Here is a 57,492-nt window from a genome sequence, read left to right as displayed (position 1 = left end):
TTTTTCTCTCCCTTCCCATGTGTCTTTAAGCGGTTTTTATTCAGCGGTTATTCAATAGGATCACCTGTTCAACTGTGATTGTGTTTTTGTCGTGTTTATTCATAAGCATGAGTGAGCCCCATTAGGCCCCTCTCTTGGGAGAAAGGCAGAAAACCAGGAAGCAAACAAACAGATCTTAGTCTTATTGCTTGAGGGGTACTACTCACAGGGAGCATTTTTTTATTTGTTTTCATTGTGGATGACTGATGACATTTCTAAAATTGTTAATGACAAACAATAAGCAAAAGTAAAAGGGACTGAAAGTGGACCAGAATCCCCACAGACAACTTTAAGTTTAAAAGATTCAAGAAATCAAATGGAGATTAAATTCAAAATTAAAGAGGCTAAAATATCAACAGGAATAAATTAAAAGAAGTTGAAAGGCATATACTGAAGAACTGTATAGGAAAGATAAATGGGTGACAGATTTCACTAAAGAACTCACTTTATCTCTGTATCTGCTCAATACATATGCAGAATGTATGATGTAGGAAAGTGGATTAGACTCAGATAAAGGAAGTGTGAAAACCAGAAAATAAGAATGACTTGAACTAATTATTGAGAAAGATTAAATGAGAAAGTGAAAAGAAAGATTATAGCTGAACATTAAGACAGATATAATCACTTCAGAAGGGTTACGTACTCTATCATTAATGAGAACAATGAAGAAACCAAAATTGTTAAGGAGTTTCTCTACCCTGGTTTAATCAGCAGGCAAAATTGAAAGAGCAGCCAAGAAATCAGAAGACTGAGACTTGAAGAGGCAGGTATGAAATAAGTAGAAAATATCCTAAGTAAAAAGAAGTGTTCCTGGAAACGATCACCAAGACCATCCATACTATACTGTTCCCAATTACTATGTACGGATGTGAAAGCTGGACAGTAAAGAAAGATGAAAAAAGGGAAATGTTCATTTGAATCTAATATTGAAGGAAAACTTTATGGACAGCTGGAAAGACAAATAAGCGGGTCATATAACAAATCAAGCCCAAACACTCACTAGAAGGAAAAATGACTGAACTGAAGCTATTGTGGTTAGGACATACCCTAAGAAGACTGAGTTCACTGGAAATGAATAATGCTGGGAAAAGTTTAAGGCAGCAGGAAAAGAGGAGGACTTAACATGAGATGGATTGACTCAACAGAAGAAGCCTTGAGCAGGGCTGCTGCTCCTGATAGGATATTTTCAAGGTACCTAATTTATTCAATTGCTGTAAGTTGTAAGCTGCTTGATGGCACATAACAACAGTGTTTTAAACTGGGCAGTATGGCTGCTCTGTTCCTTCTGTTGCTCTGATGCCTGGGCTTTCATGCTGCCAGTCATGGCACATCCGTATCTCAGGTTTTGAGGCATGTACGGGAAGGAACCTGGAAGGGATTTGCCAGCACAAGGCAAGCAGTGGCTGGGATCTCGCCCTTCTCCTTCCTTTCTGAGAGGATAAGCAGGAACCCCACAAGCTGAGGCTGGAAGAAGAGGCTCCTGAATGCCTATCATTTTTGCCAATGCCCAGAGGCCCTGTTGTCAGGCAAGCTATGATGGTGGTGGGGAATGGTGACCTTCTGTGGGTATCCGTGGGGTTGCAAGGGGGCCTTTTACATAAAGAGACTCATTGTGCTACAGTGGTGTGTGCTACAGGTGCAAATTATGTGAAAAATACTATTGTGCAGCTTTCCCCCCTCATCTTGAAAAATTCCTGTGGACATTCTTGACACCTGCTAAAACTGTCACGGAGGTATACATGCAAGACTCTTCAGCACAGTTGAGCAGCCCCCTTCTTTGTGAAAGTCCTAACTGGTCGGCGAATAAAGAAAAAGATGGAACTGAGTTGAAACAGTCAGAAAACCTCAGACTGATCTGACTGCCCACATTTCACGTCTTCACTTCAACTGAAAATTCAGAAGTATCGATTTTCAGCAATGCAAAACATGTTGAATGAAAGGTACAGCATACACGAAATTAAACCTTTTGCTTCCACCTTGTGTTCAGCGTAGGGAATTTAAACAGTGACACAAGTTCTGATGTTAAGTTTCTGTCAGCGCATCTGAGAATAAACCTCACCTCCGTACAGTAGTTCTTTTTTAAAAGCCATTTCAAACAAACAAACAAACAAACAAACAAACAAAAAACAGGTTTTGAGATGATATATTGGATTCTTTTAAATGGGAGTATCATTTGTAAAATAAACCCAGCTTTGCTAAACTCCTGCAATTAGTTCTTTCACTTTTTGTAAGTGCAAGATTATCTTGCATGAAAATGTATGCAGGAAGACAAGAGCAGTCCTCTTAGGGAAGCACCAGGAGCACTGGTGCATTGCGATTGGTGCAATTTTGACAATGATGGACATGCATACTGCATGGTAACCAGTGAGTGAGCTTGGCAGTTCCTGGGGGGAGGTCTTGGTGTTCTCAAAATGTGGCACCGTTGCCATACTTGAGCAGCTGCCCGAAGGTCTCACAACCTTAGTCAATGTCAAGGAATAAATCACAATTTTCCTGAATAGTTGCCTCTTCAGAGCTAACTGGGAAGGGTGAACTTAGTGTCAGGATGGAAGAGGTCATTGTGATGAGTTTACAGTACCTGAGAAAGAATTCTGCAAAGCCTGATCTAACTGTGAAGGCATGGCGGTAGGCATATGCCAATTTCTATGCCAGTGCCTGCACCCCATAACTCAGAAAAGTGCTGCTATAGGCAGAAGGAAAACACTCTGGTGCATGAGCTCCTTTTCCTAAACACAGGCCAGGCCTGTTTATTCTCATCCTCCTACAAAGAAATCATCAGATGTAACCTGTCACCAGAGAAGGTGCTCTCTCTAGCAAGGGGGGGGGGAATCCTTCTTTCTTTCCTGCCTATTCCTGCCTTGCCTTTGCTAGCTGAACAAGATTCTGGTGAAAGCGGAAAAAGAAAAAGGTTGTTTCATAATTTGTCACTATCTTTGCCCCATTCCTAATTTATATTTCATTTACTTGATTTCTATACCACCTTTCTCCCAGAAACTGGGACCTAAGTAAGCTCACAGTATAATTAAAACAACAACAACAACAAGTAAAACAGAAAAAACCCAGTATACTATAAATATTAAAACATAATTAAACCAGTTACCATATTCAAACAGAATGCTGTTTAAGAACATTTTAAAACATCTAAGTTTTTATACTATTTACAAAGAATATATTTAATAATTATTTGTCAGTCAAATATTATTTTTTGAAGATTAAAAATATTATTTTTTTTGAAGTCAAGGCTATGCTTTGCAATTCCTTCCCTTCCATTTGCTGATGGTTGCAGACAGCTGTCCATGAGGAGATTCGCCAGTTCTTGCCTCTTCTTACCCATGGAGGTAAGCATCCTGCCAGTACTCTCCAGATTCCTTCAAAGAACTGCAAAGAGAAAAGGCAAACCAGGCCCATTAATCCCAGGCAGTGCTGTTTCTCAAGGGTACTCTGGTCCATACCTTTCCCATACAGCTGCCCCATCTTGGTATTTCCATCCCTCACTCAGCCACACCCACTGTTCTCCTACAACTGGGACCTCCTTGTTAACCAGGGCTGGCCCAAGATATTTTGCTGCCTAAGGCAAAGGAGAAAACAACACTTTTCCCGTTCCTGACAGGATTCCCACTGTGGGTTCAATGGCCTAAAGTGACAGTTGAACCTTGTTTTCAACACTGTTGTTAGGATGCTGTTGACCACACCCAACAACACATACTGTACCAGCTAGCTTGGAGATACAGCCCTCACGGCCTCTGCCGTCTGAGGCCGTCATCTCCCTCGGCTCAAGGGTTGGCCCAGCCCTAATGCGAACCAACACTTACCGCACAAGGTCCGCAAAAGCTGTAAGGAGAGGTTTGCATTGGTAGTTCACGCCATGCTTGGCACAAAGGGATTTCACCAGAGGAGCTACCTTCCAATAATTGTGCCGAGGCATGGTGGGGAAAAGGCTGGGGACAGAGAGAGATGGATGTCCAGTGAATATTCCAGAGGCTTCTGTGAACTGGAAGCATCTCAGCTATGGTCACCCACCCAAACGGGATACTTTTGTCAGCTTATCGTTACCGCAATGTTACAAACCCATGCAATCTTGCGTCATAAATAAAACCTATTAAGAACAGTGACAGTTTGGAAACCTAAGCCAACAGTCAAAAGAGAGAATGTCCTGAAAAGCGGACCTTCCCTTCACCTTTCCTGGGACCGTGTCTGGGTGCTGCCCTTGAAAAGGTCGGAACATGTGTTTGTTGGCTGCCCCATTTCATGGGGCAGAAGGATGTGCAAGAAAAGTCTCTCAGTGACTGCAATGTACAGGTGGGTTTATGCAGGAAGAGGGCAGCCTTAGAGATGTATAGGAGTGATATATAGGAGTTAGGCAATTTAGGACTTCAACTGCAGAAACCAAAGGATACTACTGGGGTATATTGCTAAAGTAATAGTATATTGCTGTATTAATGGGGTGACAGGTTCAACAGTCTCACTCCTGTACTTGGCTTAAATTGCAGTTTCCAGACACTTTTCTAAGGCAGCCCCAAATATAGCATGTTGTGAAAGTAAGGTGGCTATGTCTACTAGTTGTCAAAAGGCAGCACCTATGTTTGTCTGAAGTCATCCTCTCTTTCAAGGATAATTCATAGGAGCCCCAGTGAAGAGAAAGAACCTTTAGAAGGGAAAGTGGGAGGGTGGGTGGGCTTAAAGTTGTCCTTCAGCAGCAAGTGCCTGGAAAGCCATCTGAACAGACACACAGGCCTCCAGTAATGGTCTTTCCCACTATGGTGTGAAATTACTGTACAGTATTTCTTTTTAAATTACTGTATAGAAATTGTCTCTAAACTAGCATCCATAAATTTGAATTAGTATACACAGGATAATTTCCTCTATCATATTCCTTTTAGATGATGCCTGCCTTCTTCCTTCCTTCCTTCCTTCCTTCCTTCCTTCCTTCCTTCCTTCCTTCCTTCCTTCCTTCCTTCCTTCCTTCCTTCCCTTCCCTTCCCTTCCCTTCTTCTTCTGTTTATGTATTAATTGGCCACTCTAGGCAGAATCCCAAGGTGATAGTCAACATGTACAGTTCAGGATTTTCTTTCTTTCTTTCTTTCTTTCTTTCTTTCTTTCTTTCTTTCTTTCTTTCTTTCTTTCTTTCTTTCTTTCTTTCTTTCTTTCTTTCTTTCTTTCTTTCTTTCTTTCTTTCTCTTCCTTCCTTCCTTCAAAGAAAAAAAAAGAACATGTACAGTTCAGAATGAGTGAAATGCACTTCTAGTCACAGTCACCACTGGTTTATTAGGGAACAGATTTGGATCAAGAAAATGGCTGTGGTCTGTGATTGCCAGGAAGGCATCTCCCAATCCTGTTCATGCTAAGTGCCTTATTCTCTACAATCCTTCCCAGTTTCATACTCACTGATGTTCAATTTGGAAGTTCAGGTGTCCAGTGTACCAGTCATTGAACCACGATTGATCCACATTACATGTTGCTGCAAGCTGAGAAAAAGAAATTGCACTCAGTTGCTTCATAGCCAGCAGAGTTTATTTCCTGGTCAATAGCCCTTGATTCTATTGCAGACCACAGTTATTCTTTGATTGTTGTCTTTGGGTTTCCGTACTGTACAACTGCCACCAGAAGCAGGGACATTAGGAAAGCTTCTTCTGAATCAAAACTACTATATTTGTGCCATCTAAAAATCTCTTCTATATGTGAACGGAAGAAAATGGGACACAGTGGCACTTTTAAAGTTACCAGTTCAGCTGCTTTCACTGCTGACAAAATAAGCTGCTTTTTAAATCAGAAACTGGCTTCTCTCTTCAGCAGGTCAGAGACCTGAAAAGAAATTGTAACTTTTTATCACCTTTCTCTCTTATTTTCCTGATGGACCACCAAAGGTCACTATTTTAAGGGACAGTAGAAACTAATTTATTACGACTGGCCAGTTTCTTTTCAATACAATGATAAGAAAAACTCTCAGTGGGAATTAATTGCATCTGACACCTAGAATTAATTCCTTTCTAAGAGTGTAATGACTGACCTCGATCTGGCTGAGTGTTTTCTTCACCAATATGTCTTGTGCAGGGAAACAACATAACTGATGCTTCGGTACTGTAACTTTTCTTTCTCTGCTTGTGTCAGGCAAGATTGCCTCTGGAAAGACCTTCTGACGTGATCGTCACCAGGACTTCATAACCCTGATTCTCATAGGCTGCATATATCTTTCCAAGGTATTGCAATTCCTTCTTTAATGCATATTCTTTCCTCAGCAGGAGTTACAGTTTGGGCCTGTAGTGGTCCATCTTTATTGCAACCACGGTGGCAATCAGGTAGCAACATTTGGAAAGCTAAGCCAATTGCATGGGGATTATATATAGCAATGCATGTTGGTAGCTGAGGATCTCTGAAGATGGCTGTTAGCTTTTCAAGCAGCAGACTTTTTGTTGTTTGGTCTCTGCATGCCACTTCAGGTCAAGAGAGCTACGAAGATGCTGAGGTCCCAGCAGGATGCCCTGTTGACCTTTGCCATGTGAAGGATAGGCTTCAGTTTCTAAAACAAATGCAAAATTAAATTCACATGCCCATATCAGCATCACATTAGTTTCAGTATGAAACAAGTGTGACAACGGAAGCTGCGGTCAGAAATTAATGCTGGCACCTTTATTTTAGTTTCCATTTTCACTCTGGATTTCCAAATTAGCTTCAGGTAGGAGTGATTACCTTGCTAAGTGATGCATTCTGGGTTGATTATGTAACTCTCAGCCTGGAGAAAGCTAAATAGGTAGTGGGTTTGGAGGTGTACACATATGCTTTGCCCTCCCAAGCCCCTTCCTCATTCAGACATCAGCTCAGAGTTTTGTGTGATTAAAATAATATGCAGAGGAGCTCGTAAGCATGTTTGATTGAGTGTGTTCACTAAGATCCTGTGCCTGAGAATCGTGACAAAGCAAGTCTCCTGATCATGGAAGTATTTTCAACCAAATAAATCTACAGGCCCTTCTTCAGATCTTCTGACTGACTTCTCTAAAGGAGGAGATGCTGAGAAGGAGACCCTATCTACATCTCCATGTCTTCACCATCCGTTTAGCCTCCTCCATGGTTACAGACAAAGTACCCGAATTTGGCCACTTTTATGGGTATTCCCACTTCCATGGACAATAAGAAGTTTGAGGCATCTTACCTGGGCAGAGACCCAGTCTAAGTTCTGGTCATAATCAATGTTCATTGGGATGTGGTTCATCTGTGAGATCCAGAGAAACCAATTGCTTTCTAGGAACCTGTGTAGACAAAACAAAAGCAGAAAGACAAGGTTAGTCATCATCTAATCCAACTTCCTAAAGTGGGTGTCACATACCGCACTGATGGTACCTGTCTGTCATGGGTTTGGAGGGAAAGTTCCATCCTATGGGGAGTGGAAGGCGGGACATCAGGGGGGAGGAGCTGTACTGTATATATTTGGGGGAAGTCCTTCGTAAGTGAGCTGACGTGGAGAAGTGGAGTTGGAGTCTGTGGGTCAGACTGGGTACAACTGTTCGTCAGACAGTACATACCTGATAGGCTCAGGTTTCTATCTAGGTAGCCAGAACTGATAGGTTCAGGGTCTGTGCGTTACCTTAAAGTGTTCCGTGAGAACCAATCTGTTGTATGTGTATGATTGGGACTATACCAAGTTCCAGTATCCTATTTACCTGATCCTTTTATTTACCCTGTTTGTTTTTTCAATAAACCTTGTTCTTTTGTTTATTAAAATCCATTCCTGGTCTGGGTGACTTGGTAGAGCGAATGGTTGGTGGCAGCCTAACTACAGGGTGGGATACTCCAGTAGGTCTGGGGTTGCTACATTTATTGGTGTCCAGCGGGTGGGATACGACGGGTCCAGTTGCCCAGTGGTCCAGCAAAGCCTTGGCTAGTGTGCCCAGAGCAAGGGGGGTCTAGTCAGGGAAAATCTGAGGGCGCGTAGGTAATCTTCTAGGCTTACCTCACGGGGAGGTAGGCTAGTGGAAGAACGTGCAAACTCAGATTGGGGGACTAGATTAGGGAGCTCTGAGGCAACCCGTTTTGGCGGGAAAGGGCTGAGGCAAAGCTGCGTGAAGTAACAGTGATCTAGCCTGTCTGCTGAGAGGCCTAGCAGAGGGGGTGGATTCTGCCTAGCAACAGTTGCAAGTTGGTGCTGGAGGGACAGCAGCAGTCTATAGAAGGCTGTTTCTGAGGCAAAAGGAAAAAAGTCATCGTTTTATTTTGAGGCGTGACTTTTGAAGGCAGCCTGTTCTGGGGAGATTATGCCCTTTACTCGAAGCCAAATGGCAGAAATGGGGGAAGTGAGAGAACCACAGGGAGACCAAGGTTCTGAGGAGGAATTTGGCTCAGTGCAGGATGAGAGCACGGGAGAACTGACCTCAGAACTCAGAAAAATGCTCCTAGCCCAACAGCATGAACTGAGGGTGAGGGAAATGGAGGAAAGGGAAAGGGAGAAACAAAGACAATTTGAAATGGAAAGGGAAGAGAAACAGAGACAGTTGGAGTTAGAAAGAATGGCGTTTGAGCTGAAGAAGCTGGAAATAATGAGTAGAAATAGGAATAACAATAATAATGAGGGGAACCCAGGGAATGGGGAAGGCAGCTTGTCTAAAACTGACTTGAAGAAATTCCCTGTGTACAACAAGGGAGATTGCCCTGAGGTGTTCTTTTCCCTTGTGGAAAGAGCGTTTGTGGACTTCTCAGTAAGGGAAACTGAGAAGATGACCATTATGCGATCTTTAATCAGTGGCAGCCTGGCAGAAGTCTATGCCGAGATGCCAGTGGAACTGCTGAAAGACTTCGCTGAGTTTAAAAAACTGGTGTTTGCCCGGCATGGGATAAATGCTGAACAGCTGAGGCAAAAATTCAGGTCACTCACAAAAAAACCAGAGCAGACTTTTACCCAAGTGGGGGCCCAACTGGTGAGGTTGCTAGAGAAATGGCTGTCTCAGGAGGGGACAGAGACCTTCCAGCAGCTCAAAGACCTGATAGCGCTGGAACAATTTTATTCAGTCCTGCATGGGGAACTAAAGTTCCATGTGTGAGAGAGGAAACCTAAAACTGTGACAGAAGCGGCAGAGATCGCAGATTTTATTTCCCAAATAAGGAAGCCCTTAGGTGCTGAGGGGAAAACTGTGGGTAAGCCCAAAGAAACCTACAGCCGGTACTCTCAGGGACCAGGGAAAAACCAGCAAGGGGGAGGGGCCCATGTTGAAGGGAAGCCCTCTGACATGAAACCACCAAGACCTCAGATTTTGGAGGGAAAACCAAAAACAGAGGAGAAAGACTCCAAGTACAGCAGAAAATGTTATTTCTGTCAAGGAAAGGGCCATCTAATCTCAGAGTGTGAGAAATTAAAGCAGCTAAAGGGAAATTTGCCTCATGATTTGAGTGGAACCAAGCCAAAAGCTGTGTTCTGTGTCCAGACAGAGCAAAGCTCCTTGCCACTGAGGGAGCCTGTTGCCATGGCGACTCACTCTGGACCAGTTACATCTGCTGATCAGGCTGGGGAAAATGGTCCACTTGTGGAGGTCAAGCGCTGCTTACTAGTTAGGACAGATTCGCAATTGTTTGAGGCCGCTGTGGTGGACGTAGGAATACTTGACCATCAGTATAGGGGGCTAAGGGATACTTGTTCCCAGGTGACCCTGTGCCATCCAGACATTATTCCTAGGAAGCATATAATCCCAAATGAGAGCCTGAAGGTGGCAGGGATTGAGGGGCAGGTGATCTCACTGCCAGTAGCTGAGGTACCTGTGAGCTTTCAAGGCTGGAGGGGAGTTTGGCGTCTAGCGATTTCATCGACTCTGCCAGCAGCCGTGCTCGTGGGAAATGACCTGGCTGAACATCTGAAACGGGTGCTAGTGATTACACGCTCACAAGCTACCACGGGGACAGTTCAGGGGGGTACTGAAGAGCCCGAGGCTGAAGCAGATGAGGGTAGTCCCGAAGCTGTGGCAGAAACCTTAACCACAGACAGCAAATTTGGCCAAGAGCAAAAGGCAGATGCCACTCTCCGAAAGTGTTTTGAAAAGGTGACAGACACCCAGCTAACACCTGAAACCCCAGCGAGATTTCACGAGAAAAAGGGAATTTTATATAGAGAGACCCTGATGAATATCTCAAAAGGGGGAGATGGGATCAGAAGTCAGCTAGTGGTACCTGAAAAATATCGCCCCATGATCTTACAAAGGGGGCACTCTGACATGTTTGCTGCGCACTTGGGGGTGAACAAAACACAGCAGAGAATCACACAAAATTTTTACTGGCCTGAAATAGGGAAGCAGATCAAGGAGTTCTGTAAACAATGTGATGTGTGTCAGAGGCAGGGGAATAACCGTGACAGGACCAAAGCGAAGTTGTGCCCTTTGCCTGTGAGTGACACCCCGTTCAAATGTATAGGAGTGGATATTGTGGGACCTTTGCCCAAGGCCACAAAGAGGGGGAACCGGTTCATTCTCACCATTGTGGACCATGCCACGAGGTACCCCGAAGCCATACCCTTGACTAACATCGAAACTAACACAGTGGCAGATGCCTTGGTGGGGTATATGTCCAGGATGGGATTTGCCTCAGAAATAATCACAGATTTGGGCACATCGTTTACATCAAAGCTCATGAAACGGTTATGGCAAATCTGTGGAATTAAACACAAGGAAACCACTGCCTATCACCCCGAAAGTAATGGGTTAACGGAGAAGTTCAATGGGACTCTGATGCGCATGATTAGGGCTTACTTGGCAGAGAATCCAAACAATTGGGACCAGAAGCTGCAATCCCTTTTGTTTGCTTACCGATCAGTGCCCCAAGCCAGTACCGGGTTCAGTCCGTTTGAACTTTTGTTTGGGAGAAAAGTAAAAGGTCCACTTGATTTAATCAAACAAAATTGGGAGCAGATCACCCAGGATGACCCACAAGATGTTGTGACGTATATAGACACTTTAATGAATGACCTGAAGAGAAACCTAGAGCTAGCAGCAGAAAACCTGCAAGCTCAGAAGGTCAGACAGAAAACCTGGTATGACCAGAAAGCCAGGGAGAGGCACTTTAACCCAGGGGAGGAAGTGCTTTGGCTTAGGCCCTGCAAAGAGAACAAACTGCAGCTCAAATGGGCAGGACCATACAGGGTCATTTCCAAGATGTCGGACCTGAACTACCTTATAGAACAGGAGGAACACCAAGCACGGAGGGTGGTACATGTGAATGCCCTGAAACCCTACTACAGAGGGGAACAGAGGGTTTTATTTGCCATAAAAGCAGCTGAGAGTGAGGAAGCTGAATTGCCCTTCTGGGAGGGTAGAGGGGAAGTGAAATACAACCCAGATGAGGTGAAGATCAGTCCTGCACTCACCCAAGACCAGCAGCAAGAACTAAAAGTGCTGCTCACCAAATATCATAAGGTTTTTTCAAATAAGCCGGGGATAGTGAAGGGAGTGATGCATCGGATCCACACAGGGGATGCACCCCCGCAAGCAGTATCCCCATACCGAGTGACGGGACCCTATAGGGACAAGGTGCGGAAGGAGCTGGACGAGATGCTTAGGGAGAACATAATCGTCCCCTCTTCTAGTCCTTGGTCCTCTCCGATAGTCCTGGTGGACAAGCCTGATGGGAGCATTAGGTTTTGTGTAGATTACCGGAAATTAAACCGCGTAACCACTCCTGATGCCTACCCAATGCCCAGGCTAGACAACCTGATTGAAACCATAGGGGGTTGTCGGTTCATTTCATCGTTGGACCTAGTAAAGGGTTACTGGCAATTAAGGATTGATCCCAGGGATCAGGAAAAGACCGCATTTTGCAGCCCTTTCGGTCTATATGAGTTTAGAGTCCTTAGTTTTGGTCTCAGAAATGCACCAGCCACATTCCAAAGGCTGATGGACCAGACCTTAGCAGGGCTCAGTGACTTTACTGTGGCCTACATTGACGATATAGGGATCTTCAGCAATACCTGGGAAGATCACCTGAAACACCTGGAGATAGTGCTGCAGAGGTTAAGTGCAGCAGGGCTAACAGTAAAGGCAAGCAAGTGTCAGCTGGATAGCCCAGAAATAAAATACTTGGGTCACATAGTAGGGGGAGGAGTGATCAAACCCCTAGAGGCCAAGATAGAAGCCGTTCGTGATTGGCCCAGACCCAACACCAAGAAAAAAGTCAAATCATTTCTTGGGTTGGTGGGCTACTACAGAAAGTTCATCCCGAGGTTTAGCGAGATAGCGACTCCGCTGACCGATCTGACGCGGAAGAAGACTGATGACCGCATCCCGTGGACCAGCGACTGTGAGGAGGCGTTCCAGAGGTTGAAGGAGGCGCTCATCCATTATCCAGCGGGGTAGGAGCAGTTCTTTGCCAGGAGGATGAAAATGGTGACCAGCATCCAGTGTCCTACCTGAGTAGGAAACTCCAGAAAGGTGAGAGACATTTGGCAACCGTGGAAAAGGAGTGCCTGGCCATAGTATACGCGATTCAGAAGGCCAAACCCTACATCTGGGGAAGACATTTTGTTCTGTGCACTGACCACTCACCACTGCAGTGGTTAAAGACAATGAAAACCCATAATAGTAAACTTATGAGGTGGGCTTTAAACCTGCAAGATTTTGACTTTGAAGTGAAGGTGGTCAGAGGGACAATGAACTGTGTTGCTGACGCCTTGTCAAGAAGACCCGACGAGTGAAGACGGCGAAGAAACCATGGACTGTGTATATTGGTGACCAAAAGTTAAATGTACCTGTTTATTGAACAGGCTTGGTTTGTATTAATAAAGGTAACTTAATGTATTGCAAATATTAATGTATAAATGCATAAGTGATATGTTTGACCTAGAGTGAGTAAGTATGGGTTATGGGTTTGTATTATAATGTATAACTGATAATGTATAACTGTTTATGTGTTTTGATCCTGGTTGTTTTTTTGGAGAAAAGCACTTTAGCTTTTCCCCCACAAAACAACTTATAAAGGGGGGAGGTGTCACATACCGCACTGATGGTACCTGTCTGTCATGGGTTTGGAGGGAAAGTTCCATCCTATGGGGAGTGGAAGGCGGGACATCAGGGGGGAGGAGCTGTACTGTATATATTTGGGGGAAGTCCTTCGTAAGTGAGCTGACGTGGAGAAGTGGAGTTGGAGTCTGTGGGTCAGACTGGGTACAACTGTTCGTCAGACAGTACATACATGATAGGTTCAGGTTTCTATCTAGGTAGCCAGAACTGATAGGTTCAGGGTCTGTGCGTTACCTTAAAGTGTTCCGTGAGAACCAATCTGTTGTATGTGTATGATTGGGACTATACCAAGTTCCAGTATCCTATTTACCTGATCCTTTTATTTACCCTGTTTGTTTTTTCAATAAACCTTGTTCTTTTGTTTATTAAAATCCATTCCTGGTCTGGGTGACTTGGTAGAGCGAATGGTTGGTGGCAGCCTAACTACAGGGTGGGATACTCCAGTAGGTCTGGGGTTGCTACAGTGGGTGTTAACCATTAGAATTGCCATGTGCTGATTCCTGCAAAATATAGGGCATGGCTATTCTGTGCGATTAACTTAACTTTCTGAACAATCCAACAGAATGGAAAAATTCAATTTTTATTCTTGTTTAAATTGGCCACTAGAGGGTACAAGGGTTTTTTTTTTCCATTTAAAAACATTCATTCTGTAAGATCCATTTTGGTGTGGAGTATAGGGGTGGTCATGGGTGCAGAGGTGAACTCAGAAGGTTCAGGGAAGGGCATGGGCAACCCCAATAACTCCAAAAATCGCCCTCCCCATTTTAGGACAGCTGTGCTTCAGCACTCTTCTTTTTAGGACAATATTACAAATTAATATGGTATTAAATGAGCCTGCACATTTTTCACATGGTGCATGTGAAAAAAACGCTGCATCCTAAAACTGCAATATATATGCAGAATTCAGAGCTCCAGATCATCCAGTGTGGATACAGTTTTTGCTCTATCCATAGACCGAGCAGGACAGAGACGTTTGCTTCCTGGGGCTTTGATGAAAGAAAACTCACAAGCTTTGTGCCTGTCCCTGGATCTTTTCTGTGTTATATTCTCATTTTAATTGAGCATTTAGCCGATGGCCTGGTCTTCTTATCTGTTTTTCAAAGTAATTACATTAAGCACAGAGGAGGCTTTAATGGAGAAGATAGGCTGTAAAAGCTAGGTGGCTAGAAAGGACATCTTGACATCCAGTTCTTGATAGGCGCTTGCTATATAAAGCACCAAATACCCACTTAAACTATAACCATATCCATCTGCCTTTGTGGTGAGGTCATCTAACACTGTCCCTTCTCCGAATGTTCCCCCTATCTTTACTAGTCAGGGAGCCACCATTTTTGCATATCCCTGCTGGTAGCAGCTGTGGCCTTCTCTATCTTGACCTTACACTGATGGGGCTTGAGCCCACTCCCAATGGGTACTGCTGCTGATAATGATAACCCCCCCCCAGTCCCTGACCCATAGCTAGTAGCAGCAGCATCCTTTTACTAGAATCCAAGTAACTGCTCAGCTCCATAGCAGGTGATCCTAACAAGAAAATGAGCCCATTGAGCGTCTAAAAAAGGAAATTCTACAGGCACAACTACAAACAATTCCAACAAGAAAAGGCAGGGGACAACAAAAAAAGCTCAGAGAGGACCTGAAAACAAAAAAGGACACATATAGGCAGTAGAAGGAAGGCCAGGCCACAAAAGAAGGGTACAGACAAGGCATTGCAGGGATGGCATTAGGAGGGCAAAAGCTGAGAGTAAGCTGAGGCTAGCTAGAGAGAGTAAAAGCAACAAAAAAGCATTCTTCAGGTAAGTGCATAGCAAAAGACAAAGAAAAGAAACAGTGGCTCAGCTACTCAATGGAGATTGAAAAATGATAACAGAAAAAGAAAAGGCAAAAGTGCTCAATTCCTATTTTAGCTCAGTCTTTTCCCAAAGGACAGACTATTACCCTCCAGACAAATGTGAAGTGCAAGTGGAGGGGACAAGATTATAGCTGGAGATTGATAAACAAATAGTCAAGGAATATCTTATTTCTTTGAATGAGTTCAAATCTCCAGAGCTGAATGAACTGCATCCAAGAGTATTGAAGGAACTGGCTGAAGAACCCTCAGAACCACTGTCCATTATTTTCTTGAAATCACGGGAAATGGGTAAGGTGCTAGAGGACTGGAAGAGGGCTAATGTTGTCCCTATCTTCAAAAAGGGCAAAAGGGAGGAACTTGGGAACTATAGATCAATCAGCCGGACATCTATCCCAGAGAAAATTCTAGAACAGATTATAAAGTGGCCACAATGCAAACACCTAGAAAACAAAGTAGTAATAACTAGAAGCCAACATGGATTTGTCAAGAATAAATCCTGCCAGGCTTATCTGATCTCATTTTTTGATTGGGTAACTTCCCTGACAGACAGAGGGAGTGCTATAGACATTTATTTATTTATTTATTTATTTATTTATTTATTTATTTATTTATTTATTTATTTATTTATTTATTTATTTATTTATTTTTATTTTATTTTATTTATTTATTTATTTATTTTATTTTATTTATTTTATTTTATTTTATTTTATTTTATTTTATTTTATTTTATTTTATTTATATCCCGCCTATCTGGTTGGTTAAGACCACTCTTGTATATCTTGACCCCAGCAAAGTGCCCCATGATATCCTGATTAGCAAGTTAACTAGATGTGGGCTGGATAGGTGTCAGGTGGATATACAGAATTGTACTCAGAGGGTGATGATTAATGGCTCCTTCTCAAACTGAGAAGAGGAAACAAGTGGGGTTCCCCAGGGCTCAGTCCTGGGCCCAGTGTTATTCAATATTTTTATTAATGACCTGGGTTAGAGGACACGATGTATGCTTATCAGCTTTGCGGATGACACAAAATGGGGTGGAATAGCTAACACCCTGGAAGACAGAAACAAAATTTAAAAAGATCTAGGTAGTCTTGAGCACTGGTTTGAAAACCAACAGAATGAAATTCAACAGGGATTAGTGCAAAGTACTGCACCTCAGAGAAAGAAACCATACACACAGTTACAAGATGAGGGATACCTGGCTCAGCAATACTGTGAACGAGAAGGATCTTGGAGCTTTTCTAGATCACACACTGAATAGGAGCTGACAGTGTGAAGTGGCTACAAAAAGGCAAATGCCTTTTTAGGCTGCATTGACAGAAGTCTAGTCTCCAAATCACGTGTGATACTAGTTCCCATCTATTCGGCACTGATTAGGCCTCATCTCGAGTACTGTGTCCAGTTCTGCCCAATGCACATCAAGAAGGATGCCAACAAATTGGAAGAAGTCCAGAGGAGGGCAACAAGGATGGATCAAGGGGCTGGAAACCAAGCCTTATGAGGAAAGACTGGAATTGCTGAGCATGTTTCACCTTGAGAAAAGGAGACTGAGGGAAGATATGATAGCATTTTTCAGAGCCAAGTGTACCTTACAGAGTTGTTTGCAGGATGAAATGGGGATAAATGTATATCATAGCCATACCCATTGTTGGTGCAAATCCATGGTATCTCATCACACCTCGGAACTTTTGTTAATGATTGCATGAAATGGCTGTCAACTTTTGCCGGTGTTTAATGATTATAACTATATGCCATCAGGTCGATTCCAATTTATGACAACCCTTTCCAGGGGTTTCTTGCTACAGAGTATTAAGGGTTGGTTTACCACTCTCTTTATCTGGGATGATACAGTTTGCCTGAGGCTATCCGTGCTGGCTCGTCTCTTGAGAGGGTCAGCGGAGAATCAAACTCCTAACCTTTGCAGCCAGATACCTAAACCATTAAGCTATAGAATGAATTTTCACAGATGGCAAAAAAACCCCATTACAGATCTGTTAGAATACTATAGGAATCCTCTATGAGTGACATGCTGTCATCTGATATGAGGGGAAAGATGCAGATATGATGACAAACCGCAGAAATCAAGGGGGCTAAACATTCTATTCTTCTTCAGAGAATGGTATAAATCATAGAACTGTAGAGCTGAAAGGGAACCTCAGATCATCCAGTCCACACCCTGCTAAATTCCAAAGCTAAAATCATCCTACTCCTGTTTAAAAACCTCCAGTGAAGGAAAGCCTACCACCTTGTAATATTTGCCAGTGGGCCATGGTGACTGGGATGTTCAGAGAGGTGTAATCATGAAACATAACTTTTCTTTTCTCTGAAAAGGTCCACCTCAGGTATCCAATTGATCACTCACCACTGAAGTCTGCAGCAGGTGGAGACTGGCTACCTGTGTGTGGCTAAATGTTTCAAAACATGCCAAGCCCAGGACTGTTGCATCTTCTTTGGAAACCACTAGATCAAAATCAGTAGGGAGTAACCTCCTCTAGACCACCAGTTTCAAATAATCACAGTCTTGTGATTCTTAGGGTATTTTCTTCTTGGCCTATTTCCACACCAGAAGCTTGTTCAGACTGGTCTAATAGATTTCACACAGCGAGGAATCAGCTTGTACTGTCAGAAGAAAGTTCTGCATAAGAACTATTACCTGGCCAACCAGTAGAATGCCATGAAGCACTTAAATCCCATGAAAGGAACATACATGAGACAGACGCGAAGGTTGTAGGCCAGAATGAAAGCGAGCTCCTGCCAAGAAAAACAGTGTTGAGGAAAGGGTTGGGTAACAACAAACAACACTCCTAACACACTTGGCAGGTCAAACTATACTTAATGTTTTATACCAGTCCAGAAAAAGCAGGTATTGCAAATAGTTTCGTTAAGTTTTATCAATTAAACACGTTTCGCATCTCTTGTGTTCTGACCCTGCTCAGCGATGTTTTCTGCATGATCTCAAGTACTGAGCAGTATCCCGTCTGGGTAGCTTAAACATTACTGTTGAACTCCTTCCTTCACAGACTCACCAAATATTGCCCTGCTAGCTTTTCTTTTTACCACAGCTAATTGTGGCTAACTGACAGAATGCCAGGGCATGTCTTGGTTGCACACCTCGCTGTGCACCCAGTTGCACAGCTGAGATAAGTCCCAGTGCCTTGTCAATTAGCTGCACTTGCAGCTGGCAAATTACATGGACCTTACATAAACACAGGTAAGATTCTGGCCAAGGTATGTCAGGTGGTTATTTGAAGTCATACTCCAATATATTTATGTTCTGCTTTGACATACATTAGTCTCCTGCTGTGGCTATCTAGAGGAGGAGCTATTGCAATTCTACAAGTTACTCACCATCCATTTTTTCCTTAAAATTGTGTAGCGGAATATAATTAGCTGGACATAAATTGTGAATGTCAGCGGGGCCAAGACTGAGGTGAAAAGATAAAGGAAGAAAAAGGCAAATGTGAGCACCTTTCTTCAATTGCAAGCCGCAAAGACTCAAAGAATGCAAAAGCACCCAGGAGCAGAGGCACCCCCTAAACAACAGTCCTCTGGACAGCTACAGAACCCCACCCCACCCCCAAAAAACCATCTAATGCTCATCCCAAAGAAGGCCTATCAGCAGCCCCACAACAAGCTGTTGGCCTAATCCACCAATAGGCAAAGCCTTATTGAAGGTGGCCACTTCCACATTCAGTCTCCAGTTCAAAAAGTCAGACACACTCACGGCAGAAATATTTGTGCTGGTACTGGTAAGGCATGTACTTCTTCTTCTTCTTTCCAAGCTGCAAATGGAGAGCAGAAGACAACAGTAAAAGAAGGGACTCTAACCCTATCCAGCCATTCTTGCGCTGCTGTGTGGAGAGGAATAGCAAAACACCCTATGGGTGCTCCTCTCAAAAAATGTACAGGGTGGTCTGAAGCAGAAGTGTGACCATGTGCATCTGAACAGAGCTCCAGAGCTCCATGTGATCAGGAAAAGCCAGATCATCCTAACCCCAGGTAAGTCTGCACAACCACACCCATGGGAATACAGTCACATTTCTGCTTCCAAATGGCCTTGTAGGGAGGGGAAGGTCATGAATGGAGTGGCTGGAACTGTAGCACAGTTTTGCATTGCTCCTTGTGCTTATAATGTGAGAACACTTAAACATGGCTTCTATAAACTCCATATCAGTGTTCAGTTGTCAGTTTTCATTGTGTACTAGGCCTGATTCGCACCTCAAAGGTCTGAGGAGTAGGATAAGAATGTCACTTCCTACCAGATGGGACTGTCTCCAAATGGCGCGACACAGTTCTTAGTAGTCTAAACATATTAAAATATGGATGTAGGCCTTGCATATACATTTTTAAGTAAGGTACATATTTAAATGTAAAGAAGACCAAATATTTCCCTCCTGATTTCTCTGGTTGAAAAGGTCTCTGGTACGATTCAGCCTCCCTTACAGAGATGGGGGAATATTCAGCAATTTGGTCTGGGACATAATTCCTTAAGTACAAGGTGCCCTAGAGTGTTTTTTTTTTAAATACCACTCTCCCCCCTTCTCTGAAAGCCTTGCCAAGGCATTAAGGAGCAGCTCTTGGCAGCCCAGCAAGTGTTCCAAAGACAGAAAGCCCTTGGGTATAACTCTTAAGTCATGATATTGTTTGCAGGAGAATTTTCTTGAGGGAAATGGGAACAGCCATCTTTTCCCTCCCCTCTCAAAGTTCTCCTTGCAAATGGCACTGCATCGTGATGTAAGGGTTATTCCCAAAAGTTTTCTGTCCAAGGAATGGGGCTGAACTGCAGAGAGCCACCAAGCTGCTACTTGAAGACATGGCGGGACATTTTGGAAATGAGAGGAAATCCTGGCGCACCTTGCATTTAAAGGCAAGACCCTGAATATCTTAATGCTTTGACCTAAATCTGTCCTAATTGACATAAATCACTAAGCTGAATACAGTAGCTCAGAAGTAATTTAAAAGGGAGAATGCCCATTTTTTCACCCCTATTTGGAAAATCAGGGCAAACATTTCCATTCATTAATCACACAGCATGGAGAACAGTGGAGAAGACTCAGGTTGAGGAACATGCAGAGGTTCTAAAAAACAAAAAGGTCAAAAGATATAGTGCTCTGACTGCTGACTTCTGATCATTTATTCTCCTGACAGCCAGATCAGGATAGAGCCTTGTGCTGTGCTCCAGTAACAGGAATGGAGCACATGTGTCAAGAGCTAGTAGAAATATTATACCTGTGCTCTGATCTCACATAGGAATGTAAGAGCAGCTTCTGGTGTACCTCACATGCAAACACAGGTGGGCTTCCCTTGGAGAAGACAAGTCATTCCAGAAAGATTTTAATAGGAAGGATGCCATCTTTAGATGAGAGGTAAGAAATTAAAATATAACGAGGAATTAATGAAATGGTGGAAACCATCCATGGGCAGCATAATTGACAGTAGAAGGAAGAGGAATTCTATCTTCTAAAAGGGCATTTTTTTTCTTTCATTTCCTTAAAAGCAGATTGCTCAGCAGGGGCAGGGCATGTTCAATCAACCTACCTATTTGACATAAACCCACTGGAGATCACTCATTTACTCACCTCCACAGAAAGCGGTTTTCCGAGGCTGAAGAGGAGCGGGTGCATATTGAGATCAGGGTCCTTGCGGAAGCAGTTTGGTTTGGCATGGTGTTGGTTATGCATGTGGTTCCATTGGCTTGCTGGTCCACCCTTACAACAAATAAATGGGAGTATCAGTGGATCACACACATGTTCCGTTTGCTCACAGGCAGAGCTTTGCTGTTGCTGCTCCTTCTTGCTACCTTCAGAATGGAGCATCGAATAAATCACTGATGCCAGGCATCTACGGGGTATGTGGTTGTTACATTAAAACTAGGACTGCAGCAAATTATGCCACTCTACTCATTTTCACACGCTAGTAAGGTTATGCTCAAAATCCTACAAGGTAGGGTTCAGCAGTATGTGGACCGAGAACTCCCAGAAGTACAAGCTGGATTCCGAAGCGGCAGAGGAACTAGAGACCAGATTGCTAACATGTACTGGATTATGGAGAAAGCCAGAGAGTTCCAGAAAAATATCTACTTCTGCTTCACTGACTATGCAAAAGCCTTTGACTGTGTGGACCAGAGCAAACTATGGCAAGTCCTTAAAGAAATGGGAGTGCCTGACCACCTTATCTGTCTCCTGAGAAACCTATATGTGGGACAGGAAGCAACAGTAAGAACTGGATATGGAACAACTGATTGGTTCAAAATTGGGAAAGGAGTATGACAAGGCTGTATATTGTCCCCCAGTTTATTTAACTTATATGCAGAATACATCATGCAGAAGGCTGGACTGGAGGAATCCCAAACTGGAATTAAGATTGCCGGGAGAAATATCAACAACCTCCGATATGCAGATGATACCACTCTGATGGCAGAAAGTGAGGAGGAACTAAAGAACCTGGTAATGAGGGTAACAGAGGAGAGTGCAAAAAACGGTCTGAAACTCAACATCAAAAAAACTAAGATCATGGCCACTGGTCCCATCACCTCCTGGGAATTAGAAGGGGAAGATATGGAGGCAGTGACAGATTTTACTTTATTGGGTTCCATGATCACTGCAGATGGAGACAGCAGCCATGAAATTAAAAGGCGCCTGCTTCTTGGGAGGAAAACGATGACAGCGTCTTAAAAAGCAGAGACATCCCCTTGCCGACAAAGGTCCGAATAGTCAAAGCTACAGTTTTTCCTGTAGTGATGTATGGAAGTGAGAGCTGGACCATAAAGAAAGCTGACCGCCGAAGAACGGATGCCTTTGAATTATGGTGCTGGAGGAGGCTCTTGAGAGTCCCCTGGACTGCAAGGAGAACAAACCTATCAATTCTAAAGGAAATCCACCCTGAGTGCTCACTGGAAGGACAGATCCTGAAGCTGAGGCTACAGTACTTTGGCCATCTCATGGGAAGAGAATTCTCCTTGGAAAAGACCTTGATGTTGGGAAAGTGTGAAGGCAAGAGGAGAAGGGGACGACAGAGGATGAGATGGTTGGACAATGTCATCGAAGCAACCAACATGAATTTGACACAACTCCGGGAGGCAGTGGAAGATAGGAGGGCCTGGCGTGCTCTGGTCTATGGGGTCACAAAGAGTGGGACACGACTAAAGGAAATGACCCATTTAGGATCTCATCACTTCTCTAATAGTTCCCTCTCCTATTCTTACAGATAGGGTTATCATCAGCAATGATGTCTATCAAACACTTGGCAAGTTTCCAGCCTAAGGCTCTCTTTGTGATGTCAGTCAATTTCTGTGCAGGAGACATCCCTTGACAATTCCTCCTTTGTTTCGCTTTGCAGGAAGAGGGATGTGCCTCAAGTCAGTTCAATGAAGGCTATTACAAAAGAACAGAGATCTCAAGGCTCCAGGTAATGGAACAACGGAAGCTTCTGAAGAGCTAAGCAGCAAGCCAGCATGACTGGGAAAGCTGAGGGTACCCTCCCCAGGAGATCCAGTTTAGTCTAGTTCAGAAACCAGAGGTGGGTAACTCATGGCCTAGCTCTTCAGATGTAAATGGATTACAGCTCCCGTCTGCACTTGCCAGTCTAGCTAATGCTGGGAGCTGCAGTTCAACAGCATTTTGATGTTACCTAGAAAAGTGACCTCACCGGTTGTGCTCAGATGGAAGAATCTGGGGCCACAAATAAGCTGTAGAAATAGCCATGGCTGTAAAAGGGAAATGTAAAATATGAACCTCTCAGGGTCACAACATGATTTTCTTTCTTCTTCAGGACTATCTAAACTAGCTTGCTCTGTTTGGTGATAGGTTTTTGGGATTCAGGCAGAGCCTTTTGTTCAAGTTTGAGTTCACAAACAGGAAAACACTGCCTCAACCACCTCTCTGCAATGTTACCACACTTTCAGCTCTAATTATGGGATGTCTCTAATGTCTCTTTCTGGCCTGGGAGTTGTAGTTCAGTCACATTTTAGATCCTACATGTGGAAAACCAGTTGTCACCCACATAAGACCCTCCTCAAAACACACATTCAGAGGAGTTTAGAAAGAAAGCCACAGGACTGAGAAGGTTTACACAACTACATTATGTGTACAATACAAACTATGAGATGATGATCACCTTTTAGAAATGCAGATTGATAAGCTATATTGAAAAGGCAGGTGCATGAATTATTTTTTGGTAACCTGCGGGCTCTGAAGTGAGGTACTCAACATATTCCTCTCATTGTCGATGTAAAACAAATGTCACAATTTGTTTTTTTTTTTTGTATTTTTTATTTTTTATAAGGGATAACAAAAAGGAAAAGGGAATTGGGATTGATGAGGAAGAGGGGAGACAATAACATACTTTCATCCATTCTGTACCTATTGCCATATCAAGATTTTAAATTATTCTATTTACTCTTTTCTGCCTTCTAGATTCAGTTCTCCTTTCAATATGTACTGTTCACAAGCTGCCTGTTGATTCTGTCCACTTGTTAAATAGATCCCATCTTTCTGTTGCCTTTTGCAAGGGATAGTCCTTCATGACTTCTGATAAAATGTCCATTTCGGCTATTTCCCGTATCTTTTCAATAAGATCGTCTTGTTTCGGTACCGTTGATCTTTTCCAATTTTTAGCATATAAAATTCTAGCTGCCGTAACTATGTATATAACTATATAATTCTTTGACTTATCTATATTTTCAGGTATCATACTCAATAAAAACAGTTCTGGGGTTAATGGCACTTTACAGAGCAATATTTGTTCCAACATTACATGTACTCTTTTCCAATATTGTTTCGCTACTCCACATGACCACCACATATGATAATAGCTTCCCACTTGTGATTCACATTTCCAACACTTATTTGATACATCTGTATACATCTTTGACAATTTTTGGGGGGTCATGTGCCATCTATAAAACATCTTATATATATTCTCTTTAAAGTTCACCGATCTTGTAAGCTTTATATTATTTTGCCATATTTTCAGCCATTGATCAATATCAATGTTATGCCCTATATTTTGTGCCCACTTAATCATACATTCCTTAACCATTTCATCTTGCATCTTAATTTCCAACATATAATTATACATTTTCTTAACAGTTTGTTCTTTTGAACCTAATAAAAGTTTGTCAAAAATCGTTTGCTCTAAGTAGAAGCCTTCTATTTTATCTTTTGTATATCTAGATTCTAGCTGTGCTCTAGGCCACCACTCTATATATATATTCTGTGACTCTAGCTCTTCTTTAGACTTTAGTTCACCATCCTTTTTTAATAGGTCTTGATATTTTAAAAAGTTTGTTTTTGTCACAAGACTGGGTTGGATAAAGGCCTCTAATGGTGACACCCATACAGGTATTTTATAATAAATTTGTTGTACAATTTTTCTCCACATTCCCAGTAAAGCTCTTCTTATCATATGTGAATTAAAATTTTTTTGTTCTTTGTCCTTTTTATACCATAAATAGGCATGCCAGCCTAATTGCAAATCATGTCCCTCCAAGCTAAGTAATCTATCGTTTTCTAGAGTTATCCATTCTTTTATCCAATCTAGAATACAAGCTCTATAATACAGAACCCAGTCAGGAAGACCAAAGCCACCCCTCTGCTTAGCATCTTGCATTGCCTTAATTTTAATTCTTGGTTTTTTACCTTGCCATATAAATCTCATGATTATCTTATTAAATTCTTTGAAAAATGACTGTTTTAATATTATAGGGATTGACTGAAATAAGAAGAGGATTTTGGGTAAAATAGTCATTTTAATTGCTGCAATTCTTCCCAACAACGATAGTTGTAATTTGTCCCATTTCTCCAAATTGTCATAGCTAAAACATTATGTTGCACAAATCTCATCACACCCACGAAGTCACTCAAGTGGGCCTTCAACAAGCCACTCTTCTCTAGACTTGGTTTCTCTTCTAGTTGGAAGCAGTGTGAATTTTGGTCTACTTTAGACAGCTGTTGTGAGAAGCTGAAGGAGATCCCAAGTTTGAAACAATTTGCAAATGTTTGGAATGTGCTAAATACAGTATAGGTGTTGTCATCATCCAGAAATGGCCCTTCCTCCCCCAGCAGGTGACTCCTACCTTGAGCACTCCCATCACAAAGAAATGGGCCAGCCTGTTCCACCGAGTCTTCTGAAAGACTGAAATATGCCCGAGATCATGCTGAAGGAATCCATACTGGATCTGGAAGGCAAAAGGCAACAACACTGGAATTAGGCAATGTGTCCCTTCATCCGGGCAGCACATTGGCTGTCTTGAGTAATTGACTACTCTGCTTTCCTACAAAACCTTCAGCACAAACTCCTGCTTGTACTGCCCCCAGAACTGCGTTGACTGCTTTTATATGACAGATTCAATAGTACTGATGTTCTAGTTTATTTTATAAAAACCTTCTTGAAGAGTATAAAATTCCACTAGCACTTTGGGTTAGGGAGATTATTATGAAACAACAAACAGCTAAGTACTTCAGTAGATGCTGAAGAAGATTACCTGTGCAATGACGAAAAATGCCACACCAAGGAGGAAGGGTGTCCAGGATTTTCCAAAGTACCAGATAGTGAACCAGGCTGTGATGTCCAGCAGGACAGCATGGAGAAACATGAAGAGGAAGAATGGGTAACTGGGCTTCAGAAGTCCCATCTTCTTCACAGTCGCACGCAGCTCATGGAAATCATTTGTCAGCATTTCCTGTGAGAAGGGCGAACAGCTAAGTTCTCTCACGTTTGGGTGTACATGTTCCAAAGTTCCTCTACAAAGGTCAGGACTACAATGGCAACGAATACCCACCTAACCAGAAGTGTGTTCAGACAGGATACTAAGGGGATCTGAAGTAAAGGTTAGCCATGTGGTCTAAACAAAATAAAATACAAATGCAAAATTAGTTGATACTTTTATAGACCACCAAAATTTTTCATATAATACACAAGCTTTCATGGATCAAAAACCACTTCATCGGGTTTATACCAGTGTGAAGAACTTAAAATCCAAATGTACATGGCATGATGGGTTTTGCCAGGCACTTTGCTCTTGGATGTAAAGCCCAAAAAGTTCTTGGCAAACTGGAAATTGCCAGGCGTGTCTCTCTTAGATGTATCTCTTGGTTACAGCTTAGGCATTTGTGGATTAAGTGTAACAACCCAGTTCTCCAAGCAAAGAAGCACAGGTCACATGCCTACATCCACCTCAATCACCTCAATGTTATACTCAATACACAAATGCCTAAGCTGTAACCATAAAACAGCAGCCTGTCTCCAGACTTACTGCACATCAAAGAGAGACATCTAAGAGAGACACGCCTGGCAATTTCCAGCTTGCACAGAACTTATTTGGACTTTACAGTGGACCCTTGACTTACAGATGGCTTGACTTACAGACTTTTTGAGTTACAGACTTCTCTGGCTGCAAAATTTAGGTTTGACTTGCAGCCTGAGAATTGACTTACAGACCAGAAAAAAAAAAACACAAAATGGAACAAAAACGGCCTGTTACGGGATTAATCAGTTTTCAATGCACTGTAGGTCAATGGAGACTTGACCTACAGAATTTTTGACTTGAGAACCGCCTTCCAATACGGATTAAGTTCTCAAGTCAAGACCCCACTGTACATCCAAGAGCAAAGTGCCTGGCAAACCCCATCATACATTTCGGCTTTTAAGTTCTTCACACTGGTACAAACCTGATGAAGTGTGTTTTAATCCACGAAAGCTCATGAATTCTATGGTGACTTTTTAGTGGTCTATAAAGATATTGCCTGTTTTTGCATTTGTAAGGACTCTCTCTGGTAAAGACATTTTCACTCTGGCAATAGAATTTCCACAGAGACTTATAAATTAGGCCATGTTTAACTTTCAGGGACATACACTAAATGTAAGCACACACTACAACAAAGCACCTTCAATGCCTGAAAATGATGTATGGTGAGAAACAAACTTCATTCCCCACTTGAAGGAATTTCTCCTCTAAAAATGTACTCTGTATATTTTCTAGTTTATCCCACGTAAACCAGAAATGGTAACTTAGTTTAGTATCCAAACATTCAGTGCTTCCAGTCAAATGCAAAGATCAAGCTGTATTTGGGTGAATTCTCAACTGAAGTTGTTTTGGAGACAATATCTTGCTATATTTTAGTCACTTGGGATATTGAGGTTCTGGAGCCTCAAGTGACATAATCGGTCAAATAGCTTTAAAAAGTTAAAGATTGAGCACTAAAGTTGTGAGGCAGCCCTGATTTTTCTGTGCCACCTTCTGTACCAAATACAGTTGCTCAGCTACAGCACACACTGAGTATTTGAGGACAATGCTTACACATCAGCCTATTTCCCCTTTACATATTGCTTCTAATGGTGGGAAAACTCACATTTTTGGCAGGTTCACAATTGGGTTGATCTGGAGCCAGTTCTCCAATTAGCAACGAGCTCAAGTACTTCTTTGCTACATCTTCGTCTTTGTGGAAAGCTGAGAAGGCATCCTAAGAAACAAACAAAAGTGCCGAGGGTGAAAGAGAGAAGACCACAGCCAAGGCAACAGGCCTGACAAACAAGTGATCTTATTTTCAGCCGGAAAATAATTTCAGTGCTATGCAATTCTGGGTCTGTTTGAGAGATTTTGGAAGTTTCTTGGACAGTTGGTATGAGTGTTCAACAGATAAAAAAAATAGAATGAGAGTCATTTAAACTGCCTGGGAAATGATATTTAACCTGGAAGAAGAGGAAGCAAGGTGAAGTCACAGGGCTGATGGCAGGAGAAAGAAAGGGTGCTGCTAGGCAAGGCTTTTAATGGGCACTTCATCGTTCGTGGACTTTATAGGTGGTTCAGACAACAGCCTCCTTGGTTGGCAGCTCTCCCATGTTTCTCTGTATTGTTTCTTCCATCTTTTTCTTGACAGAGGAATCCATCAAGGGGAAAAGATGAATTAGCTGCCCAATGACATTTAACTGGAAGCTAGAGCAACCCCCTGTTTGGTGGCACCCAAAGAGAAGCCAAAGGAGAAAGGGAACTACTGTAGAAGTGTGAGAGGAAGGAGCACGGAAGGAACAGGGATAGAAGGACAAGGTGAATCTTGGGAGGAATCTCACAGGTTTCATCTAGTTTCATAACATGTATTATCTAAACTCTTTTAGAAAATTATTCAGTTACTTTAGAGGCAATAATTATGATGCTCAATTAAAGATGATGTGGTTACATCTTGAAGGTGTAATCCTGCACAATTGTGCTGCTTTTTGCCCCCGGGAGCGGATTTAAAGAGTCTATGTGCTCCAAAGCATAACTGAAATTGGAGTTGCTGTTTTTGGAATGAAGTGTTCTTTTCTTTCAGGCCCTTCTCCCCTTGTTTTAAATCTTTGTAATATAGGTAAAGGTAAAGGTTCCCCTTGACAATTTTTGTACAGTCGTGTCCGACTCTAGGGGGTGGCGCTCATCCTGCTCTTCAAGCCATAGAGCCAGCGTTTGTCGGAGGACAATCTTTCCGTGGTCACATGGCCAGTGTGATTTAGACACGGAACGCTGTTTACCTTCCCACCGAGATGGTACCTATTTATCTACTCGCATTTGTATGCTTTCGAACCGCTAGGTTGGCGGGAGCTGGGACAAGCAACGGGCACTCACTCCATTGCGTGGATTCGATGTTACGACTGCTTGGTCTTCTGACCCTGCAGCACAGGCTTCTGCGGTTTAGCCCACAGCGCCACCACATCCCTCTTCTTTGTAATATTCGGCTTGTAATATACTCAAGCCGAATATTGTGGAGATTTGCCAAATGGACCCCATGAATGACTGTGCAAGCCTGATTAATGCCAGATCGTTGTCCATTTAGCCCAGGTGTATCTGTTACATCTGGCTGAACGAACCAAGCAGATGTCTCTGAAGACCGGCTACCAAAAATCTTTGCAGGTAACCACAGATGCCAAGGGCCAGATTACAGGCATACAAATCATAGAGTTCTGCTGTTAAAAGCATGGGGTTCCCCAACTGCTGATGACCCCGCAATAAGGTCTCACCGTGGCATCTTGTCCTGCATAGTGGCTGATAACACGTGTGCCTCCAGGGTGCCGCTGGTGGAACTGGCTGATGTCATAGACTTTCCTGTTGATGACAAGCCACCTCTTTTCTTTAGCGTTCCCCTTGCCTGAGTGGAGCCCTATCTCATCCCAGGTGAAAAGTTGTCCAGGTTCTGGCTTCTCCACCGTAGCACCTGACTGTGGAGGCATTCTCGCTGCCAACAAAGTCCTCAACTGAGAATTTCCAACTAATCTCTGATGCCATGGAGGACTGAGGAAAGTCTGCCAGACAGCTTTATATACACCTGTAGCAACAGCCCACATCTTTCTTATCATCCTTTGCTCAAGGCATTCTCTTTCATGGTTGCCTCCTCCTGTTCTGGGCTCTGCTTCCTCTCCACCCTAATACCGCACCATTCGCCCTTCTGTCATGCCTGCTCATGCTTCTTCTTGCTTCACCTTATATTAAGTAAATCTGCACAGTATTTTGTTGGTTATTCTGGATGTGCTGCAAGATGCATCAGTTTATCAAACTACTTCTTCTTGTGGAGAGGTTTGTGCTGTGCAAATTATGTCTCTCTGCTCTAATAGAGGCTTGAGTATGGGTAACTTTATCATCATAATGTTTTACTTCTATCATGCTCTATACAGTATGTACTATAATCCTGTATTTCGTACATCCAACGTATGAAGTCTTTCCCGCAAAGAGCTTTGCCATTTAATGCCTCACATCACTGCTGCCCCACTTTCAGTTTGCCATACTCCTTAATTTGCTTTAAATAAAAAGCTGGCAGAAAGAGCTGATAGTTTTGCTCTTTAAAGACTATCGGGAACCAGTTTTGCATAAGATGAATCTGCTCTACCACATTTGGAAACCTGATGCGGAGTCTCATAACCTATGAGTGTGGTAGCACCCACCCACCCCAAGGCTTAAAACATATAGTGATATCAGAAGCAACCATCTTTCAGACATGTTTCAGCATCCCTCCTTAAGAATAGACTATCAAATGAGTTCTTGCAACTACGCCCAGAAATAAAGGTGAAAGTCAATTATATTCAGTAAACTCCAGTTCTAGCCTTAGCAGCCATCAACCACAAAGATCTTCAACTACACCAGTTGTGTAGGTTTCTTGTACTACTCAGATGAGGCTATCCTGGGTCTCAGTCCAATGGCTGCTCTCAGCTCTTTGACTGTATCTTTAGGTTTTGAGAGACACCTTCCTGAGTCATATCTCTTCAGCTCTATAAATGTTTGTTGCATTTGGATCTAAGGGTTCCCTTTCCCCTGTCTCCCAGCCCATAAGGCTGGCCGGCACAACAGGAGAATCCCCTTGCAGCTTCTTGAGAAGGTGAACAGCATCAGAGAGCTGAGGAAGCATGTTAATAACGGACACTTACACGTTCTATCTGGGACGTACACTGGTTTTCCCCCCGTTGTGACAAATCTGATACACTCAGTGCAATAATAGCTGGCTGTTGCAAGTAGACTTGGGAGGGAGAAAGCCTGTTCTTTTCTAGTCCAGCACAAAAAGCGGAACACAACCAGATAAACTTGTCATCTGGCTAAAAACTCCAAGTCAGCTCATCTGGGAGCAAGCAGGGGCGCGAAATGGATGCAGGTAAATTAGCAAGTGCATGGGTGATACAAGTGACTGTTCCTCAGCCATTTCTTATGGTGGGGGATGCAGCATGCATCCACATGGCAGGGCTGTCGCAACCTGACTGCTCGTTCTCTCCAGATGGCAACCAAAGAATTTCTCAGTCGATGTGTTTGCTCCCCAGTGAGCATGGGGTTGTTATCAATGCTAGAGGGAGCAGTTCTTGGAGTACTATAGGGGTGAATGCAGGACTTCTGTTGGTACCATATAAATCAGTGCTGGCCTTCCACAGATTTCCCCTATTGGTAACACTGAGATGTAGTTAACAATATGCAGATTCACACCAGAACTGCCGTAATGTAATCAGTGATAAAAATTATGCCAGTATTTTGCACTATAGAGTGGTGCAAGAAAGTTTATTTGCCAATTTTCTTTAAAAAACAGTGTGGTGGATAATATTTATAGACATCACTGCTTTGCTGATATTTGGTGGAATCATATTAATTACATTATTAATTACCCCTGGAACAACAACTTTATTGAAAATCTCAGCTTGTTGCAAGTAGTCAGCATAGGTATTTGTTATTGCACAGCAATTCTGTGACAACACCCAACAGCATAAATAGATACCGACTTCTGAATTTGCAGCAATTTTGTGCTGAAATTTATATTGATGGAGTTCTTATGCCACCATATTGCAGTCCATTGGATTCTGGTGGTTAGGTGATTAAATAGATGATCAATTATCTAAATTAGTTCCCCAAATTTATGCCAACTTTTGGAAACCGAGGGCTCTGGTTAAAACAAATTTGAAGGGACCTTCAGCTACAGCTGTGAATAGCACTGCTGGAGAGAAGTAGGGTGGTCAGGAATGTAGGCAAGGTGAATTCCAAAGAAGCGCTACTATCAAGAGTATTTTAACTTATTGCATCCACTCCCTTTTTCTAGCTTCAGTAAGACTTCAATATTTGTATGTAGTTTTCCTTTATCTTTACCTTTTTACACCTTGTCATTTACAAGGGTCATACGAGTTCTCATTTTTTCTTCTTGTAAAAAGGTAAAGGTTCCCCTTGACAATTTGTCCAGTTGTGTCTGACTCTAGGTGGCAGTGCTCATCCCCGTTTCCAACCCATAGAGCTAGCATTTGTCTGCAAACAATCCTCCGTAGTCACATGGCCAGCATGACTAGATACGGAACGCCATTTACCTTCCTACCATGGTGGTACCTATTTATCTGCTCGCATTTTCGCATTTTGCATGGTTTTGAACTGCTACGTTGGCGGGAGCTGGGACAAGCGACGGGGGCTCACTCCGTCGTGTGGATTCGATCTTATGACTGCTGGTCTTCTGACCTTGCAGCACAGAGGCTTCAGCGGTTTAACCCGCAGCACCACCACTAATGGTTCTGTGAAAGAATCTGAATCCCTCCACATCTGAGAAAGATGCTGCTATGTTTACAGTCCTTTTATTACTTAATTCATCGTTTACTTTAAGATACGTAGTTGGTATTATGAGAAACAGTGGTGCATTCAAAGTTACTACCAGTATGCCTAAAGGCCACTGATGCAAAATACACACTAGGCATGGTTGCTATGGCATAGCACAAAAAACTTGCAGGAGAACAAAGGTGTTGTAGGAGGGTGACTACTTGGTAAACCCCATAATCAAAGCTCTGCCAGTGGAATGTGCACTATTGGTTGAGAATTACTATCGTTTTATCCTATATACATAGATTCACAGATACCTAAGCTTATTTTACCCTGTTTTACAAGTACTCGTACTTCTGAATGAATGAAACCCTTTGCTTCTTTTTCAATAAGGGAGCATAATTCCAGAGTTATATAACAAGAGGATCTTTGAGGTATCTAATCATGGTGGTAGACACAGAATCACAGTGAATGTTTTCCCTGCTTTTTCTGTTTTGTTCTGTTTTGTTTATTTTCTTTGGATTTTGCCTGATATGCTTGCACAGACTGACACGGCTACCTCTTGTGAAACTACTCTCCATTGTTTCCTTTCAATGTATAGAACTGGATTGGGAATGAAAAGGCTTAAGAGCGCAGTTCTACCTTTAAAAATCCTGTTGAGAAATAGCCCTCCACCTGTCACACGTAGTTTCTTCAACTTTACGAACTACTTGGGTGATCTTCTGTGCATTGCCACCACCCTTACATTCTTTCAACAGAAGCTAAAGCTTCACAAGATGGCCTCAAGGTGTTTCTCCTCCCAGTGCTAACACTGGATAAAAATTTGAAAATAAAATCAGCCAGAACAGTCATGGTATAATACTATGTGCAGGTGAACTGGGGCACACTGGAAGGGTCTACTTCCACATCCCTTTGGCCCTCTGTGGGTCCCTACTGAGGGTATACAATGAGCAGAGGCTCCCACCAATCGGGTGTGAGTGAGAGGTATCCCTGGTGACCTCCACTCCAAAGGTCAGCTGTGAAGTGCACCTTCTGCTCCTGTGCCCATGAAATCTAGTCACAGACCACCTCCACACAAAGTCATAGAGGTGAGGCAAGGAAGCTGAAGGACAAAGTGGCATGAACTGCTGGTTCAGGAATTCATGCCCATCTCTAATGCTAATCTATTAAAAACACTGGCAAAATACAAAGCAAAAGGTATCAGCAAGGAACAATGCTCTTTAAAGACTATCGGGAACCAGTTGGGGCACTCAACTATAAAATCTAAGAAATACACTAGTGTTTGGGATCAACTGGTCTGATGTGAAGTGGCCCTGTGCTATTTCACAAGTGACTACAACAGCCCAGTTGAGCCTATGCAAAACAGGTAAATATAGCACTTGATGGCATCATTACTGGATGCCAAAGCCAGCATGTATTCATAAAATCAATAACCAAGAGGCATTATACTCCCAGTGATATATGGCAAGAGGTCACTACCTCTGAGTGGGTGCCCGCCAGAGGAGGCAGGGCTGGGAAGTGCTGAACACTGTTTGGCCGAAGGATGAACTAGCATGAACCGCTGGTTTGGTGGTTCATGCCCATCCCTAGTCAGCGTACAACCCAAAGTAATACCTAGGTATTGGAGGGCAAAACAATGATCTGGTTGATGCCCTTCTAGATAAGCTGAAGTTTCTAGAGTGTCTGCTTAGTTCCTCAGATGGAAGGCACAAACTTAATTCTTTGTAGAGTTGGGTTTAAGTTGATTTCTTCCATAATATGCACCAAATTATCCTAACATGTTGATGCTCTATCATCTGAAAGCTATCTGACTGATCAGCATGAGATCATCAGCATGGATAAAACTTTGGGTGCCTTGAGAAAGTGGTTGGTCACTGAAGTAAATGTTGAACAAAATAGGAGCCAGCTCAGTGTCCTGGGTTAGGCCAATCTTTTGAGACCTCCACCAGCTGCATTGTCCTTGAAAATTAACAAAAATTGGTGATTTTGCAAACAGGTTGCTAAAATAATAACAAACTAGAAATGCATGCCTGTTTTTTTGTTGTTGTTGTTGGTGTTGTTGTTGTTGTTGTTTTGCTACTGTCCTCCTGCCTTACTTTCATCCTTTTTTCCCTGTCTTTTCTATTTCTGGTGAATTTGTGGTGTAAGAAAAATGAGCCATTATCTGTGGAAATGACTGCCTGATCACCCTCTGGCTTTTTTTGGAGGGGGAGGGAACCAAAAGCTCAAGAGATTGAATTTACAAACATGATGGGTGGCCTTGAGAAATCTTGGATGGGCTTTAGTTAAAGCCTGTCAGAGTTACCCAAAGGTTGTCCATCAAGGGAATTGGGGCATGCTCTTACATCTAATCTCTTGAGCTTTTGGTTTCCCAGTGTTATTGCCCCAGTCAAGGATTTCACACTTAATAACAAGATTGATCAACAAATTAAGCAACAGTAATCAAGAAGCAATTTTTTTCCTGTTTGAACTTGCATATTTAAATACAAAGAACAATCTTTGTAGCAAAATCACAAGGATATGCAATACCTTCCAGAGCTATTTATATAGCCATGGTGCAGTTTTATATAAAGTGGTGTCTCGCATAGCGAATGCTTCGTATAATGATGAAATTGCTTTGCGATGAAGATTTGCGATCGCTTTGCGATGTTCCCTCTGGGGGAATTTCACTTTGTGATGATCGGTTCCCTGCTTGGGGAATCATGGCAAAGCAATGCTTTTTAAACAGCTGATCGGCGCCGCACGCTACCCCCCCAAAGCTCCTGCATAAATAGGGGATGGTGGGAGGGGGGGAGCGGGGGCACTCCGGATTGGTGCCTCAGGAGGAGGGAGGGAAGGAGGGGTGAAGAGCCTGGCCCCGATCCCCGCGTGCACCCCTGGGGCGCCGAGCCAGAGAGCCATCACGGCGGGAGGCGCTGCAAAGGAGGAGCCGCCCGCCCGGGACCGGGATCAGAGCAGCAGTGGCTGGACGGGGTGCGCACCAGAAACCCCCTCCTCACCCCGTCTGCACCCCGCCAAGGAGACCGGGCGTCCGGGGTTGGCTGGCTGGCGGTGGGTGGCACGCTCCTTTCTGCCCCGGGCGGCCGCCTGCCTCCAAGCCCTCCGCCGCCGCTCGCCATCCAAGGAGGCCGGGCATCTCTTGGGCTGGCTGGCTGGCTGGCAGTCGGTGGATGGCGCGCCCCCTGCTGCCCTGGGCGGCTGCCTGCCTCCATGCCCTCCTCCCGCCACTCGCCGTCCAAGGAGGCTGGGCGTCTCCCGGGCTGGCTGGCTGGCGGTCAGTGGGTGGGTGGCGCACCCCTTCCCGCCCTGGGCAGCTGCCTCTGAGCCCTCGCTCACCGGAGAAAGACCCTCCGGCCCGCCCGTCTGCGCCTCGGGACAGCCCCGCCAAGGAGGCCAGGTGTAGTCCAGGGCTGGCTGGCTGGCGGTGCTTTGCCATGATCGGTTCCCTGCTTGCAATGCTCTTTTGATTGGCGGTTTCAACATGGCCGCCTGCTGTTTTCTGGAATGGATTCCTCGCTTAACAGGGAGCAAAAATGGCCGTGCTATGGAGGATCTTCGCTGAACGGTGAGTTTGAAGCCCATAGGAACACATTAATCACATTTTAATATGTTTCTATGGGCTTTTTATTTTCGCATTGCCACGTTTTCGTTTAGCAGCGATTTTGCTGGAACGAATTAACGTCGCAATGCGAGGCACCAATTTGAGATACTGCTAGTATAATGAGATTTACAAACTATTTTAGATTACAAGAAAAAAAATGGACTTGCCAAAAGAGATATCATTCAGAACATATGGAACCTGCATGAACAATAGAATAATGTCATATTCCTTGTTTCTTCCATGGTTAGAAGGTACAAGGAAGCCGCATTTCAGCCAGGTTTGGTTTCTTCTTGAAAGTCACTGTAGACGTACAGCATTTTATAAGATTTGTGTTTAATACCAAATATACAGCGCAATCGTAAAAGCAACCACATCTTAAACACTCCAAAAACAGTGAAATCCAGTATTTCCATGCAAGACTTCCAGATACACTCAGGACACAACATGTTGTTAACTCACAGACCCAAATGCAGGTCTTTGTGGTTTCTTAGTGACTTGGAACTATCCTGCACCAATTGGAATGCTGGGAATGGCTACATTTTAAAGAAAGAAAGAAAGAAAGTCCTTTGCTCAGTGAGCCAGAAGGAATTGAGAAAGCTGCTCAATCCAGCATTCCTTCTGTCATCAAGGCAGGCAAAGATTCAAAAACCATGTGAATATATCTGTCAAGATTCTCAGTTATCCAGGCAAGATTATCTGGAAGTTGTCATGGCAACTGAACTTGCAGTTGTCGATAAGTAGATGGAAGATGGTTACACTAGCATTCTCCCTCTAGCGTATTTCCCTCTTTCCTTCTGCTCCATCTCTGTCCTCTGGCAGATGGAATTTTATTTGTTTATTTATTTATTGGATTTTTATCCTGCCCATCTAGACCAAAGGTCTACTCTAGTGAGGCTTCCAAAATATCACCTGCAATAACTGTGTGTTTAACAAAGAATATCCCCTACCACATTTCCATATAGAGATTATTTTACATCAGAATAATTAATCTGCGCACAGATTTGACAGTCTTGGTGTCTCATCTGATGTCTTCAGATCAGGACAACAAATCTTCCTCCAGGGAATTTAGAAGAGCTATGGCACGCCCACCAGATTTTCTTTAAGAATATATATGGAAAATACACGTGGCAGTCTAAACATTATTCAGACACGTTACAATATCTTGCTGTAATGGAAATACAACTCCCTCACTTCCACACTCTCTCTACCTCCTTCTCCCTCAGCTGTTCAGTTATGAGCATGAGGGCATTCATAGATTATTGAACTTCACACATGACTGGCAGTAAGTTTTCTCCACAGATCTAGATGGGATCTATAAGTTTTCTCCACATCTAGATAGGGATGAAAAAGAGCCCCTATATTTAGCTAGTGGGGAAAACATCATTGGCTGAAGGAAGGAGCTGTATAGCAAAATGTCAGCAAGCAGAGCCAGAAGAGTCAGAGTTGCTGGTTCTCTGGTGTGGCTCTTTTTTGCATTACCTTCCCTGTTGCTTCCTTATCTGAAAACAGACACTATCAGAATGCATTTTCCTCCTTCTGTCATGATATTAAGAGAGCAGTGCCAATGACAAATTCATAAGTCTACATGCATGCAAAAGTGAAAAAAAGATTACTGTTAGCCACTGCAATTTCCCTCTTGTGACACTGTTATCACCAAGAGCCCCAGACATCAAACAGCTGGTAGGAGACAACTGTTTATTTAGGATAGCATGGAAAGAGCCAGAGGTTGGGAAAGTTCCTCTATCTCTTTCTCTCTTTTTCTTCTTCTTCTCCTTCTTTTTTTAAGTTACAGAATCACTAGCTAGTATGGCCCAGGGGTTGGGAGTGGGGAGATATGGGAGTGGAGGTACAAGAAGATAACTCTTCCAAGCTTCTGTGGAAAATAGAAAAGAGGGTCAGCGCCTACTCTACCAGCAGGTCAGGCTGCTTTGAGTATATAGGGCACATAGGATCAAGATCATCCTTCATATCCTTTCCCAGCAAAATGATTTCCTTTTGGGTTTCTGTCTTAAAACTTATCTTAACCCTGAAATCACTTTCCACTTTCTTTCTGTCAAGGTGTCAAATTCAAAAGAAGCATAACAAAAGAAAAGAGTTGTAAAAACACAATCATTTAAAACATACACATTTTAGTTTAAAAAATCATTAATAACCGCATGCCATCAAGTGTGGGATGAGTGATGGGTGGTCACTCCGTTGCGTGGATTCGATCGTACGACTGCTGGTCTTCTGACCTCGCAGCACAGAGGCTTCTGCAGTTTAACAAAGGTCTCAGCAAAAAGTGAAAAGGCACCTGCAACCCCAAAGATATGACAGATTTGTGGGTTTTGCCAGCTTCTTTTGCCTATTAACCCCCCCCCCAATCAAGAATGAGGATGCTGGCTGAATCCCCCGACATGGTAAGAAGAAAGTCGCTGTCTGCAAATGACATACACGTGTTTGCAGCAAAGCCAAAGACAGACCCCAAAACCACAACCAAGCCAGGCTCACCCCAAAAGATAGAAAGGCCACAGCCAGAAGTGAAAATAGCAAAGCTGGATGTGAGCACCGCTTCTGACTGTGAGTCTACCACCAACAGAAAATCTGGAAGAGCATGACAGTTCTCAAAAAGAGCCCTTTTGTCATGTAATGCTGGTAAGAAAAAAAAAGCCTTTGAAATTTTCTTTTTTGCCATATCTTGTTTTTGGGCTATGGGTGTGTGGTATGGTCATGGTTTCAGACAGAACCAAACAATAGAATATGTTATACTGTTCCAGGAGACAGAGATGCACAGAAAGACAAAATATTTGATTTTCCCAGGAACCTCATAGAATGTTAAGCAGTATTCTGGAAATTGATGTGTCCGCCACAACTCTGAGAAGGCACAGAGCCATGGTACATGTACATTCCACTATTTCAGGAATATTCAACTACTGTCTGTCTGGACACATGAAACATAAATGTGAAGGATGTGGCACTGAAGCCCCAGCCCAAGATCCACGTACATGTCTCTCCCTGGATGAAGATACCCTTTCAAGACATCTCAGAACAATATGTGATAAAATATGCTTTAAGAACATATTACATGTGGTTATATAAATTGGCTGTTGTGCCCAGACCCTTCTTCTCACCCCGAACAAGGTAGATCAGATCCTCCTAACATTGAGCAAAATAGGTAGATCTGACAGACCTTTCAGGCTGTTGAAAAAAATGTTAAGAAAGGCAGATGAGCAGAATCTATATTATATATGCAGAATTATAGGGGGAAAGGGTTATTCTTATTTCATGTCATCTCAGTCAAACGATTTCTGGATACAAGTCTTGCTCCATTATTTTCCAAAGGGCTCAGAGAGAGAGAGAGAGAGAGAGAGAGAGAGAGAGAGAGAGAGAGGAGGGGTCAACAGGATGCAATAATGAAACCTGACCATAAATAGTTTGCAAATAATCTTTAAAACACCAGATCCTGTTAAAACCTCCTCCCTTGACCCATGCCTGGCCTGGCTAATCGAAGCAGCCAGGCCTATAACAACTGAATGGGCAACTGCAATAATTAATGGGTCTGTCCTTTTTTCCAACAACAGTGGATGCCGTTTTGTCCCTTCAGCGCTGTCTGGAGGCCGTTTCAAAATGGGTGCAGATGAATGGTCTGAGGCTCAACCTGGACAAGACGAAAGTCCTGAGGGTGGGTGGCTCTGACATTGGTGGTTTGGGAAACTCCCTCTCTTTTGGAGGGTGACTCTCACCATGAAGAGTGGGCTTCACAGTTTGGGGGTCCACCTGGATCTGGCGCTTAACAGGTAGCATCAGTGGTCCGCACTGCCTACTTCCATCTTCAGCAGATTGCCCAGCTGCGTTCTTATCTTGATATGGGGCCCATCATCACTCTGGTCCATGCGCTTGTAATTTTGAGATTAGACTAGTGTAATGTGCTCTACGTGGGGCTACCTTTGAGATTGATGCGGAAGCTTCAAATGGTGCAGAGCGTGGTAACCAGACTTCTTACTGGGGTGAGAAAACATCAACATATCTACCCTACTCTGGCTGTCTTGCATTGGCTGCCTGTTCATTTCCGCATTGATTTCAAAGTGAAGAAGCTCTAACATGTCCCTTTTGGCCTTCAGCTTCATAGGCCCGACCCTCTCCCTCATTTCCTAAAATGCAAATCAAGAATATGATACCTCTGAAAAGATTATGGGTTAGCTTCTGTTTTTTGCTTGGACCTTAGGTAAAAGGTAAAGGTTCTCCTTGACAATTTTGTTGGGTGGTGTCCAACTCTAGGGGGTGGTGCTCATCCCCATTTCCAAGCTTTAGAGCCAGCGTTTGTCCAAAGACAGTTTCTGTGGTCACATGGCCAGCATGACTAGACATGGAACTATTTATATATATTTAAATATTTTCATTCCATCTTTCTGCCCAAAAGGACCAGAGGTAACTTATGCCTGCTATTTCTCAGAGAGGTATTTAGTTGTCTTTTAATTATAGAATCCATAGAAAAGTGAAATTGGAAGGGGCCTATAAGGCAATCAAGTCCAACCCCTTGCTTGATGCAGAAATATAAATCAAAAGATCTGCCAGGTGGTTGTCTAAGTTTCTCTTGAATGCCTCTAGTGTTGGAGCACTTACTACCTCTTGAGTTAGTTGGTTCCACTGTCGTACTGCTCTAACAGTTAGGAAGTTCTTCCTGATATTCAACTGAAATCTGACTTCTTGTAACTTGAGCCCATTGTTGTGTGTCCTGCACTCTGGAATGATTGAGAACAGATCCTGCCCCTCCTCTGTATGACAGCCTTTCAAGTATTTGAAAAGTGCTATCATATCTCCTCTCAGTCTTCTTTTCTCAAGGCTAAAGATGCCCAGTTCTTTCAGCCTTTCCTCATAAGGCTTGGTTTCCAGCCCCCTGATCATCCTTGTCTCCCTCCTCTGAACTTGTTTCAATTAGTTAGCACCCCTCTTGAAGTGTGGTGTCCAGAACTGGACATAAAAGTCAAGGTGAGGCCTAACCAGTGCTGAATAGAGGGGGACTAGAACCTCGCAGGATTTGGAAACTATATTTCTATTAATAAAGCCTAAAATAGCATTTGCCTTTTTTGTAGCCACATCACACTGTTGGCTCATATTTATCTTGTGATCTACGACAATTCCAAGATCCTTCTTGCTCGTGGTTTTGCTGAGCCAGGTATCCCCCATCTTGTAACTGTGCAATTGGTCTCTTTTTCCAAGGTGCAGTACTTCGCACTTATCCCTGCTGAACTTCATTCTGTTGCTTTAGGCCCAGTGCTCCATCCTATCAAGGTCATTTTGAATTTTGTTTCTGTCTTCTAGGGTATTAGCTATTCCTCCCAATTTGGCATCATCTGAAAATTAGACAATCATTCCTTCCACTCCCTCATCCAAGTCATTAATAAAAATATTGAAGAGCACCGGGCCCAGGACTGAACCTCAGGCTACCCCACTTGTTACCTCCTCCCAGTTAGAGAAGGGCCCATTAATCATCACCCTCTGAGTACGATTCTGTAGCCAATTGTGTATCCACCTGACACTTGATCTATCCAGCCCACACCTAGTTAGCTTGCTAATCAGGATATCAGCTTAATGATGTAAGCTGATGTTGTATACTCATTGCTTTAAATATTGTCTCTCAAGGGTGTAAACCACCTAGTGGTCTTAAGGAGGAAATACATTTTTAAATAAAAATAACAGTGTTTGCTGCTAATACTAAGGGGAGAATGCATGCACTACTTTAAAATAGATTTTTCTGATGAAGACTTCATTGAATCCAGGCCTATATCTGGAAAAATGTCCAAATCCACTGTCTGTTTTGAGCAGCCAGGTAAATGCGCCCCCTTTCCACACCAGTACAGCAACCACCGCTCCAGCCTTTAGACAGGGCTGGTGACATTAAAAGTTTTTTTTTCTCTTTTAGCTAACCGGTCTGAGATGCATGCTAGCTCTGAAATAAAAAGAGCAAAGAAAGCTTCAAGAAAAAGCAAACATATAGAAATGAAACCAGCAGCCAGTGGTAAATCACGGGTGTTTTTTGTTTTCTGATTTGTGTAGTAAAGGATGATTGTAAAGGGCGAGGAATTTTACTGACCTGTGTTTCTTGCAGGAAATAACACAACACTGGATACAGTTAAAAGGAAGCGATATGCTTCTGGTAAGTAGGCCTGAGGTTTACTTCAAGTCTATGTCAGCATGTCTGTAGTATTTTGGTGTGTGTGTGTGCGTGTGTGTGTGTGTGTGTGTGCGTCCGTGCGTGCGTGTGTGTGTGTGTGTGTGTGTGTGTGTGTGAGAGAGAGAGAGAGAGAATTACTGACATGTGCTTCATCATTTTGCCTTTTAGACCACCTTATGGAACCTCATGTCAAGCCTTGGAAAAAGCAGCTTGGAAAAAGCAGCTTGCAGAGACCAGGAGGAGCAGCGGTGGTGCAGGTTCTGACACACCAGCAGGACAATGTAACCGGAATGGGAAAATCAACATGCAGAGGAAAAATGTGATAACTCAGGTTCTAACACAGGGGGTCTCAAACAGGTGACTCGGGGGCCATTTGCGGCCCGCTGGACGATAGTTTGTGGCCCCCACCTTGCCTGCCCCCCCAAAGTGCCCACCCGTCCTCTGCTGTCAAGAGTCAAAAAAAGTCTTGCCCAGCTGGCAGGCTGCAGTTTTGGATGGAGGATGCAAGAGGCACTGTCTTGGGGGAGAGCCGGTGAGCGAGGCGCACTGCCAGTCCTTTTCCCCGAGTGCATGAGCCACCGCCGAGGAATGCGTGAGAACAGAGCTCACTCCCGGCTCATCCTCAAAGAGGGCCTCCAAGCCGCCAACAGCAGCCGCCGTCGCCTGTTCCAGGGAAGCGGCTCTCTGGCTCTCTTTCTCTCTCAGCACCCCCAGCACCAGCCCGGCCAATGGCCACCTCAGCGCCCAGGGGTGCTTTCTTCCTCCTCTTTGTCCTGCTTCAGCCGCCTCGGCTCTGGAGGCTGCCTGGGCTCACCTCGCAAAATCTGCTCCTCTGTCATGGTGGGGGTAGCTGCTGCTGCTGAGTGCGCCTTTTTTTGAGGGGGGGCCCTCAGAGGAAGGTTGCCGGACAACTCTGTGTGTGTGTGTGTGCGCGCGCGTGTGTGTGTGCGTGTGTGTGTGCGTGTGCGTGTGCGTGTGCGCGCCTGTGGGGGGAACCGCCCCATTCTGTTTAAATCTGAGGGTACCAATGGGGGTTTTTCTCCTTTGGCAAGGCGATTCCATGAGAGTTTTTTAAAATTTTATGTCGTGCCCTCCCCCCCAGCTAGGCGGTGGCCGGCGCTTCCTCTCTTCTCCGGTTCTTCATCCTGCTGCTGCTGCTGCTGCTGGTAGTGAAGAAGGAGCTGGAGGGGGTCTTGGCTGGCCCCTCCTCCTCCTCCTCGGAGCCCCAGCTGGGCTAAGGAAACTCCTGGGTGGCTTCCTTGGGCTCTTGCTCCGCTTGGCGGAAAATCTGATGCGGCCCAGCCTCACTCAGACTCTGCCTCCAGCAGCCCCCAGGTAAATTGAGTTTGAGACCCCTGGTCTAACACATATGTGGGGCAATATAACATGAATGAGGAAAAGCAATGTGCAGTGCCAAAAAATGAGGGTAGTTCAGGTTCTAAAACACTGGGAGGGGAATGTAACCTGTATGCCATGCAGACTGCTGATTTCTTTACAACATTTGAGGCAGTCATGAACTTCATAAAAAGGTCCAAAAGATGGAAAGAGTGCCTGACACACGTGTTAGGAGACCTGCCTGGCTTGCAAAAGTTCTGTGACATGATTAAACATTTGAAACATTCCTCTTGTACAAACCTATCTCACAGGTATATACAAACAGTGAGGGGAAATCCCTGCTTACGCCACCAAAAAAGAGGGGAAATGAAAAGTGGGAGGGAAAGGAGCATATCACAGGGAGGCAGTACTGGAGAAAAAAAGCTATGAAATTAGTATGCAGGACTAAAAAGTTACTTACATGCCAGAAAAGACCACTCGTGCAAGTTCCTTCTGCGACAGCGCAGGAGCCTCTACAACCTACCGAACTCCAGAGTCCTGAAGTTGTAAGTAGGCTCATTTCTCAAACCTCTCAAGAGGCCTCACAACCTACAGACCCCTGGAGTCCTGAAGTTCTGGAGGATCCATGGCTGTTTTTATTATATTTTATTATGCTGTCCATGAATGTCTTTGTAATATCCCTTGTGCAGCTGAAATCCCCCTTTATTTACAGCCTGAGAAATGTAAAACCTGGCATTTTTAGTCAATACTCTGGCACTTTTTGTCAACCAGACTTAGTCAATAGTGTTACTGAGGCCATTTCGTGTAAATTGCATGCATGTAAGTGCTATATTAAGGGACGTGGTGGCGCTGTGGGCTAAACTCAGAAGCCTGTGCTGCAGGGTCACAAGACCAGCAGTCGTAAGATTGAATCCACGCGATGGGGTGAGTGCCCGTTGCTTGTCCCAGCTCCCGCCAACCTAGCGGTTCAAAAGCATGCAAATGCAAGTAGATCAATAGGGACCACCTTGATGGGAAGGTAACAGCATTCCGTGTCTAAGTCGCACTGGCCATGTGACCACGGAAGATTGTCTTCGGACAAAACGCTGGCTCTATGGCTTGGAAACGGGGATGAGCACCGCCCCCTGGAGTCGAACACGACTGGACAAAAATTGTCAAGGGGAACCTTTACCTTTACCTTTAAGTGCTATATTGATTGAATTTCTACACAGGGACAGAAAATTTCTCCTGTGTCCAAGCAGCCCCATTTTACTTGATTATTTTTTGATTTTCCTACTTTGGTTTGAAGTCTATTAAGTGACTTCCAGATGGTCCAGCTAGAATCTTGTCCTGGTGGAAGACACTCAACATTCATCCACTCAGCAAGGTGTATTGTTTTTACCCTCCATAGATTTAATCTAGCCTCTTCTGGTTTAATATTTGGAACTTGTGCAGAAATTGTTCCTTGATTTTAGCCATTGTCTAGGGGACTGGCATCCATGAAGTGGACGGGTTTGGTGCTGTATTACCTTACTTCATTCATTATTTACTATCACCTCTTGGTGTACTTCTGGAGGGGCAATGCCACCCAAATAAAAGACTTTTTCCAACAGGGGTAGATTTCAAGCAGCCAGTAATAATCCTGTGTGATTCATTAAGAGCTACATCTGCTTGTTTTGCAGGTTCTGAATTATATTATAGGGCATTAGCATATTATTCTGTGGAGTATCACAGGGGCAAAGCTACTGTACTTGTATTGTTTGTTGGTGTGCCCCACAGTCTGGCCCAACCAGTTTCCTAAGTATGTTATTTCTGGCAGCAACTTTTTGTTTGGTCTCTAGACGATGTTTTTGTAAGTCAGGGTTCAATCCAGAGTGATGCATAAATACTTTGGGGTAGGGAAATGTTCCAAAATCTTGCCTTCCCAGCTAACTCAGAAGCTAGAAGTTCCTAATGATTATTCAGTTTGACAGAAAGCCTGTCAGCTTATCACCCAGGCTCCACAGACTGATTCGGGTTAACTCTTTTATCCACAAAAACACACCCATTTCTTTTCAGGGACTTCAGAACGGCATTTTTAGTATTATATTATTTCCCTGGCTTTTTGGGGGCTGAAATATCTTACAGTAATTCTGCACTGGCCATTGTACTCTTGAACTTACACTTGATTGATCTTTGTTATCATCGCTAGGAACCATCAAATCACTTCTGATTTATGGCAACCCTATGAATTAGTATAATCAAAAATATTCTCTCATTAACAGCTGCACTCAAGTCTTGCAAACTGAGGACCACGGATTCTTTTGATGAGTCAGTCGCTAGCTCAGAGAGCCAGAGCCAGAGTCCAAATCAGTCCAAGATTCATGCAGACAAACAGGGCAGTTCAGAAGTGTAGTCAGATGGTTCAAAGGTCATACACAGAAGGAGTCAGTACCCATGGTCAGTATATCAGGAAGCAGAAGAGATTGTCTTCCATGAGAGCACAGTCCCAAATGGAGGTTTTTGTATATAGCTGGGCTTCTCGAGTCCCACTTCCTATCAGCTGACATATGGCCAGCTGGTGGGACAGCTCAGCTACAGGATATGGCCTGCTGTTCCTCTCAGGAGGAAGATATTTCTTTCAAGGAGATCCCTTCTTCCCGAGGAAGCCACTTCTCCCAGGCAGACTTTCCCCTGAAACTGAGCACTTCATCTTTAGCCTCTCTCTGGGCTCATGCCTTTAACGTTTGGAGTTCATGTTGGCTGGGAGGAAATCCAGACTCCTCCAATTCAGCCCAAGAATAACCTTCATCGAGGGGCTCAAGACTCCTAGCCCAGTGAAGGCCCACCATCATGTGGGGATTTTGCCTCCCGAATCTCTCAGGGTCCAGGGTCTGTTGGATGAAGGAATGGGTGAGAATTAAGCTTCAGTTTGTCTTTTATAAGAATGGAGCCACATTCACAAAGTTCTTAATATACAGGAGGGAAGAAACAACAAAGGCCCAAATGCAGAAGAAACAAGGAATGAGAGCTTTGCTTATCCAGGCCCAAGAGTTCTTTAAGTATTTAAAGTTCTCAACAATTTATTTTTTGCAAAATCACCTGGGTCAATCTTGTGGTTTAAAACAGTGAAATGTGGGTGGAAATGAAACAGAAATGTCCACATCTCTAGAGGTGCAACCGTTTCTTTTGAGCATCAGTACGATCTGTGAGGCACACCCAACACAGTGGGGAAATGGCTGTGAAAATATTAAATAATTCAACCTTCCCAGTGCTAGTCTGCCAACAAATGACTGATATAACTTAAATCCTATGTGACTTGCCTTTCTTTCTTTTTGGGATTGTGTCCTGGTTATAATCTTAAGGGGATGCCTTGTCTGCTCCCCAGATTACTTCCCTGCAAGGCATCTGGGCTTCAAACATTCCATATTATAGTCTATCACCAGGCAGAAAAAGGAACAGAGCAGCAACTTGGGGGAGCCTGGAGACAATCGAGTATCCTCAGAATAGGTGCCAATCCTTACTGTGTGTGACTTCATCTTTTTAGAGAACCTTTTCAGTTGTGTGTCTGAAGCACAACAGTTCCAACACTGGCTGGTGAAACAGGTTCCAGAAGGACATTCACCAGGGAAGAAAGTTACCTGCAACTAGTTACTTTGAGATATCAAGTAATGGAACTGGGAGTTGGAAAGTTTCTTTTATGTATGACAAACAACAGTTGCATTACTTAGGTGTCATGAGCAACAGCCATTTACTTTCAGAAGTGACTGTATACAGGCTTTTTAAAGCATTTTGAGAGCAATTTCCCAGGTTTTATGCCATTCTCTTACCAGTCCCAAGTTCTCGGTTGGTTGGTTTTATTTTTATAAATATTTCCAAAATACAGTAACAGAATTGGCTAGTATATAACAAGTAAATACTTATGTGTATTTCCCCCACCCCCCTGGCCTCTAGTAGCAACAATTCAAAGGCTTCATAATGCATTACTTGTGCAATCAGAGTAACAAAAAAAGTGACCAAGAGGAACCAGTAACAAGAGTTCCAAAGCCCATTGATCCAGTGGGTCTGCTAAGCAACAGGAGTTCAGCCTATGACAGTCTCCTCCCAGCACACATTTTCATGAACCATTGCCCTGATGGCCATGGGGGTTTTGCTGCGTTTGTCCACCTATATTTGTCATAGTGGCACAATGAGGGGAGGGTGGGGCTCCTTTCCATTTGGTGGGTCTAGTGGAATAGCAGATTGCTAGCATCAGTATGGAAGCAAAACTGGGAAGAAAGTGGGTTTAGAGAGAAAATAGAGAAGGGCAAGTCTGGTGCTCCTTTACCATGAGGCCCGTGATGAAGTGAAGGTGTCTAGGATTGCCATGATTCACCAAAATCCTTTCTTTTGGTGACATGCCTCCAGTGCTGCACAGATATGGATGGAGTGCAGGAAAAGGTCAAGGTTTGTGCTTTCCTGCAACTTGTCTCATGTGAAATTTCAGAGCAAAGCCCGGAAATCTCGAGACCCTGTTACATGGACTCCAAAACATTAATCTGACAATGCTCAACATAGTACTTTCAAAATTATTCTGAGGACTACATGCAACTACTTGAGGGTTTCAGCATGTCTACCTCTCAAATACGTGTCAGGAAGGAGTGACGGGTCTTCATATGTAGATCAGGGTCAGCAAAAGTGAAGTCTCATTCTGGCACCGTCTGATTCCATGTACTGAACTGATATAATTACTGCCTATTTCTAAATGACAAGGGACATATCTATACTCCTGATCTAGTGACCTGACCTGATTCCATTGAGAATTTTTAGCCCTGTTCAGGCTTTTTTTCCCTGGGGGGGGTGTAATCTAAACCCATGAGGGAGGGCCAAGTGCTAACCACTCCCATCCCTCACTGTCTGAACAGGATAATCTCCATGTAACTGGACCATGAAAAGTCATCTAATTCTTCTGTAGTAGACATGCTTTGTCTTCTTAATGTTCAATTGTAATCCTGCTTTTGCAATCTCTTCTTCAGCCTTCCTCAGCAGATATTTCAAGTCACTGCTGTCTCTGCCAATAATATACAGTGGTGCCTCGCATAACGAGTGCCCCGTAGAGTGATTAAATCGCTTGACGAGGGGCTCTGGGCCATCGCTGGAGCATTCACTCAGCGATGGCCCCTATGGAGGTTTTTCGCACTGCGATATTCGCTAAGCGATTTGCTTAGCGAATATCGCATAACGAAGCGGGGGAGAACAGCTGATCGGCGGTTCCAAAATGGCCGGCGGAAGGTCCCCGCCGCATTTTCACACCCTGCCCTTGCTTACTGAGGGCGCGAAAATGGTGGCGCTATGGAAGAACTTCGCACAACTGTGAGTTTTCAAGCCATAGGAACGCATTGAACAAAGTTCAATGCGTTTCTATGGCTTTTTTATTTCCACACAGCGATGTTTCCCATAGCGAGGGTTAATCCGGAACGGATTAACCTCGCTATGCGAGGCACCACTGTAGTATCAAAAGCAAAGCAAAGTGTGCTGCTTATGTACTGCCCCATAGTGCTTCAAGCACTCTCTGGGCGGTTTGCAAGTTAATTATGCAGGCTACACATTGCCCCCCCCCAGCGAGCTGGGTACTCATTTTACCGACCTCAGAAGGACAGAAGGCTGAGTCAACCTTGAGCCAGCTACCTGGGATTGAACCCCAGGTCATGAGCACAGTTTTGGCTGAAGTACAGCAGTTTAACCACTGCGCCACAAGTGTCATCTGCATATCTTACATTTTAGATGTTGCTTCAACCGATTTGCATTCCTTCATCTGAATCTGATCCAGTTTTCCATATGATGTGTTCTGCACAAAGACTGAATGGAAAGGGAGATAAAATACATCCTTGTTTGACACCCTTGCTCATGATAAATCATTCTGTTTCTCCACATTCTGTCCTAATGGAAGCATCTTGTCCAGGATATAGGTTATGCGTTAGGACAATCAAACCCTGTGGCACACCCAGTTCTTTTAGAATAATCCATTGTTCTTCATGAGCCACAAAGTCAAAGGCTTTCCTGTAATCTACAAAGCATAAACTAATTTTCTTCTGAAATGCTTTGGTATGTTCCAATAGTCAACATATGCCTGCAGTATGATCTCTGCCTCCTGCTTTTCTGAATTCACCCTGGACATCTATGTATGTGGTCTCCCAGTATAGAAGTGTGCAATGTTCTCCTGAAGCCAACTAAGGATGTCTGTCACCACATTCTGAAACTGTAAATTCCAGAGTTTAATTGCATGCTGGGTGACGTACTTTTGTCTGCTCTAACTCTCTCATCACCCTCTTAGTTGACTCAGGTAACCTCTGGTTCTAGCATCAGGAGAAAGGGAGAAAACAAGCAATGTCCCAAATGGTACATTTTCCTCCCCCGTTGGACTTTTGGTACTTGCTTTGAAGAAGCGGGATTTACCTACGATAGCTCGCATATTGTATGATTTCTTATTTTTTATTAGAAGCCTGTAAAGGTAAATAAATGGGTCTTTCCTTGAGGGCAGGTTTCCATCTGCCCTCAAGGAGACACTCATTAGGCCCATAAGAAAGAAACCTAATTTGGCGGCAGACGAAATTGGCAATTACAGGCCCGTCGCCAATGTTTCTTTCATGAACAAAGTGGTCGAGAGGGTGGTGGCCGACCAGCTTCAGGCCCACTTGGATGAAACAGATGCCCTGGATCCATTTCAGTCGGGCTTCAGGTTGCACCACGGTACAGAGATGTCATTGGTCACCCTGTACGATGACCTGTTGAGGGAGGCCGATGGGGGCAATATGTCCTTGTTGGTCCTCCTCGACATCTCGGCAGCCTTCGATACCGTCGACCACGGTATCCTCCTGGAGAGGCTCTCTGAGTTGGGAATTGGCGGCTTGGCACTTGCCTGGCTCCATTCCTTCTTGGAGGACCGTCCCCAGAGAGTGCAGCTTGGGGAGAGTGTATCGGCCCCGTGGAGTCTCAATTGTGGGGTCCCACAGGGGTCGATTATCTCCCCAATGCTGTTTAACATCTATATGAGGCCGCTGGGCGGGGTCATCAGGGGGTGTGGGGCTTTGTGTCATCAGTATGCTGATGACACCCAGCTCTACATCTCCTTTTCACCAACTGCAGGTGATGCCGTTCTGTCCCTTCAGCGCTGCCTGGGGACCGTGCTGCAATGGATGCAGGAAAATGGGCTGAGGCTGAACCCGGACAAGACAGAAGTTCTGAGGGTGGGTGGCCCTGTGGCTGGCGGCTTCGGTGACTCACATTTGGGGGGGTGACCCTGGCCGCGAAGAGTGGAGTCCGCAGCCTGGGGGTACATCAGGACCCGATGCTCACCATGGAAACACAGGTAGCGTCAGTAGTCCGCACTGCCTTTTTCCACCTTTGGCGGATTGCCCAGCTGCGGCCTTATCTCGACATGGGGACGCTCACTACCTTGGCGCATGCGCTCGTAATCTCAAGATTAGACCACTGTAATGCGCTCTACGTGGGGCTGCCTTTGAGGTTGATGCGGAAACTTCAAGTGGTGCAGAATGCGGCAGCCAGTCTCCTCAGTGGAGTGAGAAAATACCAGCATATTTCTCCTACGCTGGCCATGCTGCACTGGCTGCCCATTCATTTCCGCATCAACTTTAAAGTTCTAGTGCTCACTTATAAGGCCCTAAACAGTTTAGGACCTCGATATTTGGCAGAATGCCTGCTCCCACCAAGATCTACCCGGATCACCCTTGCGAGCCAGGAGGTGAGGCTGAGGAGCCTGACACCAAGAGAGGCCTAGAAGGAAAAGACACAAAACCGGGCCTTCTCGGCAGTGGCTGCTCACCTCTGGAACAATCTCCCTCCTGAGATTCGTGCAGCCCCCACTTTGGGCACCTTTAAAAGTCAATTAAAAACATGGCTATACATTCAGGCCTTCCCTTCAGCTAATACCTGATTTTTCTGTTTATTCTCTCTTTATTTATTTTCTACTCTATTTTTGTATTGTGTATGTTATATTATGGTTTATGTAATTTTTGTATTATTTTATTGTTTATATTATTCTGGAAGCTGCCTAGAGTGGTCTTTTAGGCCAGATGGGTGGGGTATAAATCAAATAAATAAATAAAATAATTTAAATAAAATAAATATTGCCTATTCTTGCATTTGTGTTTTGTAACAGCCACACAGCTCACTCCCTTTTATTTTAGTCCAGCTGTCTGGTAAGTTTTCTATGTTCTGCATGTCCTCTGCTCTACAGTGTCCTCTTTAAAACTCAGCAACCAACTTGACAGTATTCCCTGTGTGGCTTCAGTATTGATTTGTATGAAAGTGTTACAATAATAGTAATTTCATCTTCAGTCTCTTTCCTATGATCCCTAGTATGACATTGGGATGGGGTGGTGGACTGGGTTGCTCTGCTGGTGATCTGATGAGATCATCAGGCCAGGCATGTCAGTTCCAAGACCTTTCCCCTGATTAGGGTGTACATTATATGGTTTGGACTTTTTTCCCCCATTGTGTATGACTTTACATTTGGGCCCACACCTTTGTTGCCTAATCACCAAATTTGGAGAGAACATTATGGAACTCTTTGCAACTTTGTTTACTTTGTTTATAAAGACAAATCTTAAAGTACAAGCACAAACACATTGCCTGCTGCATCACACCCTAACTTTTGCAATAGGTTTTGCCCTCGTTTCTAAATTGCAGCAGTGTATAGTTCTTCTGAGGTATCAAAACTGACTTCCCTGGCACAGCGCTCCACATATGCACACATCTTGTGTGTACACTAAAATTTAAATCGTGGTTTTCTTTTTAGGAGAACCCAGTACAACAGCAGAGGGTGTTTTTCTCAGTTGGATTGAGTCCTAAATTCAGGCCTTCTGGATGGATAGCTCCGTGGTTTAGGTACCTGGTTGGGAGCTCGAATCCCCGCTGTGCCTCCTATGAGTAGAGCCAGCCTTCTATTTATTTTGACTCTAGAAATATTAAATGACCAAATTAGAGATAAAAAGGAAGTGAAAGGATTAAAAGTAAAAGGACAAGTCTATAAGCTCCAAGCTTTTGTGGATGATTTAGTCATCATATTGGAAGATCCACTGTATTCAATAGAAGATCTGATGGCAATGTTAAAAAATTTTGGTGACATGGCAGGAATGAGAATAAATCAAAAGAAGACCAAAATACTCACTAAAATCATGAGAGAACAAGACGCCAGGAGCTAATAGAGAAGACGAGCTTTCAAGAGGAAAAGAAAATTCGATATCTAGGGATACAAATTACAAAGAAGACAAGCACACTGTTGAAAGATAACTACATGAAATTGATGAAGGAGATACAGAACAACTTGGAGAAATGGGATAAATTACAACTATCGATGCTGGGAAGAATTGCGACGATCAAAATGAACATTTTGCCAAAAATTTTATTTTTATTCCAATTGATTCCTATCATAATAAAACAGTCCTTTTTTAAAGAACTCAACAAGATAATTATGAGATTCATATGGCAAGGCAAAAAAACAAGAATTAAAATTAAGGCAATGCAGGATGTTAAACAGAGGGGTGGCTTTGGTCTCCCGGACTGGATTCTGTATTATAGAGCTTGTATCCTAGATTGGATAAGAGAATGGATAACCCTAGAAAACACTAGACTACAGTACTTAACTTGGAAGGTCACGACTTGCAATTAGGATGGCATGCTTATCTATGGTATAATAAGGATAAAGAACAAAAGAACTTTAACTCACACATGATAAGAAGAGCCTTATTGGGAATGTGGAGAAAGATTATACAACAAATTTATTACAAAATACCTGCATGGGTGTCACCGATAGAGGCCTTTACAAAACCTGGACTAATGACAAAAGCAATTTTTTTAAGATATCAAGATTTATTAAAAAAGGATGGTGAATTAAGGTCTAAGGAAGAACTAGAGTCACAGAATGTATATATAGATTGGTGGCCTAGAGCACAGTTAGAATCTAGATATGCAAAAGACAAAATAGAGCAAACGACTTTTGATAAGCTGCTGTTGGGCTCCAAAGAACAAATTGTTAGGAAAATATATAACTATATGTTGGAATTTAAAATGCAGGATGAAATGGTTAAGGAATGTATGATAAAGTGGGCACAAAACATAGGGCATAATATTGATATTGATCAATGGCTGAAAATATGGCAAAGTAACATAAAATTTACAAAATCGGTTAACCTTAAAGAGAATATATATATAAAATGTTTTATAGGTGGCACATGACCCCAGAAAAACTGTCAAAGATGTATACAGATGTATCAAATAAGTGTTGGAAATGTGAAACACAAGTGGGAAGTTATTATCATATGTGGTGGCCATGTGGAATAGCGAAAAAATACTGGAAAAGAGTACATGCTATGTTACAACAAATAATGTCCTGTAATGTGCCATTAACTCCAGAATTGTTTCTATTGAGTATGATGCCTGATAACATAGATAAGTCAAAGCAACATATAGTTATGTACATTGTTACGGCAGCTAGAATTCTATATGCAAAAAATTAGAAAAGTCTGACGATACCGAAACAAGAAGACCTTATTGAAAAAATACGGGAAATAGCAGAAATGGACATTTTATCAGAAGTTATGAAGGACTACCCCCTACAAAAGGCAACAGAAAGATGGGACCTATTCAACAAATGGACCAAATTAACAGGCAACGTGTAAATAGCATATATTGAAATGAGAACTTAATCTAAAAGGCAGAAAAGAGAAAACAGAACAATTTAAAACTATGATATGGCAATAAGTTCAGAATGGTTGTTAGCATGTTATGGTCTCTCCTCTTCCCCATAAATTCCTAAGTCCCCTTTTCCTTTTTGTCGCCCCGTATGTTAAAAAAAAAAGTTAAAAAAAAGTAGAGCCAGCCTGTATGGCCTCAGGCAAGGTGCACAGTCCTGAGGCACCCCCAGAAGAAAGGAATTATAAGCCACTTACGTATATTCTGTACCTAGAAATGTTACTCCCTCTAGTGTCATACCACCTTCTGGGGGAAGGAGTTTGCTTTTCTTAACAGTTATAAAAGTTGATGCACATTTAAAAAAAAGAGTTTTGGAATATTCTTAAGGCAACAGTAGCACTTACAACTGTGTTGGTAGGCACTGTGGGGTTGTAGCTGTCAGTTTTGTGCTATAATATTCAGTGGCTATGTGTGCAACCCCTAGCTTTTCAGACAAGGCCTTAGACTGCAGAGCCATAAAAAAATTTCTTTCTCATCTACCTCTGAGCAAGAACTGCTTGGATTGTAAAGCAGACCTGAAGAGATCAAAAAGGTGAACATCAGAGCCAGGTGCCTTAAGAGGAAGGGCACGAAGGGTATGGAAAAGGCATTTACCATCACCATTCAGAAGAGATTCAACAGCAAAACAACCACAAAATCCACAGCAGAATTTGGATATGAACACAACAGTGACTAACAATAATCATTATAAAGTTGGAGAAAGTGGTGCAAAATGGCAAACAAACAAAAATCCTAGCCCTTTGGAAAGATTCTCACCGTACACCTGACAGCTGTTATTATCCTCCTTCTGAACAACCAGTTTCTTGCAAACTTTTTAAATTTAAATGCATGCTCCAGAGAAAACAGAAGTCCCCTTGATGACAGCATGATTTATGGCTTGTTAGATTTTGAATATTTCTTTAATCCAATTTGTTCCTTAAATTCCAAGCCAACATTACCAACTTTTGATTCTCTGGATGCTCTTAGATTACTTGCTACTTATTTTCTTATTGATTGGAAACCACTGATATCAAAGAATTTATCTCTGAATGGAAACAGTCAGGTTACAAAGTGTTTGTCACACAGGTTGGGGTTTGTTTGTTTTCTTTTAATATGTTTTATATGTTTTTAATAATATTTTGCAAGCCGCCCAGAGTAGTGGCATGTTCACTAACTGGGCGGGGTATAAATCTAAAAAAGCAAGCAAACAATTAAACAAACAAACGAACAGGCTACTGTGACAAACCCAGACCTACTGGGATATGCCACAGTTTCACTAAGCTGCCACCAACCATTCCCTATAAGAAGTCACACAGACCAGGGATGGATTTTTAACAAATAAAAGAACAAGGTTTATTTAAATGACACACAGGGAAAATAAAATGATCAAATGAATAAAATACAGTAACGTGGCTTAGTCTCAATCATACATACACTAGTTTGGTTCACACAGAACGCATTTAACTAAAGCATAGACCCTGAACCTATCAGTTCTGGCTAACCCTACAGACACCTGAACCTATCAGGTTGGTACTGACTGACACACAGTAGTACCCTGTCTGACACACAGACTCCCACTCAAGCTTCTTCTCTCAGCTCTTCTCCAGCTTCTAAACTTCTCCACACACGCTCCACATATATATACAGTACAGCCCCTCCTCCTGATGTCCCGCCTTCCACTCCCCATAGGATGGAACTTTCCCTCCAACCCATGACAGACAGGTAACATCAGTGCTGTATATAACACCTCCCCTCTTTATAAGTTGTTTTGTAGGGGGAAAGCTAAGGTGCTTTTCACCAAAAAAACAACCTGGTTAAAACACACAAAAACAGTTATACATACAATATCATACTTACTTATACTTACACTCTAAGTTAAACATTTACCATTTACAATACATCAAGTTACCTTTATTCATACAAACCACGCATGTTTAATAAACAAATACATTTAACCTTTGGTCATCAAAATATATACATAGTCCATGTTTCTTTCGCCGTCTTCATTCTTCAGGTCTTCTTGACAAGGCGTCAGCAACACAGTTCACTGACCCTCTGACCACCTTCACTTCAAAGTCATAGTCCTGCAGGTTTAAAGCCCACCTCATAAGTTTACTATTGTGGGTTTTCATTGTCTTTAACCATTGCAGTGGTGAATGGTCAGTGCACAGAACAAAATGTCTTCCCCAGATGTAAGGCTTGGCCTTCTGGATCGCGTAGACTATGGCCAGGCACTCCTTTTCCACGGTTGCCAGATGTCTCTCACCTTTCTGGAGTTTCCTACTCAGGTAGGACACTGGATGCTGGTCACCATTTTCATCCTCCTGGCAAAGAACTGCTCCTACCCCGCTGTTAGACGCATCGGTGTAGATGATGAACTCCCGGTCAAAGTCTGGAGCACGCAGCACTGGATAGTTGATGAGGGCCTCCTTCAACCTCTGGAACGCCTCCTCACAGTCGCTGGTCCACGGGATGCGGTCATCAGTCTTCTTCCTCGTCAGATCGGTCAGCGGAGCCGCAATCTCGCTAAACCTCGGGATGAACTTTCTGTAGTAGCCCACCAACCCAAGAAATGATTTGACTTTTTTCTTGGTGTTGGGTCTGGGCCAATCACGAACTGCTTCTATCTTGGCCTCTAGGGGTTTTATCACTCCTCCCCCTACCATGTGACCCAAGTATTTAATTTCTGGGCTACCCAGCTGCAGTTTGTTCTCTTTGCAGAGCCTAGGCCAAAGCACTTCCTCCCCTGGATTAAAGCGCCTCTCCCTGCCTTCCTGGTCATCCCAAGCTTTCTTTCTGACCTTTTGAGCTTGCAGGGTCTCTGCTGCTAGCTCTAGGTTTCTCTTTAGGTCATTCCTTAAAGAGTCTATATATGTTACAACGTCTTGTGGGTCATCCTGGGTGATCTGCTCCCAATTTTGTTTGATCAAATCAAGGGGCCCTTTCACCCTTCTCCCAAACAAGAGTTCAAACGGACTGAACCCGGTACTGGCTTGTGGCACTGATCGATAAGCAAACAAAAGGGATTGCAGCTTCTGGTCCCAATTGTTCGGATTCTCTGCCAAGTAAGCCCTAATCATGCGCATCAGAGTCCCATTGAACTTCTCCGTTAACCCATTACTTTCAGGGTGATAGGCAGTGGTTTCCTTGTGCTTAATTCCACAGATTTGCCATAAGCGTTTCATGAGCTTCGATGTGAACGATGCGCCCAAAACTGTGATTATTTCTGAGGCAAATCCCATCCTGGACATATACCCCACCAAGGCATCTGCCACTGTGTTAGTTTCAATGTTAGTCAAGGGTATGGCTTCAGGGTACCTCGTGGCATGGTCCACAATGGTGAGAATGAACCTGTTCCCCCTCTTTGTGGCCTTGGGCAAAGGTCCCACAATATCCACCCCTATGCATTTGAACGGAGTGTCAGTCACAGGCAAAGGGCACAACTTTGCTTTGGTCCTGTCACGATTATTCCCCTGCCTCTGACACACATCACATTGTTTACAGAACTCCCTGATCTGCTTCCCTATGTCAGGCCAGTAAAAATTCTGTGTGATCCTCTGCTGTGTCTTGTTCACCCCTAAGTGCGCAGCAAACATGTCAGAGTGCCCCCTTTGTAAGATCATGGGGCGATACTTTTCAGGTACCACTAGCTGACTTCTGATCTCATCTCCCCCTTTTGAGATATTCCTCAGGGTCTCTCTATATAAAATCCCCTTTTTCTCTAGAAATCTCACTGGGGTTTCAGGTGTTAGCTGGGCGTCTGTCACCTGTTCAAAACACTTTTGGAGAGTGGCGTCCGCCTTTTGCTCTTGGCCAAATCGGCTGTCT

The 57,492-nt window shown here is 43.5% G+C and overlaps 1 protein-coding gene across 1 annotated transcript; it reads right to left on the bottom strand.

Moving 5' to 3' along the window:
- Positions 1–3,230: 3,230 nt before the first annotated feature.
- LOC110086190 (acyl-CoA (8-3)-desaturase) lies at positions 3,231–29,612 on the bottom strand. The gene is made up of 12 exons (XM_020806982.3): positions 28,861–29,612; positions 27,222–27,332; positions 25,355–25,552; positions 24,947–25,048; positions 20,451–20,579; positions 18,596–18,653; positions 18,220–18,296; positions 17,525–17,622; positions 7,187–7,283; positions 5,425–5,504; positions 3,852–3,977; positions 3,231–3,417 (listed from the first exon to the last, which is right to left on the bottom strand). The coding sequence occupies exons 1-12, from the start codon at positions 29,194–29,196 to the stop codon at positions 3,366–3,368; spliced, it is 1,464 nt and encodes a 487-aa protein (XP_020662641.3). The 5' UTR covers positions 29,197–29,612; the 3' UTR covers positions 3,231–3,365.
- Positions 29,613–57,492: the final 27,880 nt, after the last annotated feature.

Source organism: Pogona vitticeps, chromosome 1 (assembly GCF_051106095.1).
Source record: "Pogona vitticeps strain Pit_001003342236 chromosome 1, PviZW2.1, whole genome shotgun sequence".
Taxonomy (NCBI): Eukaryota; Metazoa; Chordata; class Lepidosauria; order Squamata; family Agamidae; genus Pogona; species Pogona vitticeps.
This window is presented reverse-complemented; position numbering and strand designations above follow the sequence as displayed.

Bases quoted from the DNA above. Each gene is read 5' to 3' on its own strand.
- LOC110086190 (XM_020806982.3), bottom strand. From the start codon at position 29,196: ATGATAAGAAAGATGTGGGCTGTTGCTACAGGTGTATATAAAGCTGTC. The intron at 7,284-17,524 runs GTAATAGTTCTT...TTGTCTACACAG, and splicing joins GCATTCTACTGGTTGGCCAG to GTTCCTAGAAAGCAATTGGT. The intron at 3,418-3,851 runs GTAAGTGTTGGT...TTCTCTTTGCAG, and splicing joins GCTTTTGCGGACCTTGTGCG to TTCTTTGAAGGAATCTGGAG.